The sequence below is a fragment of the Phragmites australis genome, chromosome 9 (genome assembly GCF_958298935.1).
Source record: "Phragmites australis chromosome 9, lpPhrAust1.1, whole genome shotgun sequence".
Lineage (NCBI taxonomy): Eukaryota > Viridiplantae > Streptophyta > Magnoliopsida > Poales > Poaceae > Phragmites > Phragmites australis.
The window spans coordinates 16,495,432-16,565,725 of NC_084929.1; the positions used below are offsets into that span (position 1 = coordinate 16,495,432).

Here is a 70,294-nt window from a genome sequence, read left to right on the forward strand (position 1 = left end):
GAAGTTTATTTGTGCATCTATATTGTTTCAAATACATCTATATTGTTTTAAACAAATAAAAAAGTGATCAACTACAAAGTTGTAGATCTCGTTGAGAGCTATAATTTTCATATAAAGTTTGTCTTTATCCAACCCTGTATAAAAAATTATGAATTTATGAAATGAGCTGCATTTAATCATCACTGATGGGTTATAGCTATCACCTATCACTAATGTGCATTCTTCTGACCAGTTATCCACATAGAAGTACTTGAGATCCGACCAATCATTAGTGATGGGTTATAGCTATCACCTCCACTAATGTGAAGTCATTAGTGATGGGTCATAGCTATAACCTGTCACTAATGTGCATTCTTTCGACCAGTTATAACTCGAGATCCGACCAGTCATTAGTGATGGGTTATAGCTTTCACATTAGTGACAGGTCATTGTTGTCACCCATCAGTAATGAGTGGCCCTGACACTATGCAGACTAGAGACTATCTTTTGTGACGTGTGCAGACTAGAGGCTTTTATGTGAGCCATGACTATGGCCTTTAGTGGCGGGTGATTTCCTCTCCTACCACTAATGACGTGTCTTTAGTTATGGGTCTTTGCTAGGTCCCAGCCCGAGGTCACATTAGTGATGGGTCTTCATTGGACCCATCACTAATATAACATTAGTGACAGTCTCTAAGCGGCCATCACTAATGTGGTGTCTCCTATATTCGTTTCTTATGCCGAGAGATACCTCTAGGCCCCTCTCTTGGTTGGATTAGTAAAGTGCATGGACATGTCAAAGTAATTACAGAGTTATTCATGATATGACTAAAGAGTTAATCATGATATAATCCACTACTTGATCGAGTAAATGGTCAAGCTATAACAAGGGTGGCACAAATTTAACCTTGAGCTTGACTGTTGTCATGAGGCACAAAGATCGATGTATGTGTATATCAAGGTTCAAGCCAATATGATCTTCATATTTATTCGGGGCTCACCGCGTCTTGCTAGAGACCAATGATGACCAGTGATCAGAGAGGAGTTTTTGAGTCATGGCCGGTTATGTATGAACCTATGGGGAAACACACTTAATGGGTAGGGATACTGATTCAGATTAGATCCATTTTGAGTTTTGTTACGAATAAAGATTGGTGAGGAATTAGAGTCCTAACGAGTCTCGAACATTGAATCCCATTAGCGGACTCTAAATAAAGAGAGGCCAAGGATTGAGTTGCGATATCCAATTGTGCATCACCTCGAAACCAGTAGTCACCTCCACCTTGAGAAAAACCCTAGTCATGCATGAGGGTGCTAACACACTAGAACACGATGTTCCTTTCCTGAACTTGTGGATACAAATAGAGACATCACTGCTACTGCGATGTTGATCTATAAGGCATCAAGGCTATTACTGGAGATCGTCGACTTGTCTTGTGATCAAGTCTATAGTTCTCTAGGCGAGAAGATCAGTCTCCCAAGGCATACAACTGGTCTATGGATGTGAGGAGCAGATCGTGCCTGAGGGACGGACGTCTACTTCCTTTACATCAATATACTTCAAGTTGGATCGGGCTACTTCAACTCTCCTTTGGTTGTACTACATGTCTAGTAGTAGCGATCCATGACATTCTACTTGCATGGCTTCCTAATTGAATGTGGCAGAAAACTTTTGTTTTGCACTAGTGTACCCTACCCAGTACCCAATACATTAGTGGTCAAAGTAGAATGTTAGTGTAACATGTTCACGTTACCTGACACATTAGCAAGACCATCGTGTTGTCTAATCGTAGTGCATGTTATAGTGTAACATGTTCACGTCAAAACTTGTAGAATTCCATTCTTTGCTTAACTTGTTTCTGTAGGGTATGATATGAATAGTATGGCATGAAGTGTACATGATGCATGTGTGATTTTCATGATTTGTGTGTCGTTGCGAGTCAACTTGTGATTTTTGAAGATCTCATGTAATACATTACTTGCAATTAGAAGGAATATGATGTGACCATGCTTGCTCAGATAACTACAGCTAGTATATCTAGTGATGCTCTAAAAATTGATAAAGCTGCAGTTAGTGTTTCCAAAGATGTGCTAGTTATTGTTTTTGAAACTTCTTGTAAGAATTCAAAAATTGCAGCTGCTACTATCACTCAAGATGTTTCAATAGTTGCCTCTACTATTTCTTAAATTGCTTGTAAGTATCCGAGTAAATCTTCCTTTCAGCTTGGTTCCACCTCTGATTTATTGAAGCAAGGGATGACGAAGGGAGAAAGCAAATATACTGCAAAGAAGGTGGAGGCCTTCCCTGCAGCAGAGGTGTTCAAGAATACCTCAAAGCTGAGGAGGCTTTGTTTAAAGAAGAGGAAGATGATGAGACCATGCATCCTCAACTCATTTCAACTAGTCATCATGAATTGAAGTGAATGATGATGCGGGGATGCCTGATCTTCTGTAGGTAATAAGATAAGTCAATTTGGTAGAGCTTCGACGTTGATGGTCCAAAGGCTCTGATCAAAACAAATTAAGAGCCATCGCAACCACTACACCATTACTCCGTGGTTATCAACCGTGCCAAGATGTAGTTGACCTTGCCAAGAAGTCTTTTCTTGCCAATGAATTGAGAAGACAAGCAAAAACATGTAGATGCAATCTGAATATTATTGATTACTAATGAAGTGCTCGAGTTGGGGTTCAACAAACCGATAAATGGTGAAACTATCTAAAACAGAATAATCTAAGCTAAACTTGAGCCTAAACTATGATGGCTATTGTATATTTATAGGGGGATGTGATGAGGTCAACCCAGTGTTGTGCAGCCATGGAAAGAGGCGTACACAACCTGGACTCTGACCCCGACATAATTACAAGACCCAACTAGGTCTAAAACGGTAGTGCATCACCTTATTTCTTTGACTCTGACTAAATTATAAGGAATATTTGGTCGAGCTCGTATCCATTGGAAAAGGCTCATCGTAAACTTTCCAGAATGTCCAAGATCGTCTAAAATAGACTTCGTATGAGAGATTTATGCCTGTTTTACTGACATGCTATTTAAGACTCGACCACGACCACGACCATGACTTCGACCATGACCACGACCACGACCTCGAGTCCGAGTAGAGATTGTGGTGCTTCTCCCACGTTCCTAAGCAATAAAACATCATAAGAATTTAGTAGTAATCCATCCATGGAAGCATGAACAGTGAGAAACGAGTTCACCTGGTGGTCTAATTGTCATGCGCGTGCTCTTGTAATTGGACCTTGTATGATTTGAGGATTAGTGGCAGTATTGATCATATCTGAAGGAGCCTTGGGCTCATCAAATGATATACATATTTCAAAAGGTAATGTTCTGCAAATTGAGCCTATTCAGTTTGGTTCTTTCCCTAATTTTGAGAAGCAATGTAAGGAGGGAGAGAACAACATGGCTGCTGATACTTGGCGCATGAAAATATTCATGGGTATTAATTTGCAGAAAGAAGAGAAGCAAGCAAGGAAGCGGCACACATTTCAGATTTGGTCTTTGTTTCTACATGTTAGCTAGAATCAGGCTTGTTTAATTAGAAAAGTTAAACTAGGAGTATTAGCAAGTGGACACATTATTTTAATATTTTCTTATTTTAATATTTTCTTTGTTTCAGTTGTGTTGGGTCCAGGTTTGGTCTGGTCGAGTCTATTATGTAAAGGAGCCTGCTTGGTTCTATTACGACTCGGACTTGTGGTGTTCGAGTCTGACTTCATTTTGCTGGTTGAGTCCGAGCTTGGTTCAATTCGAGTCTAGGGCCTGCGTGCCATATATATATATATACATACATACATACAAACACACACACACACACACACACACACACACACACACACACACACACACACACACACACACACACACACACACACACACACACACACACACACACACACACACACACATATATATATGCCTTGGGTCGGTGACCTTTGTAATCATACGTGATTTTTATCTTGTGTTTCTCGTCGAGGGTCTAAAGAACTGACAAGATGATGATCCCATCTTGAGTACTTTGTTGATCCACATTGGTTGTTCTAGTGCGTGATCAGGCTTTTGTGCCCTAGGTGCATTGCTTGATTCCTGTGGAATCCCATCTCTCTGATCGTGTTTCTACTGGATGCACGGGTGGAGGAAATATTTTCTAGGGTTTTGGTTTGTCCTTCTCCAACAATTGCAAACCGATCCAATTTGCTATCACTTTTGGTTTGACTCAGTTTATTCTTGATTGCTTCTTGCTAATTGGTCAACTAATTAAGGATTAATCTCATTGCCATAAATTCTTGTTGGTCAGCTATTTTACCGCTTTGATTATTTACTCGAGTTCGACCACTAGTCGAGTCGACCATGTACTCGGGTTCGACCACCAGTCGTGTTCGACCCCTTACTCGAGTTTAACCATAAAGTCAAATTCATCCACTCACTCAAATTCTCCTCTACAACCTAGTCAAAGTCTACCTGTTTCTAGTTGCTCTCGAACACCCACACTCTTCCATCATATCGAGTATTCCAAACAAAGATCGAGTAGAAATTCCATAGCCGAAACAGAGTTTGCCAAAGTTAAGAGAGAGATATCTGCTGCTGTTTGTGGTACCGTGAAAGATTGGGACAAGTTTTAGGCATCACAGGCGTGTTCTCATCGCATGGTATCAATTTTGCTAGGTTGCTCACAGTACATCTAGAATTTTTGCTGCTGATTTGTGATGATGGATGATTCTAGTTTTGCCAAGGAAATTAAGTTTGTGCTGAAACTTTATTCAAGAACATCTCCATCTGAGTACTATGAGTGGGAAGATGCAATGGAGAATTTCTTGTGGGGTCATGAACTAGAATCACGTTTGTAGATATACTTTGCGAGGCAGACTTTTTCTGATTGTGTTTCAAAGTGGTGGGTACATCTGCAGCAAGGACACTTTGAAAGAGGTGAAGATCCTTGCGGGACATGCATAGGGATGAAGGTGGTGTTATGAGATTGATATGATCCACCAATTGAGATGTCTATAGATGAAAAGAAGACATCGACTATGGGAGGAAAAAATTCTATAGGCACCAAGGAGGATATGCGTTCATCATGGACTGCATCTATAATTGGAGATGTGCTTAAACAGCAAGCCGATGCAGTCAAACATGATGAAAAGAATAAGGTAGCAACTGGTGGTTAGAATTTTCTTGTCCCTAAACAACAAGTTATGCCTCTATCTAGTGGAAGTGATTGCAACAAGGAGAAGGCCATGATTTTTGCAAAAAATTCTTCTCCTAGACAACAAGTAAAAATAATATATTCTAGTGCCCGTAAATTGAAAGAGGAGAAGACTATAGTTGGGAGTGCTGAAATTTCTTCTCCACTAGGACTGCATATTATGGATTATGCGGATCATGCTCTTGGTGACTCCACAACTGATTCAAATGATAATACTCCGAATGATTTATCTATATTGGCTTGAGAAGTACAACGGGATGGCACTATTGCAAATGTGAAAGGGCAACGCTCAAATATCTTTCAGTCGGAGTAATTCAGGACAAGGTACGCAAGCTGATTTTTGATGGTGGTAGCTTCACAAATGCTGTTAGTTTAGATTTAGTTCATGCTTTATCCTTGTCTACATGGAGGCTTACTACACCATGCTATATTCAATGGTTGAATCAAACTGGTACGCTAAAAATTACTCACGAGGCACAAGTTCATTTTTCTATTGGAAATTATGTTGATAAGATGGATTGTGATGTGGTACCGGTTAGTCCATGCAATTTGTTGTTAGGGAGACCATGGTAGTATGATGTTGATGCAACAATGGAGGTCGATCCAACAGTTCTTCTTTTGTGCACAAGGGTGTACAACATGTGCTGAAACTGATGACACATAGTGCTATGAAGGCTGAGGTGTTCCCTGGTGTGAAGAAGAAGAAAGAGCCACCGAACGAGATCCCAAAGCCAAGGACGACTTTGCTTCAAGAGGCGGAAAATGATGTGACCATGCCTGCTTAGCTAACTACATCTAGTGTATCTAGTGATGCTTTAAGAATTGATAAAGCTACAATTAGTGTTTCTAAAGATGTGCTAGTTATTGTTTTTAAAACTTCTTGCAAGGATTAAAAAATTGCAGCTTCTACTGTCACTCAAGATGTTTCTATAGTGGCCTCTACTATTTCTGAAATTGCTTGTAAGGATTCGAGTAAATCTTCCTTTCAGCTTGGTTCCACCTCTGATTTATTGAAGCAAGAGACGATGAAGGGAGAGAGCATATATACTACAAAGAAGGTTGAGGCCTTCCCTGCAGCAAAGGAGATGTCTGAGAATACCTTAAAGCCGAGGACGGCTTTGTTTAAAGAAGGGGAGGATGATGAGCCCATGTCTCATCAACTCATTTCAACTAGTCATCCTAATTGAAGTATAATGATTTGCATATTTCAAAAGGTAATGTTTTGCAAATTGAGCCTATTCATTTCAGTTCTTTCCCTAATTTTGAGAAGCAGTTCAAGGAGGGAGAGAACAACATGGCTGTTGATACTTGGCACAAGAAAATATTCATGGGTATTAATTTGCGCAAAGAAGAGAAGCAAGCATGGAAGGAGCATACAATTCAGATTTGGTCTATGTTTGTACGTGTTTGCTAGAATCAGGCTTGTTTAATTAGGAAAGGTAAACTAGGAGTATTAGCAAGTGGACACATTATTTTAATATTTTCTTTGTTTGAGTTGTGTTGGGTCCAGGTTTGGTCTGGTCGAGTCTATTGTGTAAAGGAGCTTGCGTGCTTCTATTACGAGTCGATCTTTTTGTGTTCGAGTCTGACTTCATTTCGCTGGTTGAGTCCGAGCCTGGTTCAGGTCGAGTCTAGGGCTTGCGTGTGTGCCATACATACATACATACATACATATATATATATATACATATATATATATATATACATATATATATATATATACATATATATATATATACATATATATATATATATATGCCTAGGGCCGGTGACCTTTGTAATCAGACGTGATTTTTATCTTGTGTTTCTCGTCGAGGATTTCCTCTGAAGAATAGATAAGATGGCGATCCCATCTTGAGTACTTTGGTGATCCATTATTGGGTTGTTTGAGTGTGTGATTAGGCTTTTGTGTCCCAGGTGCGTTGCTTGATTCCTGTGGAATCCCATCTCTTTGATCGTGTTTCCACTGGATGCATGGATGGAGGAAATATTTTCTAGGGTTTTGGTTTGTTTTCTCCAACAATTGCAAACTGATCCAATCTGCTATTGCTTATGGTTTGGCTCACTTTATTCTTGATTGCTTCTTACTAATTGTTCAGCGGATTAAGGATTAATCCCATCGCCATAAATTCTTGTTGGTCGGCTGTTTTACCGCTTCGATCATTTACTCGAGTTCAACAACTAGTTGAGATGACCATCTACTCGGGTTCGACCACTAGTTGTGTTCGACCTCCTACTCAAGTTCGACCATCAAGTCGAATTCGTCAACTCACTCAGATTCGCCTCTACAATCTAGTTGGAGTCTACCTATTTCTGGTTGGTCTCAAAGACCCACACATTTCCATCATATCGAGTATTCCGAACAAAGTTCCAATAGAAATTCCATAGCCGAAATAGAGTTTGCCAAAGTTAAGAGAGAGATACCTGCTGTTGTTTGTGGAACCGTGAAGATTGGGACAAAATCGGGCGTCGTAGGCATGTGTTCATCAGAATAATTCATTACTTCCTATTAGGAGTAATGTCTTATTACTTCATCATGGAAATCTCAAGCGCAATGGCATAGTGGACAAGAAGCATGGAGATTGGAGATGGCCATGTGAAGGGCCATACTATTTCACAGTTTAATATAATTATCTGTGATACTTATTTATGTTTCTATTATACTATTGTTTCATGTTTTATAAGTTATGGATATAATGATCTTAATAGAATGGATTCCCTTAGAAAGATTAAGAACCATTGATGCCCTTATGATTGTTGCACCTATGAGGATGGTGCAATCATCTATATTAATCCAATAGGTTGGATGTCAGACACTTACAAACATATGTGTTGGTTTGCTTGACGAGGCTGTCAAATTGGTTTTCAGCCTTGAGGCATGGTGTTGGACACAGGGGTATAAGATGCCACCCAACTCGCAAGTCACATTATATCACTAGGTTTCTAGCAGTGATGCCAAAATTCACTAGAGCTTAATGAATATGGATCTTGTTCTACTGGATGACATTAGAGGGAATATTTTTTCAGTGGTAGAATATTTTGTTAAATCGTTTAATGATATATTCACATAAACATAGTGCTGAAAGTTTGCATGTTTATTTTCTATTGTAGATCATGGCTCCTATTACCTACAATAATTCAGATTTTAACTTACGGTCAGCTATCAATAAAGAAAAGTTGTCTAGAACAACCTTTATTGATTGGTATCGTAATCTGATAATTATTGTCAAGTACGAGAAAAAGGAGTACGTTCTAGAAACTCGTATCCTAATGATGTCCTTGATAATGCTACTGCAGCTGATCACATAGCTTATGAGAAGCGCTGCAATGACTCACTTAATGTTAGTTGTCTCATGCTTGCCACTATGATCTCTAAGTTTCAGAACCAATATAAGAATATAGATGCCATAATATGGTTGAGGGACTCCGTAGCAAGTTTGAGAAGCAGGCTACGGCTGAAAAGTTTTCAGCCTCCAAGTCCTTGTTTGCTTGTAGGCCGACAAAAGGTAGTCTGGTCAGTCCTCATATAATCAAGATGATTGGTTATGATGATGACTACTAGATAACTGCCATATGTAGTCACCGTAGGGTTTCTCGTAATTCCTATGGCATATCTCTATCTTCAGGAAGGGGATCCTTGGATTGAAGGAAATTACCTGTAGGTACCCAAGGTATCCCGTAAATAGGGAAGTTTATCTCAAAGAATGGGAAGAAAGATTCTAAAGGGCATACACCCCCTATATATACAAAGCCCGGGGCCCCTATGGAGGACAAGTTCAATGAGTTCAACAAGTTGCACAAGCTAGAAGATGCCATAAGCTAAGCTAGGAAGTGGCCGACTAGTTCTAGATCCATCTAGGCTAGCCACACACCCCCTTGTATAAGATCATGTTAATACAAGACAAACATGATATAGGATTATTATCCTAAGCGAGGTCTAAACCCATCTAAAAAACCCTTTGTCTGATCCTTTGATTTGTCTACTAGAAGCATCCCCCTTCTATCCTATAAGAACGTAGTCATCAAGAGTTGGCACCGGCTATGGGGATCATGACAATAGGCATTGAAGATTCTGCATAGAACATGCCGTCGACTTCACCAAAGTTTGCACCAAGGACCGGTTTTTCGATGTGGATTCTATGACAACTTTACCCCTCCCCTAGATGGACCGGCGATCGATCGAATTAATTTCGATGAAGATCTTTCTGGTGACGTTTATAGGAATGAGGTAAGTCACTTTATGTATCAATGCACCAAGGATTATGGTATCGAGTTCAAACCACTCATCTGCCAAGAAAATCGTGAATGCCCAACTCACCACGAGTCAGGATCTTCTCCCGCAACTTCTAACAACATAGATTGTCAAGACACTTATCTAGAGCAATCCGATGAAAAATTCATGATGGATCTGGACACTTCCTCTAGAGGAGGTTACACCTGAGAAGTCTTCACCACCGGAGACATGGGTGATGGTCTGGGAAATGTTGATGACGACCCTGCAATCGTGTAGGTCCCTCTCGCTCCGGGTCTAGGTGACGACCAGCAATAGCTGAGCACACCACCCCAGATCCTAAACGCCAACGGGGTGCATGGTCCACAACCTCTTGATCATCAGCTGGGGGCTTAGTGCTTTAGATCTGTGACTACTAAGAGGATCCTCCTTCTACAAGAGGCCCTCACGCATCCTCCAACTACAGATTTGACAACCTCAGCTGGCAAGGACTTGATGAACTCAGTGATCAACATGACAAAAGAGGTTCTCATCCAGGTTGAGAATTCCAATCAAGCCCTAGCCAGGAACAACTCTAATCGAAGGAGATGCAACAATGCCCCGTAATGAGATTTATTGAATTCGAAGAGGCATAATCCCTAGAGCAAGGCTTCCCAGGATGATAACTAGGCAAATAATCATCATCGAGCCTCGCCAGTCAAATGTCATCTGATCAAGGACTTGCATGAGGTCATCAACAGTTGGCGAAGATGTTCGAGGACCCCAGAGGTGGCTTTATCTGCCCCTTGGAGTTTTGATAAGGGGACATCTTGACACTTCAAGTCAGGGCTGATCCGCAACCCCCATGGAAAAAGATACCTGAGGCTGCCAGAACCAAGCGGGGCAAGGTTCTATGAAACGTAAAGTGTCCAGCAAGGTTCTACCATGGATCGATCGAGATGTACAATGAGAGCACAAATCCTTTTGATTTCCTCTATATCTATACCATGACCATCCAGGCAGCTGGTGGCGCTACCACAAAATTATTGAAAGTAGATTGTATGTCATAGACGCTATCTTAGGAGCCATCACAGACTAAATGTTCTTAGATGGTTGCTAAGACAGACGTATCTATAACAAGCCAGACATCTAGGCATGAATAAAATTTTAGAAAATCCATATGTTTCTATCATTCAGACACATACGACTTTTAGAAAAAAAAAATCTTTTGTGATATTGTCGCAGACGGTTTCTTGTAAGATCCCTCTATTTCTATATGGTAGACACAGACATATTTTATAAAAAAATTGTCTGTATTTAAAGACCCACAAATATTTTCAAATCTGACCGCCTGTCTCTCCTGACTCTTTTGGCTTCCAACACACACAAACCGCTCATCTCCCAAAGCTCTTTTGGCTATACACACACAAAACCCCTTGTGTCTCCTCAATATAAATTGATGACGAGTGTTCTTCTTCCTCACTCACCATATCTAAGTGTCCACTGCATTGAGCAGCAAAGAGTGTTCTCCGTTCTCACTTGCCATCCACATCGAAGAAGCTAGATCTCCGTGGGGGCCTAATCCCTTTGACAACACCGAGGTGATTATCATATGGTTCCTTTCACTGCATCGAAGTTTTAACTGCTTCGATCTGTCCAACTGATGGCACAACCTTGTTTCCGTCATACATTTGTAATGGCACAATTCATGGCAATCAAGAGGTGGTAGGATGGGGTTGTCCCTATGGCGGCTTCGACGGCGTGGATGCTTGGCATCGACTTTGGCCCGGTGGAGTTCATCTTCTTCGCTGCTACTAAGAACCCTTTCATCGACCCTATGTACACCATCAACCGCATTCTCCATTCGGTTCTACCAGATGAAAATTTCTCAATTGCTGCTCGTCAGAATGGAGACATTTTCATCAATTGTAAGACAGGCTTGAATGCCCATTTCTTGCTGAAGCATTATTGGTGGTTTGGCAGCAACGTGGTCTGGTTCTGGCTGATGCGTAAGATCATCAAGGTATAGCCAGATCCGGATCACTATGAGCAGCTAATTGAAGATGATTCTTGGGTTGACATTATGCTGAAATGCAGGAGGCTGAGGTGATGTCTGTCATCTCATCTTTTTGAAAGGCGGTGTTGATCGACCCAAGTTTGTCAATCACTTTTTGAAAGACGGTGTCGCCATGATGTCAATCATTTCATCCTTTTAGAATACGATGCTAATCAACCAATAAAGATGTATAGCTAGCTAGGTTTATGTGTTCTGAATAATGTGTGATTTGAATCTGTGTGCTGTCCTTAACCTTTGTGATATATATGTAAATTCATGTGTGTTTGTGTTATGAACAATGTATGATCGATGTTATGAACAATGTAGCATTGTTTCTATTTTGAGAATCATAAAGGGTGGATCTAGGAAGGAAATTTACTTATAGGGGGAAGGGAGACATAGACGATTTTAAAAAATTCTGTTTGTGACAATATACACAGACAGATTCAAACAAAACTCATATGTGACTCTTAGTTATCATAGATGGGTGTAAAGAAACACCGTTTGTGACTCTTACTATGCCTAGATGGTTATTTGGAAAATCCATCATTGTGCAAGTGTATTGCAGATAGTTCTGAATCTGTGACAAGCTTGATATCACACACTTTTGCATTGACGGAACCTATAACTGTTTGTGATAGGGTTTAAAATGCGTCTATAAATTCCCATTCTAGGGTAGTGCAGGGATGAGAAGTAATGACAAATTATCTCCCCACAACCCTTGAAGGGGTAGACAAGACATGGTCGACCAACCTAGCACCAGGAACAATCTACTCATGGGAGCAGCTTTGCGATGTGTTTCGAGCTAACTTCCAAGGTACGTACGTTTGCCTCGGCATGAAAATGACCTCCACCACTATGAGCAGATGGAGAATAAAACCTTACGCTAGTTTGTGCACTGCTTTAGCAATACACAGAACACTATCCCCAAGATTAGCCACTATGATGTCATCTAGGCGTTCACTCAAGGGGTTAAGAGCCGATGGTGTGTTGAAGACATCACTAGAAAGAAGACCAAAATGGTCAAAGAGCTCATGCAGATCGTTGACATGTTTTCTAGGGCTGAGGACATGCTCCTCCACATCAAGGAGAAGACCCAGGGCATCAAGCGTCCTTAACCCAGGCTCGATGGTGACAAGGTCAAGAGCAAGCACAAGGAACAACATGGGAGGTAAGAGAAAGAAAGCTAAATTTGACTTTTTGTAACTCTGCCTGTCATCTACCCCAATAAGAGATTCAGTTCTTCCTAGAGCAAGAGCTTCACACCAGGATCTGGTTAGCGCAATGGCAAGCCCTGGTGTGATCTCCACTAGATTGACAACCATAGACTTCATGAGTGTCATCTCCAGAAGAAGATGGTCAAGGCGGAGGTCGAGAAAGCGCCCAAAGAGAAAAAGACCTAGGTCATGGCCCAGAGTAGGGACACTAGCTCCAGCACTACTGAGGACGACACCGACATGATGTCTTTTCAGTCTAATGAGAGGATGGTCGACCACATGTTCGATGTGCCTCCTACAAGTCCAAGAGCTAGTACAAGACGATGGCCCAAGAAATTTTAGCTACCATCCCTAAGGGTCATCAGGCCATTAAGTGGTCAAACGTCAAGATCTCCTTTGGCCAAAATGATTGCCTTGAGAACTTCATACGGCCAGGCCGCTCCAGATAGAGGTTGAGCCTACTATAAAGATCATGGTCACCCGATTACTCATCGACAGAGAAAGTTCCCTAAACATTTTCTTCGCTAGCACACTCGAAGGGATGTAGATCTCTTGATATGCCATCAAGCCGGTTACTGAGATCTGTCTATGTGTAGCTATATTACAAACAGAGTGTTACCCATCTTTAACAAGCTTGATAACACATATACTTTTGCAGAGGCGGAAACCAAGCCCATCTATGATAGGGTTTAACAACAGTCTATGACAACCCATTTTGAGGTAGTGTATCCACACGTCATGGGGTAGAACACTGTGTGCTGGTGTGCTAGCACTGTACTCATGACTAGTGTTTTGGGAGGTCAGGTGGAGGGTCATGTCTAGGGCTTGGTGTGGCTAAACCATGTGCACCCTCCCCACCGCCTCCCCTTATATGGAGCACTAATGGGCTTCCATGTTGGTAGCCCATTAGGACTCTAATCCCTCATGGATCGCAATCCGATCAAACCCACTAATGGATCTAATCTGTATATGTTGTTCTAACCCATTAAGTGTGTGACTCGTTAGGTTCACATATAAATGGCACAACACAGAAACTCTTTTTCCAAACCAAAATAAACAGTGGTCCCTAACAGGACATATTGGCTTCCCGAGCATACATAAATATCATATCGATCGAACCATGATATACACATGCACCAATCTCTTTTCCTCACGATACCAGTCAATCTCAAGGCAAGACAAGTGTCATTCTTGTGATAGCTCGACTATTCACTCAATGTTGTAGCTGATTACTAAACAAATGATTAGCTCTTTAATCACATTGGCATAGCCATGCGCATTCTAATCCAACCACATTGAGAGGCCCAGAGATATCTCTCCCATTATATAGGAGGGGTAAATTCGATTTTGATCGCTCACACCCATGACATGTTTTATGACAAACCCAAAAACTATCTTTACAACTACCTAGTTACGGAGTAGCATTTGGCAGCCCCAAAGTGTGCCATTACACATTCTGAGAATCAATGACAATCTCAGGTCTAAGGATCCTGTAGGTATATTATTTGAGATTACAACTAATGGCACATCATATAACAATCTCAGTAGTATCTCAAGTGGGTCTATCGAACACCATGTTCTCTAACATATGTCCATAATATTGATTTCATGTCTCTATATGTATGATTCGTGGAACATGACCATCAATCAATACATGTGCTAGTCTTTGAATCATAAATGAACTCTAAGAAGCAACGATCTGCATCGTACATCCAACTTCTCTCCATCTACAAATGAAATGTACATTGAGTTACTAACCTAGACAATCTAGCAAATAAACTAAACACAAACGAAATGTATATCAAGTTACCAACCATGGATTCCTCCAAATTATGAAGTCTCAAAGAAACAAGTCACCACAAATGGTTGTTGCAAAAAAAAAAATAGAGCTTCTCTCTGTTCTGCTCGGGCTTAGGACAAGGGTGATCGTGTCCAATATATACTACACCTATCAATGCCAGTTGGGGAACCAAACCGGAAGTGATAAAGAACATATAACTGACAGTTCATAACACAAACCAACAATGATTATTTATTGTCGGTTCCTACCATGAACTAGTAGTGAAGCATCACTGCTAGATGCTAATACGAACCGACACTAATAATGGGTATCACTGCCAGTTCCAATAGACCGAATGATTGATTTTGCGGTAGAAGGTTAAGAACCGGCAGTGATACCTTATTAGTACCGGCTCTAGGTAGAGAGGTATTGATAGCTGGTCATCAATTGCTAGTTTAGTAGTAGTGTTAGAGCCATGTATTTGAAATTTTCATATGGACAACATGGAGAAGATTATGGTTGGCCTGCATGGTATGCTAAAGTCAGTTGAGGAGAGCATTAAGAAATGAACCAGTCATGTGATAATGGTTAAGAAGAATAGTAAGAAGAGAAAGCACAGGCCAAAGGAACATGAGATCTCAAGCACAAAGCCTAAACCTATTGGAAGGTCCAAGACTGGTTTTGCTAATGATGCATGTCATCAATGCCGTATGATTGGTCATTGGCAGAGGTTCTACACACTCTACTTGGAGGAGTTAAAGAAAAAAGGGAAGTAAGACCTAGCTTCAGATATAAATGTTATAGAATTAATCCTACTACACGTCTTAGTGATTCATAGGTATTTGATATTGGATCAATGATTCATAGTTGCAAGGTCTAAGAAGGACTAGAAGTTGTCCAAGAGGCAAGGTGGATACTCGCATCGGCAATGGAGCAAAGGTTGTTGCATTGATCGATGTATTGTCATTACTATTGAAATTAGTTTTGAAATTAAATGTTTATTATTATATTCCTTCCTTGGGAAAAATATTATCTTTTCTTCATGTTTGGAAGAAGTTGATGATTATGTAGTTAGAATAAAAAACAAGTGTTGTTCAATATTCCTGAATGATTTGTTCTATAGTGATTGGGTATTAGTGAATGGGCTATATGTTTTGAATCTTAAGGATATACTAGTCAATAACATTAATGCGAAAAAACTTCGGCCTAATGATTTGAATCCCACATTTATTTGGCATTGTTGTTTGGGTCATAAATGAGAAGTGCATAGAAGAGCTCCAAAAAGATGGTCTCCTGGACTCATTTGATTATGAATCACTCGAGACATGTGAATCTTATTTAGTTGACAAGATGACTATGATATCTTTCACCGATCTAAGTTAGAGGGTGCTGATCTATTGGCCCTAGTACATAATGATGTATTTGGACCGATGTTTAACAACAAGGGATGGTTTTTAGTACTTCATAACTTTTGCCAATGACTATAGTAGATATGGCTATGCCTACTTAATGAGGCACTAGTCTGAATCTTTTGAAAAGTTCATAGAATTAATTTCAAAATAAAGTACAAAATCAGAAGGGCAAGCAAATTAATTTTTGCGATGTTATCATAGAGATGAATATTTGAGCTATAAATTTGGTGATCATCTAAAGTAATATAGAATAGTGCCACATACAACTGTAATAAAACTGGAGATAATTTTGTTAGCAACATGAAATATAAGATTTGGGCAGGTCGCTGGTGGAGACCAGTGCAGGTTGTATGACTTCTTGGTTGGTGATAATCTTGCCCAAATCAATTAATGTCCAATTCATGGTGTGATTGGACTAAACTTTATAGTACAACTATAAGTAAAGTTATAGGAGTGGCCTAGCTTATTAATTAGAAACCCTCCTAGCATAGTGTCGGTCATATGGTGGTATAGGGACAGAAGGGCATACCTCTCGGAACTATTTGGCGCAAGAGGGTCTTTTGGAGTGGATGGTTATAATCCCATGCCGGTGAATCCTTAGCAGGCAGACATGGTGGGAGATACTTTGTAACGGCCTTGTAGTGTATTTCTATCCACACACCATAAAATGTTTAACTGTTGGCAAACATGGGCAAATCGGGAAAACACGACTTGTGGGTAAAATGTACAACCTTTGCAGAGGATAAAACTGATTAATAAATCGTGCTCATAGTCAAGACTTGCGAGGGAAAGGAAGGCTGAATCATGATTAGAACTTAATGACTTCCCGGCCATCACCCTTCTTCCTGGCCGAATGCAGCACATGATTAGAACTTAATGGTAAATGATTTTGGGTAACCATGGTGGTGGGAATTATGTTTTGGGTGGTTAAAATTCTAGTTAAGGAAAGGTGATTGGACCCTTCAGGTTTGGATGAGTGGTTGGAACCTGTAATTAGTTCAAAATGGTGGGAATCTTTATATTATTTATTAATTAAGTTTAATTAATTAATTATTTACTTTTCAATTTTTGTTTATAAATAAATTGCGCTTTTCTACAAATAAGCCATGTTAAGCCTTTATCTTGAGTTAAGCCTTTATATGTATATTTTTTTTCACAACTTGCAGAGTACGATATGGGCTCACACGAAGGCATTGAGGACTGCATTGAAGATGGTGTGCATGTTTTAGGATGTGATTCTAGTCGATTGCCTATGCGGTTGCCCTGAAGTAATTGAAGATTTTATTTGAAATTTCTGTAGTCAGGTAAAATATAGCCAACTTGATCCTCTACCTCTTGCAAAACTGCTGCCACTGCGCTTTTTTCAGCTATATAGCTCTCAGGTGATTGGATGCTAGAGGCAACAATATTGATAAATTCTTCTTTGCTTGCCAGCATCTAAAAACTAATTAATATCTTCCTTGTGCCACCATCACCTATAGTGGTAGTCACAACAGGTTGTGTACAACTCTTTATATCAACAATCATTCCGTTTAACCAAATTAGAGGAGGAATCTTTAACAACTACACATTTTCCAATTATCTGTTGTCCAACCAAACTAGATGAGAGGTATACTATTTTGTTCATCCCTGAGGGCGTCGGGGAGGGTGGAGTGAAGCCATCGTAGGGCAATAGGCTGGAAGGACGCGGGAGCACCACATGTCAGGTACTTGCTAGCACTGCTACATGATTAGAACTTAATGGTAAATGATTTTGGGTAACCATGGTGGTGGGAATTATGTTTAGGGTGGTTAAAATGCTAGTTAAGGAAAGGTGATTGGAACCTTCAGGTTTGGATGAGTGGTTGGAACCTGTAATTAGTTCAAAATGGTGGGATCTTTATATTATTTATTAATTAAGTTTAATTAATTAATTATTTACTTTTCAATTGTTGTTTATAAATAAATTGTGCTTTTCTACAAATAAGCCATGTTAAGCCTTTATCTTGAGTTAAGCCTTTATGTGCATATTTTTTCACAACTTGCGGAGTACGATATGGGCTCACACGAGGACATTGAGGACTGCATTGAAGATGGTGTACATGTTTTAGGATGTGTTTCTAGTCGATTGTCTGTGCGGTTCCCCTGAAGCAATTGAAGATTTTATTTGAGATTTCTGTAGTCAGGTAAAATATACCCAACTTGATTCTCTACCTCTTGCAAAACCGCTGCCTCTGTGCTTTTTTTCGCCATATAGCTCCCAGGTGATTGGATGCCAGAGGCAATAGTATTGATAGATTCTTCTTCGCTTGCTAGCATCTAAAAACTAATTAATATCTTCCTTGTACCACCATCACCTATAGTGGTAGTCATAATAGGTTGTGTACAACCCATTATGTCAGCAATCATTCGGTTTAACCAAACTCGATGAGGAATCTTTAACAACTACATATTTTTCAATTACCAGTTATCCAACCAAACTAGATGAGAGGTATATTATTTTGATCATCCCTGAGGGTGTCGGGGAGGGCGGGGCGAAGCCATCGTAGGGCAATAGGCTGGAAGGACGCGGGGGTACCACATGTCGGTACCTGCTAGCACTACTATATGATTAGAACTTAATGATAAATGATTTTGGGTAACCATGGTGGTGGAAACTGTGTTTAGGGTGGTTGAAATGCTAGTTAAGGAAAGGTGATTGGAACCTTCAGGTTTGGATGAGTGGTTGGAACCTGTAATTAATTCAAAATGGTGGGAATCTTTATATTATTTATTAATTAAGTTTAATTAATTAATCATTCACTTTTCAATTGTTGTTAATAAATAAATTGCGCTTTTCTACAAATAAGCCCTGTTAAGCCTTTATCTTGAGTTAAGCCTTCACTTGTATATTTTTTCGCAACTTGTGGAGTACGATATGGATTCACACGAAGACATTGAGGACTGCATTGAAGATGGTGTATATGTTTTAGGATGTGTTTCTAGTCGATTGCCTGTGTGGTTACCCTGAAGCAATTGAAGATTTTATTTGAGATTTCTGTTGCTAGTTCTTCTATTTCATTTTGACACTCGAATTTCCCATTTGTAATACAATAAATATTATTGTTAATAAAAGATATTGTTGTGTTATTCATCTATGATGTGTATCAGATTGATTCTTGTCTGTACACACAGGAGAAGTTGGACTGTTTGTTCGATCCGGTCTCGACCAGTACTATTCAAACTAACAGAAAAGAAAGGGAAATGAAAGGGTAGACAGATGCTATGTAGTGAACTGAACGGGCTTAGGCATACTTTAAATAAAATAAGGATACGTGGCGAACTTTACTGTCTACTACTCGTTGTCGGTGGCCACACTGACCGACACTCTGACACGATACTCATCACTTTTACTCCTACACGCGTGCTGATATATAGTGCTATTTCTGCAGCCATATGCTAGGACTTCTAGGGTTCCAAATGTGTTAATTAATTGTTGCAACACTAAACAGCAAGAAAAGGTTACAGCAGAATGGAGGCGAACGGGTCGCAACAACCACTTCATCGCCCTCCGCTCAACGTCGTCGATCATGAGTCCCATCAGCAGCCGAGCGATCCGGCCAGGAAGAAGGGTGGATGGATCACCTTCCCTTTCCTCGCAGGTCTCTCTCTCTCTCTCTCTCTCGCTCGTGTCAGCTCGGAACGTGAGGCATGTTACATGCGTGTATGTCGTGGTGCAGTGGCGATGATGGGGCTGGGTGTGGCGACGAGCGGCGCGTTGAGCAACCTGGTGGTCTACCTGATAAAAGAGTACAACGTGCCGAGCGTCGACGCGGCGCAGATCTCCAACATCGTCTCCGGCTGCCTCAGCGTGGCCCCGGTGGCTGGAGCCATCGTCGCCGATGCCTTCTTCGGCTGCTACCCAATCGTCGCGGTCTCCATGTTTTTCTCCGTCCTGGTGAGTAGTTACTTCACGTACCACGTTCGTCTTCGTACATAAGCTCAAATCGATCCGATCATGACGCCTTTATTAACTCGCTCGACGACTAATGCGTTCACGCAGGCCTTGGTCGTGTTCACGCTCACCGCGAGCCTGCGCGGCCTCCAGCCGGCGCCGTGCCCGCTGGGCGCTGGCCCCTGCGAACCGGCCTCCGCCGGGCAGATAGCGGCGCTGTACGCTGGCGTGTTCCTGATGTGCGTGAGCGCCGCGGGCTCGCGGTTCAACCAGGCGACCATGGGCGCCGACCAGTTCGACTCCACGGCCGACCGCGACGTTCTGTTCAACTGGTTTTTCATCTTCTTCTACGCCTCCAACGTGCTCGGCTCCACGGTCATCGTCTACGTCCAGGACACGGTGTCGTGGACGCTGGGGTTCGGCATATCCGGCGCCGCAAGCGTCGTCGGCCTTGCGGCGCTGCTCCTCGGTTCACGTTACTACCGCCGGCCAGCCGTGCGAGGCAGCCCGTTTACGGGGCTCGCGAGGGTGGCCGTCGCCGCCGCTAGGAAGAGGAAGGTCAACGTGGCGACGTCAGGGAAGTTGAGGTTTTACCAGGGACGATGCTGCGGTGACAGCGACGGCAAGACTAGCGGCACTAATCTTGCTCCAAGCGATAGCTTTAGGTAAGAAAATTCTGCCTTCAATATGCTTACACGTATAATGTCATCATGCATGATGATTAAAGAATAATAAACTGTTGACAAGATTAGTTAATGGATAGATAATTTAGATTTCACTAAGTCTATTTTACTCTCCTAAAAATTTTCAATTGTCTAGATAACCCTGTAAACTAGTTCAGTTTGCTCCCAAACTACTACAACGAGGTCACTTCACACTCCAATGACGCTCGTCTTTTTTTGCTTCTCATTATAAAGTTCACATTTAAAATTGAAATTTTGTTTGATAATAGACAACATCTTACCCTATGCCACAAAATTTGTTTTGTAATTTTTTTACTATTAGCGCACATTTTCATATCTCAAGCGTTAGACCGGGTGCTCCAACCCTATGCAAATAGTCATGACATTTATGAAAATAACTTCTAACATAGGGTGTCGTCGCATAGAGTTTAGCTTAAAACACGACTTGTATAAATAAAATACAAATAGAAATATCATTACGGAGTGAAGTGATCTAATTTCAGTAGTTCAGGATTAAAATATACGGACAATTGAAAATTTTGACAGAGTAAAATGAACTTTTCCATATTAATTATTGTTAAGTTGCAACCGCTAGTATGGTTAGGCGGTGTCAGTAAGTGCAAGTCATTTTTCCTAACCAGAGATGTCCAGTTCAGGACACAGGTACTATCCAATTTTCTGAAACGGATTCTTTGAAAAAAAAATTCTTAATAAAAGTCTCTCGTTCCTCCATTTGGCAATTTTGTCTAAGCTCGCCTTAGACTGTTACACATAGATTAATAAAACAATAAATGTAACAATACGATAATGAAGAATCTTGTCGCCAATTGCTAAAAGATATATATATATATATATTGTTGCATGACTCTTCAGTTTAGATGCACTTTAGTTTATTGTTGTATGACTCTTCATTACAACTCAAATAACTGTAAGTTACAATCTATTAGATAGATCAGTTACAATCATGCGTCTAGAAGTACATAATTACAACACGAAAATCTAACGAGTCACATTTTAGATTGCACTATGATTACAATCATATTCTTTAGGATGTACATCATTAGGTAAGAAATTCTTTAAAAGTTACATTTGCCTATAATGCAATTTCAACTCATATTTTTTTATTTACATCTGATTGTAACTCTCTGTCTTACGGATTATAACTCTACTATTTTTTATATTGTAACTAGGGAGTTGAACCTAGCCACATATTATATACATAAATGACTAGGTCATTACAAATAATTATAGGCGTGCAACCTGTTTACCCTTTCAAGCCTTGCATTACTTTTTTCATGTGCAGCAAGCATATATTCCTGAAATTTTCTTGGAAAGGCACGATCCGCTATCGCATATAATTTCTGTCGTCTCAGTTGACCATGCACACAATTACAATCCTTCGCTTTATTCCAAACCGCCGGATAAATATGTTTACTGCAAACAACCAGCTGCACATGGGCTTCCACTTTGATAGGCCAATCGTCAAAGATGTAAGCAGCAAGCTAGCAAGAATATATCCAAAGGCAGCAACTTAAATATTAGCCATCGGGAGGCAATATATTATGCTATACTAGCCACAGTGATCAGAAGATAAGTGAGAAAAAGTGATAAGTTAGCAGCATATCATCCATCGCTTTGATAGTCTGGCTGATATCATCATCAAGCTTCCAAGATCATGTGGGTTTTATTTTGATAACCAAAACATCAGTGTGTTGGATCATTAGTAAAAAATGATATGCACAGATGGTTCAGAAACTCCGTGTTGGATATTTTTTTAACTGTGTGTAGAAAAGAGTACGTATAAATCAGATTTGTACAAACGGTTTTTGAACCGTCTATACTAATTATATATATATATAGGTGACTCGTTATTGGAACCATTTGTATGGTTGATTATTAGAATCGTATGTACTAAGTTTTTTAGAGTTAAAAAAATATTTTTTCTATCTACACCAGCCCCTATATAATTATGTAGCTGCGGTCACAAGTCACATAATTTTTCATACAAAATACCACGAGTGTGTTTTCTAGGAGTCGAACCCGCAATCTCTAACCTCACGTGAACCTTCCTTACCGTCTCACTTGTCGTTTATTGCTGACCATTATATAAAAATAGTCTATATAAGATATAGGCTCAAAACGAGCGAGACACTATTAGTACAGACAGTTCTAAATTTAAAAACGTCTATACTATTGCCACTAATAGTACATGAACCGTCTGTACTATTGCCACTAATAGTACAAACGATTCCAAATTAGAACTGTCTGTAAAAAAGGAACAGTACAGATGGTTCTAGACTAGAACCGTATGTACTATTAGTACAGACGGTTGTAGTTTGTAACCGTTTGTACTGTAGCATCTTGTTTTGTAGCAACTGCTCGTTGCTCTTTTTTAAGACGATTCTAGTTTGGAGCCATCTGTAATATCCTTTATATATACGGCTCTATAGATTCATCTATAAAGGGCATCGCACTAAATAGAATCTGTAGTAGTGGACTTCATGAGCTAACCAAGTCATTCCTCCTCTACAACAAATTAAGGATCCGTAGAGTCTATACGATATGCTCTATTTCTTTACAATCTGCATGCGGGTGCATTTAGCGGAAAATGCATGTATACGCCTGCGCCAATGATTCTTGGATATATTCTTTCCCAAGTAGTCTAAGTATGTGCGTATCAGCTAAGTATGTGCGTATGAGCTGACTGGCAGTAGCGGGTGCAATATTTTAACAATAGGGGTACAATTGTACATAGCTAAATAATTATGTTGACGCACTCACGTCATCGTGGCAGCGCTCTACCACGCTGGCACATTCCACTACTACAGAAAAGGTAATCAGTGTTAGCTCAAAAAACTATCAATAGCAGTTTTTGTACCGGCACTGATTATTCAGCATCGATAGTCTTAGACTATCAGTGCCGGTCTATAATAAAGAACCGGCACTGATTGTCTGAGTATCAGTGCCGGCTAGTGGGACAAGCCGGCATTGATACTTTTGTAGGTACAGATTAATTACAAATTCAATAATACAACATTCAAAATCCGATTTCAAATTTGTATTCATATATATATATATAAGCATTCATCATAGAAAGATATATACATAAACACATGCATCATAAATAGTTAATCCACATCCACACATAATCATGAGTTCATCAATATCCATACATAATCATGAGTTCATCAACATTCGTAATTTACATTATCATAGTTCATATCATAAAATTAAACACATTGCAAATGCACTTATCCATGATTCTACGGTGCATAAGGAATCATATTGTCTTCATAGTTGACATCTACGATATCAACTCCATATCTCATCCAAATGGCATAGTGCATAAATAGGCACACTATCTCGACCAAGAAAGGGCAAATCTAACGACTTTCCATAAACAGAGAAATTGATGATACTTGAATCAAACTCCGCATAAGCCCGATATATGCCTTCATGAACCTTCTTCACTTTCGGGTCAATCATTATGTACCCAAGCCACTCTATGACATAGCGTAAGAGTGAACCCAAGCTAATATCAAATAGCATCTTGTTGTTCCAGTAAAAATCCCACAGGCAAATAGCATGAACATGAATAGAAAATTTTATAATATATGAAATAATAATATAAGCTAAAATTCATGTCACCGACTGTGTCAAGTGCATGTAACCGTGAGAGACTGGTAGTCATTGAAGCCACATCCTTCACATTCTACTCAAGTGTTTTCAAATTTAAATAGCTATAGTTAGGGAAAATATACCCAACTTGATCCTCTACCTTTTGCAAAACCGCTGCCACTGCTTCTTTCAGCCATATAGCTGTCAGGTGATTAGATGCCAGAGGCAACATTATTGATAGATTCTTCTTCAATTCCCAGGATCCAAAAAGTAATTAATATCTTCTTTGTACCACCATCACCTATAGTGGTAGTCACAACAGGTTGTGTACAACCCTTTCTGTCAGGAATCATTCTGTTTAACCAAAATAGAGGAGGAATCTTTAACAACTACACGTTTTCCAATTATCAATTGTCCAACCCAACTAGTTGAGAGGTATACTATTTTGATCATCCCTGAGGGTGTCGGGGAGGGCGGGGCGAAGCCATCATAGGGCAATAGGCTGGAAGGACGTGGGGGCACCACATGTCGGGTACCTGCTAGCACTACTATAGAAATCCCTTTCACTCCTAGCTGGTAAACCCCCTTCACTGTCGGTTTTTTAGCTGGTAGTAGGCAACGGGTAGTGACAGTCCCCGATCATCACTACTGGCCTGGGTCACTGGCAGTGAAGGTGCTTATCAGTGTCGACTTATGGCTTCAGCCGTCAATGATACCCATGGAATCACTGCTGGCTAAAGCCTTGAGCTAGCAGTGCTTTGCCTCTCCCTCTCTCTCCTCCCATCCACTCTCTCACTGATCTCTCTCTCCTCTCAATACATGCATACAATGAAATCTAGGTTGACATTAATACATAGTAATTCATGTCCTTCATTAATATACAAATAAAGCTACTTAATTTGACTTAATACATAGTAATTTATATCATTCATTAATATGCAAATAAAGCTATTTAATCTAGCTTAATGATTCGCCCTTCAGTATGATCGCGATGTACATAGAGAGATTCGTCAATGTCTTCCAAAACCTAGATCGACGTCCTCTCCGAAAGGAGGGAGCGCATTGAATTGAGAAATGCGGTGTCATCTGAACATATATACCCTGTCAAAGTTTCTGGTAGCCTTCCTCTTTATCGCATACTCTCTACTAGAAGGTATGGTGTCATTTGAAGGTCCCTCATGCGGCGACGGCACAATCGGTTTAGGAAACTCGTCGTTTGGGTTGATAAAATGTTCGATGAAGAACCTGACGATCTGTTCTTGAATGGCATGTATTTCAGCAAGGAGTATCACACTTGTGTGGTGTTTGAAGCGCTGCATTTGAAGAATAGAAAGAATTAGTCCTTGAACATGTAGATAAATTGGAAAGAAGGCATCGATATTTAATTTATACCTCAACATCATTAAACATGGAAGCGTCTCTATCTCTGCTGAATGTGTGTATGAAATTAAAAACATAGAACTCGCAGAGATTATTGTCGGGTGGCTGCCTCATACACTTCAAGAGGAAATGATTCATCAGTTGAATGAATTGAACCTTTTTATTTAGTAGGAAATGCAAGACATGAATATTCCCTGCGTATCAGAAAGTCAATTTTTATATCATACTGCTTACTGTAAGGAAAGTAGACAACACTCTTTTTGCAGTATCTTGTGTACGCCCAGTACATGAATATGAATATTAATTAAACTTAGATGTAATCGACGTGAAGATTTAATGATCGAGTTTACTTGTTTAACACGTCGATGAGGTATTGCTAAGTTGACTGAGCTCTCTTTTCTGATTCCAAGACAATAACCCTGCTCAAGTCTGGGTGGATGACAAGGAGGATCTAATGAAAACAGCAGAAATATGTCACCATAGAAAATTTGTACTAGAATCGAGTTGCACATAAAAGTAGAACGCCCTAGCACTCAAACACGTACTCAAAGCTATAGGGTAAGAGTACGAACTTCTTGTGCTGGTGGTGAAGCAGACATTTCAATAAGTAGTTCACGGTGAAGTTTGGATTCGTCTGTACAAGTTCCTCGTTGACAAGCCCGTGATCAATGAATCCTACTTTATTATCTAATTCTTATCTAAATGTGTGGATCTTCATTCTATGAGAGAGAAGTTAGCTATGCAATTTCAAGGTACAAGATCATATAATGTGAATTATATGCATTAGTCACATAGAGTCCACGCTCTAATTATGGACATGTTGAAGGCATCTTCCTAGACAATTCATACAAACACTTGAATTTCACCCAAAAGGAGCCGTTCCCATTGAGCAAATCTTTATCTTTGTATCTTGGTATACCCTGCTTGGACTGCTCAAAGTATCAAAGATGTAATCAACACATTTGAGTTGTCAGGTTATTTTCAATATCTGATTTGACCAGAGGTTTGCCCAACACAAACATCCATCTAATATCCAACTTTGGGATTTCCGCTTCCACAACAAGCCGTGCCAGTTGCTCTGCTTTTAATCTAGAAGTAGCCAGAAAGCCCTCAATGCTTGGAGCATTCTCAACAATTGGACTTGGTTTTTGCTCTTGGCATGCTTCTTGTTGATGCATTCATAGTCAGTCAGTGGGTTACTTGAAGCCACCCCCGTCTGTTTAACTTTGGCTATATTCATGAAAAATTTCATGCTATCTTTTTGGTTTGCTCAGCATTAAGTGAATAGATATCGTTGTGGTCCGCTAACTTTTTAGATGGCACCAACTTCTTAGATGATGTCGTCTTCTAGGATATTGAGGAACCTAATCGTGTTCTCTAAGATGATGGCTAGCTTCTTGATCGTGCTAATTTCTTGAGCGATGGACTTCTTCGAAGCGATGGCTGAGGAGGTAGCCTTCTTCTAGGAGATGGCTAAGGAGAGAAAGATGTATGAGGCGACAGCGGCCTGAGGTGTCGTGGAGAGTAAAGGTTCTTGGGAGCTGTCCCTGGTGGAAACACTATGTAGGTCTTCTCTCACGCAATGAATGTGCGCTCGTTCTCTCATATAGTGTCCACCCCCTCCTCTGCGGGATAGGCCATCTCAACATGACGGTAATGGTCAACTACCTTGTCTACTTCAACCATGGTGTAGCCCTTCGGTATCGGACATCCGTGCAAAAGTTCATGGGTATCACGGGGATAGGCCACGTTGGAAGCCACCTTGATAGTAGTGTTCTTAGCACCAACGTGTAGTTCACACGGTGTCCATACTATGATATGGTCCATGGGATAAGTGATGGAGTCAGCTCCTGGAACATCTGTGGATGCACATCTACTCCGACAACCACTAGGGCTAGAGCACAAAACATTAGGACACATTGTTGGTTGTTCTTGTTCTCTCCCAATGGCTGCCCGTTCAAGTGTAATTGCTTCCTGTATTGCTTATATTATTTTTACTTGTGTATGTTTCCTCTCACATTGTAGCACAAGTTAAAACATGTTCATCATCCTAGCTTGTTCTTGCTCTTGTTTTACTACTTTCTCTACTTGGAATCGACCTCTTTTGACTCTTGTAACTGTCGACGGTGCCTAGGAATCCATATTTCCAACCCATCACACAAACGCCTTGTGTGCGGCCACTGTGATCCTTGTTTCCCAAGGCCAAGGTGAGCTCGTCCCTATCCTTATCTTGCTTGAAAGAACCTTGTGCAGACTGCATGTGGGCGTCCACAAGCTTTTTGCAAGAGTTTACGTCACTTCCTGGTCTTTGGAGGTTGTAATGCATAAGCTTCTATGAGCCGAGTAAGAAGCACCCCTCTCATGAACAAAGTGCGTCAGTCGTTCACTCCAGCCCTCCATCTCAGGTGTGAAACCTCTCTCTCTTGCAGTTCATCTAGCTCTTGTTGCCACTGCCGTTCTTTCCTCACATACCTACGACTGCTGACTTGGTGGGGGTAAAGGTTCTTCTTCGAGTTTTCTTTGTTCACCTCACTCAAATTCTATGCTTCTTTCGACAACTTGTACTCCGCAAAGGCTTCCCAATGATCTTGCAGTTGTGACCATTTGTTGAAATTTGGTACTGTACCTTTCTACACATAGGTTCTGTTCAGTGTGCCATTCCAATTCTTAAATTAAGGTCCCATGATCATTAGCGCCTTATGCTTAACTACTTTCATATAGGTCTCTTTAGGGAACTCAAACTTCCCTAACATGATGGGCCACAAGATGTCGTTTTTGATTGAATCAGGAACCATGTGCAGATTACCTCATTCACCAATCCACAATTTGTAGCTGATGGGCACGTGATCCTTAACAGCTAGCCAACAAACTGACTTGTATGACCCTAGAACTTTCTCTGGTGCAGTTGGCTCCCCAGATGGTGAGACTTCCGTGATGACAAATCATCCCCCAGGCATCTTCGAGGGACCTCGGACACAATGCTGCTCCCTCGATTGATCATTGTCGTGACCCTCTAGAGCATCAGTCATCTACACATAAGTGAAAAAAGTATTAAGAACCTATAAAATCATATGTATAATAGACGCATTCATCTACTTATGAATTACCTCATCGCCTCCACTGGCGTCTGTTTAGTCCAGGTTGTGGTAGTTGCATGGGCTACCTTCTTCAATGTTTGACGGCGGCACATCTCCTTTCGGCACCTAGACTAGATCGGAGGAGCCACCTTCTTGAGTGTTCTACATATGATGGTGATGAGCGGTTGGTGGTGCCATCCATCCTGAGAGTTCTGCATATGATGATGACAAGTAATTGAGTGTTCTACAGATAGAGAGCTGCGGAGAGAGAGAGAGAGAGAGAGAGAGAGCCGACCAGGGTGGGAGAGAGGATGTCAAAAGAGTGAGATAACTGGAAGGGAGTCGATAGATAGAATACATACACATACAATATTACAAATGAGTACATTCTAATCACATATAACAAAAAAAGTACATTGCCATGATCTGTTTGTGTTTGTTCACAACTCATACAACATAATTAAAAAATACAACACATTTGCCAAAAAAGAGTACAATATTGTGGTTACATAATTATTATTCATTGTACATAATTAGAAAAATACAACACATTTGCACTTGCACTTGTCATGATTTTCAGTCTAGCACATACCCTAAACCCTAATCTCTTCACTCTTGGAAAATCACATGATTTCGCTTCCAGAAAATAGGAAACCGACCATACAGAAAATAAAAGCCCCCAAACTTGTAGAGAAGAGCATCTGTTCTTATAATGAGTAGAAAGACAGTAGAGAGAAGAAGCAACAGTAGCAAAAAGGAGGGAGAGAGAAGGAACATCATCTGTTCTTATCATTTTTAGCAGAAAGGGAGCAAAACGAGAAGGAGCAGCATATGTTCTTATCATTTTTAGCAAAAAGGTAGCAAAGAACTGTAACACCCAGTTTTCAAGGAACCGGTCCTTTGGACCCCACACAGAAACAAACACAAGTCTACTATTGAGCACCACTTCAAACCAACCATTCTATTGGGATCCCTATACCATGTTGCTACAAAATTATTGTTGCATAGTTCATTAGTCAATGTTAACATTTCTCCCTACCCTGACTTCACTAGCATATCTACCCATTTTATAACATGATAAAATAACGGCGATGAGGAATATTTATTCCAAACTAATAAACCCTAACATGGGATTTCATATTTAGACAAGCATGCATCAAAGGTAAAACATCTACATAAATATCTTAAAAATAGGTGCAAGATGCTCAAGGACACTTGCCTTCGACGGAGTGTTGCTCAAAATCCTCGAATGCTTGGTTTTGGAGATTTCCGGACAGCACAACTCCTACTCGACAAACCGAAAAAGCACACAAAATAAAACTCTAAGGATAGTACACCAAACAATACTGAATCTAAAAAAAACCTATAAAAAAATCTACATGTCTCTATGAACATTTGAGCGCGAAAATCTCTCAAATCAGAGCTACGAGCAAAACGTATTGAGCTTTTAAAGATCCAGGGACTAATCTGCAAATTTTAGTTGAATTCCAGAATAAAGCGAATTGTTTTTATACTGAAAAAGTGGATTTATGATGTCATAAACATTTGCTGAATTATTTCTCTGAAGGAAAATTAATGGAAAAGGTTCACGGGACCCGTGGACCACGGCCTTATGGCCGGTCCATGGTCCAAGTGTATCGGGGCTCAAAGGGTTATGCCTGGTCTAATCTGAGCTGTCGGATTTGAATCAGGTGGCCGAGATCAAACACAGGTGGCGACGGGCGGTGCAGGACGAGAGAGCCGGCGGCCGACGGCGGTGGGCGACCAGGAGCTCACCGGCGCAACGCGAAAGGTGCCTCCGGGCTTCAATCTTGTCGGGATTAGGCGCGAAAGAGAGAGGAGGGGACGGGGGTCATCACTGTGGGATCAGCGGCGGTGGAGGGGCTCCGGAGATGGCTGGCAACGGGGAACAACGGGCGGCGGCCTTCGGTCATGGCGGGGACAGCGTCCGACTGCGGATGAGGCTGCGAAAAGCGTTGGGAAATCAAGCTTGAGGTCCTGCAAAGCCGAAGGGAGGAAAACCAAGGTCATAGAAGGTCCGATCATGGAGAATTTTGGGCGGCGACAAGCTTTTACTGTCGACAATGGCAGAGATGGTGGCGAGCTCAAATCCATGTGCAAAACAAAGAAAAAATGGGTGTTTCGGGTGGGGAACGACGCAAAGGACAGGATGAGGGGCTTAAATACCCGAGAGAGGGAGAGGAAAGGGCAGATTGGAAGGGATTCGGTCGGCGCCATGATTTCCAATTAAAGCTTTGGTTTCCAAAATAATGAGGGCAATGGAAGGGGGAAACGGCTGGGAAGTGGGAAAGGAAGGGAGGGGATTGCGATGGTGTGGTTTAATTAGTGAGTAAAGGCTCAGAGAGGCGGGATTTTGAAGAGGGTGTGTGATTTTGGGGGCGGTTCATCCAGCGGTGGGAGGCGGAAGAGAGGGAGCCAGCTCGGGTGCGAGCGGCTCAGCCGCTCGGCTCAGGCCGGGCCCACCTGGTGGAGAGAGAGGCAGGAGGCGGTGGCTCGGCCAGCAGCGTAGGCCAGCTCGGCGCTAGTGGGCCGGCGCGAGGGAGAAAAATGGAGGCACAAGCAAAAGAAGGGAGGGGAGAGGGGTTGGGCCAGGGAGAGAGGTTTTGGCCCAAGAGCTAGTTTCCATTTAGAAAAGCTTGTTCTTTTTAGGTTTCCAATAAATTTTCAAAAGGGGTTTTAAACGAGCGACTTCTAGCGAACTTTTACAAACTTTTTTCACGCATAAAAACCTATTGCAACTAGGACAGCATGAATGCATCAACACAAATATAACATATGGCCAAATTAAATTTAGAAATTAATTTCTCTCTATAGAAGAAAATTGCATCTCCTATTTAAATTCTAGCAAAATTTTAAATTATTTCAAAAGTTTGAAATTTAGGGTGTTACAAACCTACCCCCTTAGACTGAATCTCGCCCTCGAGATTCGGAAGGATTGGAGAAGAGATGGGGAAACTCGGTCTTTAGATCATCTTCTCTTTCCTAGGTTGCTTCTTCTTCTGAGTGATGCTTCCACTGCACCTTGCACATACAGACTCACCTATTTCTGGTGACCCGTTCTAACGTGTCGAGAATCTTGACTGGATATTTAGAATATGAGAGTCTTCACTAGATATTTAGAATATGAGAGATCTTCTCGCACATCCAGTTCTTCTAATGGGAATTGTTCTTCGGGAACTCTTAAGCACTTCTTTAACTATGACACATGGAAAACATCATGTACTCCCGAGAGTTGAGGTGGTAACTCAAGCTGGTAAGCTATTTCTCCTCGTCTTCCCAATATCTTGTACGGACCAATAAACCGAGGTGAAAGCTTGACTTTGACCTTGAATCTGCGTAAACCTCTGATCGGCGATATTTTGAGATACACGAAGTCTCCTACTTCAAAGGTCAGTTCTCGGCATCGATTATCTGCGTAACTCTTTTGTCTTGATTGTGCTATTTTCATATTATCTCTGATCTCTTGCACTTTTCTTTCTGCTTCTCTTAGAACTTGTAGACCAAAAACTGGGCTTTCCCCGGTCTGGTTCTAGAACAACGGGGTTCTGCCCTTTCTTTCGTACAAAGCTTCAAATAGGGACATCTTGAGACTAGCTTGATAACTGTTGTTGCACGAGAATTTCGCATATGTCAGATTCTTGTCCTAACTATTACCATTCTTCAAAGCACATGCTCTCAACATATCTTTAAGGATTTGATTTACCTTTTCTGTTTGTCCGTCTGTCTACAGGTGATATGTTGAGTTGAAATTCAACCTTGTGTCCATAGACTCATGTAGATGTTGCCAGAACTGTGAGGTAAATTGACTGCCATGATCGGATACAATTATCTTAGGTACCCCATGCAAACACACAATTATGGACATATACAATTCAGCTAGCTTCAAACCTTTATAGGTTTCCTTGACTGGAATGAAATGAGCTACTTTTGTCAGCCGATCAACTACAAACCATATAGAATCATATCCTGACTGGGTTCGAGGTAGACCCACTATGAAATCCATGCTAATTTCTTCCCACTTCCATTTAGATATTTTCAAAGGTTGTAGTAGTCCTGCTGGTCTTTGATGCTCGACTTTGACTCGCTAATAGATTGAACTCCGATGAACCTCTCGTAAGGGTACATATGATGCAGAAATACGAGGCCAAGAATCCATATCTTTCTCACAATGTGAACAATGAGATGCACCATGACATAAAAAATGATGGAGGGAAACACGCCTCAAGTTGGGGAAGAGTCTCGACCACATCTTCCTACATCTTATCTAGCTTGGTCGGATCGATTCCTTCTACGATATCATGTTGAAGAAGGAACGTAGCTTTATGATTGGTGTCGGTGAATCAGGAACCAGGGGTCCCCGAATCCCAAGGCCAGGCCAGCAATCCGCCATGTGGTGCCATCCCGCGGGGTGGCCTCCGCAAGGTAAAAAAGACCAATTCCCGGGAGAGGGCGCTCGGGGCCACAGTCAGTGGTCCCCGAGTACCCGGGTTCCCCGATGATCTGCGAAGACTAAGTGATCAGGAAGAAAGTGCTCGGGGAGGTAAACGGTGACCCCCGAGCACCCGAGTCCCCCGACGACCAGGAGAACCAAGTACCAGGAGGGGTGTGCCCGGGGCTGCGAGCAGTAGCCCCCCGGGCACCCGAGTACCCCGAGGACCCACTGAAGGAAGTTCCGGGAGGGAGTGCTCGGGGCTGCGAGCAGCGGCCCCCGAGCACTCGGTTCCCCGAGGATCCGTACAAGCATGCCCGGGAGAGAGTGCTCGGGGAGGTGAACAGTGACCCCCCCGGGCACTTGGTTCCCCGACGACCCAGGAAACCCCTCCGTCAGTGGCCCCCACAGGGGTCCAGCGATGAGGTGTCAGCCGGTGAAAGGCTCGAGGCCGCATTTAAGAGCGCGCGTGGCCTGTCACCTCCAACTGCTCCCGCCACGCTCGGTGTCAGTTCCTGCCATATTCTGGCAGAAGGGCGTGGGGACATTAAATGCACGGGTCCCATCTCGTGCCATCCGGCGCGCCTCGGGATAGCATCGCAAGGCACGAGGCGTTCCATCTGCTGCGCTGCTGTGGCAGGAGAACAAGACAGGGCGGGCACGCCGGGCCGCTCTGCGGCTGCCCGGTGGGCCCTCTCCACGGCGCCCGTTGCCAATGCCATCATGACAACTGATGACCGGGCACGGGGCGCGTTTTCAACCCCCGTCACTTCGCACAAAGGCTATGATGACTCCCTTTCCATTTATGATGCCTTGGAACTCGTGCCCTCCCATTCGGGGCACGCTACTGCCGGCGGGTATTTAAAGCAGCCGGCAGCACGGACAAAGATAATCTCTCAACAAGCAAAAAGAAGCGCTCAGGCTGAAAGAACTCGGCAAGCTCTGCACGGTTGAAGAAGTTAAGGAAGTAGAGAAGATCGAGAAGCCCAAGAGCACCCAAAGCCAACAGATGCACACAAACTGAAAAACAAGGAGCCCCAGGCTCTAAGATAGACAAACATTCTTGTAACTAGCACATTCCTAAGAGACATTCTCAGGACATTTATAGCATCCACACAGGAGTAGGGTGTTACGCCTCCGTGCGGCCTGAACCTGTCTAAACCCCCAGTGCATTTACTTCATTCCGCACTAGATCATTCCACCCCACCAGCCATCCCATTCATTTCCATTTATTTCTCCAGCAAACATATTCAGAATCATCCCCCCGACCGAATCTCTAAAAGGGGGTCCCTCAGGATCCCTGCGACAGGAGTTAACCCTCCGACAATTGGGTTTCAGACCTTTAGCGATAGAATACCTCTAATTACAATTGAAAGCATCTATGTGATCAACACATGACAATCATAAGACTTCATGCCAGTTCATTTCAAATCTTTCATGTTTATTAGTCTCTTTATGTTGGCGGAGTAACCAGATAGAACTTTAATTCCATGCAAGCACTCACATATTGCAATTTTCTCCACCTTGCTCATACTGTCGCCTTCTTCATTTTCTTTAGACCTTGTCTAAGTTTCAAATGTTTTAGGTCCTTAGATACTTGGAGTGTATCCTTTGTTTTGCCATGTATGTCTAGTAATGTACCAATCAAGCTATCACATATGTTCTTCTCAATGTGCATGACATTGATTGCATCTTGAACCACCAAATCTGGCTAATAAGCTAAGTCATAAAAACCATATTTCTTTTTCAACATAGGATCTCTAAGATTAGATTTTAAAACCGGTATACTCCCGCATCCTCCTCTAAGGATAACCCTAAGTCCCTTTACCATCTCATATACCTGCCTCCCAGTACGATGCTTAGGAGGTGGTCAAGTCTCAACTTTTCCATCAAAAGCTCTCCTATTGCTGTGGTATGGGTGATCCTTGCAAAGAATTTTACGATGACATAGGTACACCTTTTTTTTGGCAGTTCTTCAGCCACAAGCTCTCTATTTCATCCAAGCAATACACGCATGCAAACTAGCCTTTGATAGTCTGGCCTGATAGGTTTTCAAGGGCTGGTCAATCTTGGATTGTTACGAATAGCATTGCGCATAGGGTGAAGTTCTCTCATATGTATTCATCCCATACCTACACAACATCGTTCTATAGTGTTGCACGATTTTCCATTAATGGTTTCAGGTAGACCTCAATACCATTGCTAGGTTGCCTCAGCCCTTGTATCAAAACCGGCATCATAAGGTACTTCTGCTTCATACACAACTAAGGAGGAAGGTTATAGATACATAGAGTCACTGGCCAAGTACTATGACTATTGCTCATGTTGCCGAATGGATTAATCCCATCCGTACTCAACCTAAATCTTTTACTCCTCACATATTCTGGAAAGGGCTTCTTGGATTTCCTATCGATGTTGCTCCACTGCGTAGAATTGACAGGGTGTCTTAGCATTCTATCATTCTTGCTCTCCTCGGTGTGCCATCGCATCAATTCGGCATGCTTTTTGTTTACGAATAAACGCTTCGAACGGGGAGCTACAGGAAAATACCACACCATCGTGATGGGAGGCCTATTCTTCTTTCCTTCACCATCGATATCATCACCGTCGCGCTTGTACTGTGCTGCACCATAGATGAGACATTGCTTCCAAGACTGCATGCTCTTCGCAATACAACATGCAATCATTTGGATATGCATGTATTTTCTATAGTTCTAATCTCAATGGGCACACAACCTGCTTGGCCTAGTACTTGTAAACTGACAGCACATTCCCCTTTGGAAGCAATTTCTGCAAGAACAGTAACAACTCTGTGAAGCTCGTATCTGACCACCTATTGTTTGCTTTCAATTGTAGCAGTGAAAACATAGTATGCAACCTTGTGTGCTCCTTCTTGTAACCTGGGAATAATAGTGTTTTAGAGTCCTCTACCATATGTTGGAACTTTTGAAACTCTATTTCATTGGTGCAATCCCCTTCCCCATCGTGCAACATTTGCTCTAGATAGTCGTTGGCGGCGGCCAACATCTACTATAGATCATCATTGACCAACGTATCTCCGACAGACGGTATATAGATGTATTCATTAGTTGGCATATCAGTGCACAAGTTTTTGTTTTCTTTGGCAATGTGTTGCTCTTCCTGTATGATCTCAGCTTCACCTTGCTTGCTCCAATGGGTATAGCCAGGCCTAAAGCCCATTGGCATGAAGTGGAAATGTAACTGCTGGGTGGTAGAAAATTGCTTTTTGTTCTTGCAATTGATGCATGGACAATAAATGTATTGAGACTATATATTTGACTTGTGCGCCACGGTTGCCATTAGGAAATATTCCATGTTGTTCTTGTACTCTGTGCTCACACGGCTCGCATCGTATATCCATCTTCTATCAATCTACAATTATAACATTATTGTAAATCCATATTCAAAATATATAAAAGATTTTGCAATCACCTAAAAATAAATTACCTCACCATCTCCTATCAATAATTGATCTAGATTGGAGGAGGCACCTTTTGTATGCTTTCGCATCCACTTTCTATTAGTGTTTGTTAGTGCCATCCCTAGAAATTTTCATTATTATTCAACCCTTATGTGGGACTACATAAGTAAAAATAAAAATATATATGCTCATAACTGAAGTTTTTATATTGCAGCTTGCTAATTAAATAAAATATAAAAAATAAAAAATGGATCTTGCTACATACCTAAATATCATGGCTAAATTTTTTAATTCATAAAAAATAATAAATAAATAGGATCATACCTAAAGTTTCCATATTGGAGCATGCTAATTAATTAAAATATAAAACAATAATTAGAGCTTGCTACATACCTAAATATCATGGCCAAAATTTCTACTTCCTTAAATATCAAAAATAAATATGCGCATACCTAAATTTTCTATATTGGAGCTTGATAATTGATTAAAATTAAAAATTATAATTGGAGCTTGCTTCATACATTAATATCATGGTTGATTTTTCTAATTAGTTAAAAATGAAAAATAAATATGCTCATACCTAAATTTTCTATATTGGAGCTTGCTAATTAATTGAAAAAATATATATAATTGGGGTTTGCTACATACCTTAATTTCATGGCGAATTGTTCTAATTCATTAAAAAATCAAAAATAAATATGCTCATGCCTATAGACAATCTAAATCAATAATAAAGAACATTTCCACCATAAGCTACTAATTGAAGCTTTCATATCCTAAATGAGGAATAATTGCATCTATATTGTCTTAAAACATCATGGACATAGGTTTATCTCCATTATTTCAAAATCTAGAGCAATTTAGACAACAAAATCCAACTAGCAATGGATTAGACGAAGCCCTCAAGCACAAGGGCATGAGAAATCCTAAAATTTTTGAAGCCCCCAACGAAGCCCTCAAGCACAAGGGCATGAGAAATCCTAAAATTTTTGAAGCCCCCAAGAAATAGGTGATCAAAAATGGCCGCCATCAAGCAAGAACAGAGCTCCTCTCTATAGTGCTCGGACTTGGGGAAGTGGAGGGCCACTGTTTAATATTGTAGACATCACTGTCGGTGCATACCACAAGCTGGTAGTGATGTCCTGCTATTACTATCGATTGATGCCCAAACTACAGCAGGGAATCACTACCGGCTCAATCCATCGACTGGTAGTGAAGCCCCTTTTTATTACCGGTTTATAAGCCACATTGGCTGATTTGTCTCACGTGAATTATGAATCGGCAGTGATGCCCCATCACTGTTAGCCCATTAGGTACTGGCAATGATGGGTCAGCATAAATGGCTTTGTAGTAGTGTAGATCCACGTAGCATCTACAAAGAGTAAGGCATATGTGCTAACAGAACTAAACAATAGAAGTAACATTTCAGTTTCACTGATAAATCAATGAAACCTTACACATAAACACATCATGATTTGTTTTTTTTGTTATTATTCACATTCTACACCATCTATTGCGCTCGGCCTGCATTTTATGTTCAAAGACATGACAACTTATGTTTCAAAATCTGGTTGTTTCTCTATTTTATTTATCATATGGTAAAAAAATTGAGTAAAAGCATGAAAATTAGCAGTCATCTGTTATGCAAATAGTCTTAAGAAACTAAATAGGATCATGCATATTGTACCTGAAGCTATCACAAATTTACAATTGATTAACATTGTTTTGTTGTCTCGTGATCACCAGTAGCAACTAGAAAGGTGGCCACAACATCACCAACTAATATTCACAACTGATTAACATTGTTCTGTTGTACTTATAATTTGGACATTGATCGATTAGTCATCATACATACAATCTATCCAAACTCTTCTGAAAAAGAACAAGAACTCAATCCGTCCTAGCCCTAATACAATTACCTTAATATATAACTTAGCTTACTTGTATAAAGGCAACAAGAGTTTTGGACAAGTACAAATTGGTAATCGTTTCATCATTCTTTTCCTAAGCACGAAGGCAGGGCATAGAAAAATCTTCCATCCATCCACCCTTGGCTACTGATTCAAGGGAAGAAAGAAGGGTGGTGGGGTTCTTACTGGAGTTGTGGTGAGTGGTCACTGGGGAAAAGGTCGCTAGGGAGGAGGCCACCGAGGACAAGGTCATTGGAGTGGAGCTCGGGGATGATGACGCCAGGCATAGGCTCAGGCACCGAGAAGGAGGTGCTCAGGACGGTGGGCTTGGGGACAAGGAGGCCACCAGGGAGGAGGTGCTCGGAGTGGCATCAGGCTTAGGGATGAGGGCACAGGGAGGAGTCCTCGTGGAGAAGGTCGTCGAGAAGGAGGACACCGGGGACGAGGTCATCGAACTGGAGCTCGGGGACGACGATGCTGGTCTCAGGCTCGGGACGCTGGGGAGGAAGTGCTTAGGGTGGTGTTAGGCTTGGAGACAAGGAGTCTACTAGGGAGGAGGTGCTCAGGGCGGAATTACGCTTGGCGATGAGGGTGGCAGAGTCCGAGAGGCGCAACGGTGGCGTCGATAGGGTGGAGGAGCCATCATGGAGATGCGAGGGGCACTAGCCGTGGCTTCAGGAGATGAATGGAGGATGCTATGGCTAAAAGCTAAGATATATAGGATAGAGCATCAGTGCCAGGTTTAGTCTACATCCGGTGCTACGGCACTGATAAGAGCATCAATGCTGGCTGTAGACACAATTGGCACTGATTCTAGGACTATTAATGTTGGTTTCTTCATAGAATCAGCACTGATATTATTTTTTCCTTTTTTATCTATAATTAGGGGTTATATTAGATCTATAATTTTTATAGTGGTTTATATTAAACTTATAATTTGTGTTTTGACATGCATGTATTTTCTCTACTTTGAGCCCCAACGGACAAACAATCTGCTTGGCGTGTTACATATTTTTAGGCAATTCGTTGTCCTCTGGATGCAAGTCCCTCAAGAATAGTAGCAATTTATTGAACCCATGATGATGCCTCAAGAGCTCATCCCCCTGCCTAAGAGCTTAGATGGTGCCTCCATGGTTAAGGACATTTAAAAAATCGATGCTCAGAGAGACATTGGAATTTCTAATGATGAAGATGACTTACTATCTGATGAGCTAAAGTCTGATAGGATGAAATTGGGATATCAAAAATTAGAGGAAGTCCATGTTCCGGGGTTGAATAGGTGCTCTATACTTGAATATCATCGACAAGTTGATGTGACTGACATTACCTTGGCACCAGTCAATCATGAATTGGGAGAGATACATGTGTTCTCTGTAGATCTCATTCACAAACCTCGAGAGGAAGTTTTTTCTGAAGATCTTCACCCCAATGCTCCTGCTCAAGACCCTACAAAAGCCACTGAGAAGTGTGCTCACCTGGTGGTATCTACTGTTCAAGAGATTGATGTTCAAAGGGCTAAGAAATGGAACCTGGAAGGTAATTTTGACTCTACCTATCAACAACATAGTAATCATTCGTTTGTTGTTCTTCCATCTGATGTTATTATATCCAAAGCTCATGATATGGGGTGTCACTTAACTCTAATGATTATGAGGAAGTTAATATGATTAAAAATCTAGAACATGCTAGATGTGCCTTGATGGTCAAATCTCAACCTCTCCTCATCCCTAAGGATTCTAGGCTCATGCTTGAACAGATCTCATCCCCTAAACCTTTGAGTGTTAAAGATAACTGGAACTTTTAGATAGATATACAGTTGAGTTCTTCCAAGAAGAATAGCTCCTCCAAGAAACATGTGAAAATTACTCCTCTTAGTATTAAAAAGAGAAGAGCACTGAGAATAGATGCTATAAAGGAAAACATTCCCATATCACAGAGACCTGTGAGGGAAGCAAGGAAAAAACCCAATAGAAGGGTTGCTTTTGGAATTGTAGAGGTATATATATAAGAAGGGGATAAGTTCATGTTTGAAAGATTACATGGGGACTTATCAGTTTGCCTTTATATGCCTCCAAGATACTATGAAGAAAGAGTTATCTCAGGCAAAATTAAGAAAATTTGATCCTAGGCCCAAATATAAATGGTTCTAGATTCTTGCTCAAGGGAAGTCAGGTGGATTCTAAGTGGGATTAACACTGATGAATTTGAGATTAAACATGAGGGGTGAGAAGCATATCCTTCATATGGTCTTACATGATACGGCTATCAAAAAAGATTGGATGCCTTCGACTGTGGGCTGCTCTTCATGCACAAGCTCCTCATGTTCACCTTGCTCGGTCCAGCATATATAGTCAGGCTTGAAACCCCTGCGAAGCAAGTGTGCATGGATTTGCTCTATGCCTAAGAACTGCTTCTCAATCTTGTAATCAATGCATGGACAACATATATAGTAATCATCATGCTTGTTTTTTGGCTTTCTGTATGCCGCGATAGCCCTCAAAAAAATCTCCACGCCATGAATGAAACCTAGGCCACTGTCAGCCTTAAAGTCTCCATACAATGAGAAAATTATAATTTTTACTCAATTAGAGCTCAATTTTGAAGTCTCCAAACACAAGGTTGGCCACAAATGGCGGGAGCCGAGCAGAATAGAGCTCCTCTCTATTCTGTTCGAGTTTGGGGGAAAGAAAGCGCCTCTTTTATAATGTAGATTTATTAGTGCCGGCCAGTAACACGAACCAACACTAATAAAAAGTATCAGTGATGGTTCATGGTTACTAGCCAGCACTAAAGTATCAGTGACAGTTTGTGCCAAGAGAAGGAGCTGATACTAAGTATTAGTGTCGGTTCAACCCGACTGAATCATTGATCGAGGGCGGGATGTTATGAACCGGCACTGATACTTCATTAGTGCTATTTGTGGCTTAGCTGGCACTGATGATACAACACGGATGACCAAATCTGTTGTAGTGTCCCATTCAAGCTGTGCATGTGCTTGCATCGCCATGATAGCACCCTTTCGCGCTCGCGCCGTCCCTCCATGCTATGCTCGTGCTGCCATCGGGCTCGGTGCCATCACCCTCTATCTCGTGCGCTTGTTTGGGTGTTGGGCCACCGGGATGTCATTGCATATTTGGGTAAATAGGGGCCTATTGGACATTATCCATCCACTGTTGGGCGTTGATGACTTACAGCATTGGGCTTGGGCCATTGCATGTTACTGTGTTGGGCTTGGGCTGCTTTGGCCACCGGGAGTAGCGCCTGTTTTGGTGGAAAAAAAGGCAAAGGCCCGGGAGACTAAGGAAAATATTGTTAGCGTAACTGTCACAGTACCGGTTGGTGCTGCTAAGTCTTTCGGCACATCCTCAAACACAGTACCAGCTGTTGCTGCCAAGTCTTTCGGCGCATCCTCAACCACTGCATGCCTTACGGAGTCATCCAACATGTTCTTAACTTTTGCATGTGCTTCACCGACTCATCATGCATGTCCTCAGTGACTTGTTTGTTTGCGGGCTGTGTACTCTTTGAAACAACAAAAAAGTAGGTTACAGCATTTCAGACTGAAGCAAGACTTGCAACCAGGAGCATTTCGGACCATGAAAAGATTTCCACCTATCACGAACCACGACAACCTACGACAAATATTAGCATCTAGTTTCAAAGATAACACAGAAGAATCTGCAATGTACTCAACCATGATTGCTATTTTGCATTATCGATACTTTAATCCCTTTTTATCAGTAATAACACTGGCGACGACATCACCAACAATTGTAGCTTCCTGAACCGCGCTGCACTGATCACCGACGGCGACATCATCACGGCGGACGGGTCGGTGGCCCGGCCGTGGCTCATCTGCACGGTGCAGCAGGTGGAAGACTTCAAGACGGTGCTCCGCATCCTGCCGCTCTGGAGCGCGGCCATCTTCCTCAGTGTTGCCATCGGGGTGCAGATCAACTTCACCATCCTGCAGGCTCTCGCCATGGACCGCACCGTCGGCCGGTTCACCGTGCCGGCGGGCTCTATGATCGTTGGCTGCCTAATCGCCGGGGTCATCTCTCTTGGCCTCCTCGACCGTGTTCTCCTCCCGCTCTGGCAGCGACTCACCGGGCACAACCTTACGCCGCTGCAGCGCATCGGCGCGGGCCACGTGCTCACCGTCGTCAGCATGGCTGCGTCCGCCGCCATCGAGCGCCGGCGGCTGGCCACCGTGCACGAGCACGGCGAGGAGGGCAACCCGGGGTGGGTGTCGCCCCTGTCGGTAATGTGGCTGGTCCTGCCGTTTGCACTGTCTGGCGCCGGCGAAGCACTCCACTTCCCCGGGCAGGTGACGCTGTACTACCAGGAGTTCCCGCCGTCGCTCAAGAACACCGCGACGGGCATGGTCTCAATGATCATCGCACTCGGGTTCTACCTGAGCACGGCCCTCGTCGGCATCGTCCGGCACACTACGGCGTGGCTGCCGGACAACATGAACGCCTCCAGGATGGAGAACTTCTACTGGCTGCTCGCTGTGCTGGTGGCCGTCAACTTCGGGTACTACCTGTTATGTGCGAGGTTCTACAAGTACCAGAACATCGGCAAGTAGCTGAAGATGTCAAGATCCGTACCAGCAGTAAACACCGGCTGCAATCTGGCCAGTTACTTGTAGTTCTATGCTGTACGGTCTCCTGAACAAATGTTTCGTCTGAAGAAGTCGAGCTGGGCAATAAGATATTATGGGACAAACGCGTTGATCTGTTCCCTGCTTCTCTTGCATGTCTATAGCCTGAACAGCACACAAAGTGGAACCCAGGTTCACCATCTAATTATCAAGTATCCTGGGCCAAGCTAAACTGAGATTACACTTAACTTTGCTACACTAGAGCTTCCAATGGTTGTTCTCGCTGACCTTGAAAAACCTTTCTCAGAGGAGTAAGTCTGGAAAATGATTCGAGACGTGCATGCTTCAGACAAGGCGTTGGGACTTGGGACCAGATGGATTTACAGGTTTGTTCTATAGAACTGTTTGGTCGATCATCAAACCTGACATTATGCGAGCCTTTCAGGTCTTATCATCTCCTAGTTTTGTTGGAGTGGAACTCCTAGTCGTGCTGCCCAAGGAAAAGGAAGCCAAAAAATGTTAAAAGTACAATCCTATAAGCCTTGTACGTAGTTTCAGCGATATTTTCTCAAAGGCCCTGGCCAACAGGCTAGTTACAAGGTTCTCGGACATGATCAAACCAAACTAGAGTGCATTCGCTGATGGAAGGCATGTACATGGCAAGTTACATTCAGCAATCAGTAACAATGTTGCACAACAAGAATGATTCCGAGCTGTTGCTCCAGCTCAATATTGCGCCAACATTTATCAGTTTCCTTGGTCTTCCTACTGGAGTTCTGCGATTCATATGTTTTTCGGAAAAAAAGGACAAAAATTTGGTTTCAATCCTGCTTTCGACACCAATTTGCCATGCTCTTTCTACTATCAAGGACTGTATGAATGCGATGATAGATAGGCCAAGCAAACTAAAATGCACTATTCCAGTCGATTGGTCACCGTGCTTATATCTTTAATTGGATTTTTAAAATAAAAGTGGTATATTCCCATAATAAGAAGATACCATATGATCCACAGAAGGGGAGGCCCCATGAGTGAATTGTCCTAACTAGCGGAAAGACAACATTGCTTCTGTTCCATCATTTTCCGTGCAGATACTTGTGTTATACGTGCACAAATACTGGTGAAAACATGGCCGCAAAGAAATAAATACTGATGAAAACAGAGGATGCAACAGAAAACATACGGATTTGTATGCGATTCATACTTGAGGCACAATTGCAGTTAGAACGTGGGTTTGCTACGAAATTCCTGCATGAATCCTGCACTTTAAACGGGATCTAATTATTTTCTCAGCAATATGCCTAATCTTTTGCCAATTTGGCTGTCCAGTGGTCTGACAGCTATCTGTAAGAGAGCGGTTGCAATTAACAAGTATAAGCTTCGTCAGGGATTGGGATAGCGTCAAAACTGGCTCGATGTTTGGTCACTCCTGGATGCTCAACTCCCGACAACCAACTTGGGTATCTCCGACCACCGTAGTCCCTGATACAAAGTGATATTACCTGGACGGTGGATGCATACCCTCAAGTGCTTCCATTTGAAGTTCTGGAGAAAGAGTCATCCATTCCGGCACGTTCACAGGCAATAAAAAGATTTTCTTATATGCCTCTACTTCTTTATTCAACCTGGAGATATGAGAATATCATACCTTCAGATACATGCAACACTACTCCTCGAGATATATAAGGACTAATTAGAAGAGCATATGTGCGGCAATTAAATGACTAGGTGAACTCGTTCCGTATTGTTCCTGTTTTTTTTATAGGTTGCTACTAAATTCTTACGATGTTTTGCTGCTTAGGAATTTAGGAGAAAAGCATCACAAGCTCATCTGGATATCATCCCTCGAACATCAAGTCCACTCGGACTCAAAAACAAGCTCTAGTCAGACTCCAAATTTAGTTCGAAATCTTAGAATAGCACGTCAATAAAATAGATATAACTTTCATATACGAGTCCAATTGAGACGTTCTTAGACTTACTGGAAAGCTTATGATGAGCTATTTTCAATGGATATAATCTCACTCTTAGATTACTTTTAGATTAATTAGAGACAATAAAATAAAATGTTGCATCACCGTTGTGGGTCTTGTTGGGTCTTGTAAGTATATCGAAATCGAAGCCTAGGTTATGTACGCCTCTCCCCACGACCACAAAACCCTAGTTCGACCTCCTCATATCCCTCCTATATATACAATAGTCATTGTAGATTATTCTGCATTAGAAAGTTTCACCATATATCGGTGTGTGGAGCCTCAACTTCAAGTTCTTTATTCATAATTAGTAATATTCAAATTACATCTACCATGTTCTTACTTGTGTTTTTTATTCACTTGAAAGAAAAACCTTCTCGGTGAGATCAATCATATTTTGGCATAGTTGATAACCACATAGTAGTGATATACTGGTTACGAGGATTCTTAATATGTTCTGGTTAGAGCTTCTGGATCATCAACGTCGAAACTCCACAAAATTGACTTATCACATTACATTTTGAAAGATCAGGCAAAACTCTCATTAAGTGGTATCAGAGTTTCGGTTGCCTGTTATGTAACCTCATGTATCCCCTTTTATTTAGTCGTGTTCCATTACCTAGAGTCTAGAAAATTACCCCACAAAAGGATTTAGATCATAGTTCTTACACCGTCCAAACCATTTTGAGCCTTCTCACAATTTTGATTTTAGTTTTCACGTTGTTGAGTTCGATTCCATCGTCATTGTTTTTGTTGTTGGTCTAGTTATCGTGTTCTAGTTTCTATCTTCAAGTCTTTGCTAATTTAGTTGTCATGTATCTCTACTTGCCCTTGGTTGCATGGTTGCAATTAGGGTTTCATCTATTCCAAGAATGAGACCATAGCCACCATCGACCACCTACTCCGATTTGACTCCTACTCAGATTTGACCATCTAGTTGGATTCGACCACCTACTTGGTTTCGCCCCCAAAACCTAGTCAGAGTATATCTGTTTCTGGCTGCTCTCATATATGCACTCATCATATCGTGTCTGCCAAACAAAGTCCGAGAAGAAATTCCATAGCCAAAATAGAGCTAGCCAAAGTTCAGAGAGAGAGAGAGAGTTTTTATTAACTTTATACCCCACCTAGCTTTTTATTACCTTTATACCCTTGTTATCTGGAAAAAGTTTGTGTCCCGCTCACCTCATTGGACCTAGAAAAGTTAGTAGAAGAATTTTGAGTTTATGTCCCTTTTGAAAAAAGATAAAAAGAGAAAAAACAAAGAATGCAAAAAAAAGAGAAAAGATAACATGAAGCAAAGGCTGCCAAAAAGAGTACAAAAAATAAAGAATTCAAAAAAAAAGAAGAAGGAAAATTCAGTTTGCTTTGTGAAATTTGTTCCATTGTGCTTGTATCCTATTTTGGCTTGCTTGAGCTAGTTCTAGGAACAAGTTCGGGCCAGCAACTGCGACGAGTATTATGAATTCTTATTCAGCTTTGCAAATCTAAATTGATTAATTGTTATTCCTTGCTACTAAATATTGCCTATCCGAGCTCTACCTTCTCTTGTTTAGAACAAGTTCTCCCCTTGCATCCGTCTTATTTGCACTCGATAAGGTATCACGAACCAACCACCGGTTGTGCCACCTGTTGTGATTGGTATGAACACTTGAAGGAGTGTGATAAGATGCTTGAGAGTGTGTGATTCCACCTCCACCTCCACCACCTAGTAGTTGATAGGGATAATAAGTATTGTTGTCTCCTATTTGCTGTTAACTATGGCAGGTGAAGCATCGGATGTGCAAGAGTGTGCTTTGAGGGAAGAACTCACAATGGTGTTGGATGAGCATTGCCATACTCAATGCACATTTCGATAGGTTTAATCAGCCATCCAATAATGTGCATGTAGATCCTCATGGAGCAGTCCATGAACAGGAGCTTGTCGATGATAATGAGATGCGCAACCACACTGTCTTTGATGCACGACAATGGAATCAATTGAACTTCAACCATCAAAGTATGAGAGGTGATAACTTTCAACAACATAATGCATGTGTTAATGATGATCCATTTGCTAAAGTTAAGTTTATCATATCATCTTTTATAGTGTTTATGATGTTGAAATGTATTTAGATTGGGAGATGACGATAGAGCAGAAATTTAATGCTCAATTAGTTCCTGAAGTGCATAGAGTTAGGCAAGCTATTAGTGAATTTAAAGATTTTACCATCTTCTACTGGAATGGTATGCAACGATGGGTTAACACCTATGAAATGGGATGTTTTAGAGGTTGCTATATGTAATAGATTTGTTCTACCCTTATTTAAATGTGATTTGAATAAGAAATTACCGCGCTTAAGCCAAGATAATAGATCTATAGAAGAATATTATCAAGAGTTACAAATTAGTATGTTGTATTGTGATATTATTAAGGACGAAGAGGCTACAATGACATGCTTTTATGAAGGGTTAAGACATAAAATTTAGGACATAGTTGATTACATAGAAAATGATAGTGCTCCTAGATTGTTCCAACTTGCATGTTTGGTAGAATAAAAATTGCAGGGATGACAGCATAGGCCAATGATCAATTTTGGAAGCACGACTACACCAAGATCAACTACGGAACAAATCAAAATATCCCCACCCTCTATTACATGGTATGTTGCCCCTTTCTCAAGTAGGGCACGTTTAGCAACACCTCCGACACCGTCACATACACCCGAGGTAAGCAAATCTGCTAGTGTACAGATTTCAGCATAAAGCTCTTCTTCCGATGCTTCTACGAGTTGTGCAACAGGGATTGTATGATATCATTGCAAGGGAATTGGCCATGTCATAATGGATTGTCCAAGTCAGCGAGCGTACATTGCAATAGAAGATGGTGAATATTTAAGTGCCAGTGATGTTAAAGATGAATATGCTCTTGCAGCTAACCATGCAGGTGATGACAACAAACATGAGACGGATATCGACAACGAGGAAGTGTTGGGCACCGCAGGCACTGAGAATTACAGGATCCTTATAGTGCAACGAGTGTTAAGCACTCAAATGGAGTAAGCGAAATAGCTACAACGCCACCAATTATTTTAGATGTTACTCATAGTGAAGGATTTTCGTGTTCATGTCATTATTGGAGGGAGATAAAACAATTTGGTAAGTTTAGATTTGATCAAAAAGCTTGACTTGAAGACAAGAAGACATCATCACCTATGCCACATTTAGTGGTTCAAGAACAGAGGTAAGGTGAAGATAATGCAAATAGCTAGGGTGAATTTTACAACCGGTTCATACAATGATTCTGCTGATTTTGGTGTAGTGCCCATGGAAGCATGCTCACTTTTGTTAGGACAATCATCGGAGTTTACATTTAACCCTAGCTAAAATTGTAAAATGTGGAAAAGAGAGAGCTGAAAATGATAGAAAAGAGCGTGAGCATGACTCTAAAAATCAACATGTAGCAAAATATGTGGAAAATTCCCACCCAAAAAAGGAGAAAGCGATGATAAATCCTATGTCCTATGGAATTAAATTGAAAGGATGTTGTCGGTGATACAGGAACCAGGGGTCCCCGAGTCCCGAGGCCGGATCAGCAAGTTGCCATGTGGCGACCTCCCGCGAGGATCATCTCCCCGAAGCATGAGAAGACTAAGTTCCGGGAGAGGGTGCTCGGGGCCATGAACAGTGGTCCCCGAGTGCCCGAGTTCCTTGATGACCCAAGAAGACCAAGTGCCGGGAAGAGAGTGCTCGGGGTCGCGAGCAGTGGCCCCCGAGCACTCAAGTCCCCCGACGAATAGAAGAGCCGAGTACCAGGGGGTGCTCGGGGTCGTGAACAGCGGCCCCCGAGCACCCGAGTACCCCAAAGACCCAAAGGAAATCAGTTCCGGGAGAGAGTGCTCGGGGTCGCGAGCAGTGGCCCCCGAGCACTCGGTTCCCCGAGGACCCGACCAGTCAGATTCTGGGAGAGAGTGCTCGGGGTCGTTAACAGTGGCCCCCGAACACTCGGTTCCCCGAGGACCAAGAGAGGGCATATCCAGGAGAGAGTACTCGGGACTGTGAACATCGATCCCTGAGCACTCGGTCCCCCGACGGCCTAAGAAATCATTGCCAATGGCCCCCACAGAGGTCCAGTGGTGAGGTGTCAACCAGTGAAAGGCCCGATGGCGCATTTAAGAGGGCGCGTGGCCTGTCACTTCCAACTGCTCCTGCCACGCTCGGTGTCAGCCCCTGCCACGGCTTGGTAGAGAGGCGTGGGGACATTTAATGCACGGGTCCCATCCCACATCATCCGGCGCGCCTCGGGATAACATCGCGAAGCCCAAAGCACCCCGCCTGCCGCCCTGCTGTGTCAGACCCGCTCTGACCGGACGGGCACGCCGGGCTGCTCGGTGGATGCTCGGTGGGCCCTCTTCGTGGCGCCCATGGCAGAATGACATTATGACGACCAAGATCGGGTGAGGGCGCGTTTTCAACTCCCCCCGTCGCTTCGCATAGCAGCCCATGATGGTTGCTTTCCATTTATAGCGCCTTGGAACTCGTGCCCTCCCTTTCTAGGCACGCTACCGCCGGTGAGTATTTAAGGAGGAGCCGGTGGACACGGAAAGAGGATCCAGATCCGGACGAAGATCAAAGACAGAAGAACACTCTAGTACAAGCATAGAAGCTGAGATCACCGAAGAACAAGGAGCCTGAAGCTCTAGGATAGACAAATATTCTTGTAACCAGTAACATCCCTGAGAGACATTCTCAGTGCATTTATACCATCCACACAGGAGTAGGGTATTACGCTCAGTGCGGCCTGAACCTGTCTAAAAAACCTCCAGTGCATTTACTGCATTCTGCATTCGATCATTCCATTCCACCTGCCATCGCATTTACGCCCATTTATTTCACTCGCAAAACAGATTCAGAATCATCCCTCCAGCCGAATCTTAAAGGGGGTCCCTCCGGATCCCTGCTTTAGGAGTTCACCCTCCAACAGATGTGTTATACTTGCTACTAAATTTGACCTTACTAAAATTTATAATAATGAGCTGTCATGTTATATTTTCATATGCAAAGATGCTTTAGTTTCAATTGAGGATATATCTAGCTCTTTACTTCCTACTGTTGCTAGCCTTTTCCAGGAGTATATTGATGTATTTCTATCTGAGATACCTCCAAGATTACCATCTATTCGAAAGATTGAGCATCAAATTGATTCTATCCCGGGAGCGACTTTGCCAAACCTTGTTACATATAGAACTAACCTGGAGGGGACTAAGGAAATTCAGTGACAAGTATAAGACCTTTTGGACCACGGGTATGTATGAGAAAGCCTTAGTCTTTGTGTTTTTCCTATTCTTTTGGTTCATAAGAAAGATGGTAGTTGATGTATGTGTGTTGATTGTAGAGTCATCAATAATATTATCACAAGATATCATCATCCTATCCCAATATTAGATGACATGATTGATGAGTTGAGTGTTTTATACTTTTCACTAAAATTGAATTGCGAAGTGGATACTACCAAATTAGAATGAAACTTGGAGATGAATGGAAAACTACATTTAAAATTAAGTTTAGCTTGTATGAGTGGTTACTAATGTCTTTTGGGTTAACTGATGCACCCGTAATCACATAATTAAGCATAACCATGCTTCTTAAGCATTATATTTACTTTTGTGTAATTTTGTTTTAGAACACTAGAGCATTTCTTTTAGAGTCAAACGGTTCAGAGAAAGTAATTCGATAGAGAAAGAATAGAATTCACAGCTAAAATGGATTAGTTTCTCTAATACGTGGGGCCCATAGGAGTTAGCCAACTACTCCCCTACCTCTCTCTCTCCCACCCATGCTCTCTCTCGCTCCCTCTCCCACGCCAACAGCAGGGGCAGCAACCCCTCTCCCTCACTCTCTCTCACTCTCACACCCTCTCCCTCCCTAACCGAGCCAAAGAAAGGAGGAGGAGCAAGGAGGAGAAAGGGGAGGCCAAGGAGGAGGTTCCCGGTGAGCTCCTCCACCGCAACCCACTGAAGGCCGTCGTCCCTGTTGAGCTCAAGCCCGTCGGCCACCTCTTCTTCTTCTTCATCAAGCCGGCCACCACCTCCCTGACATCATCTCGAGCTCTGGCCCTTTCCCAACTCCTATGACTGAGCCACAAGCTTGCTAGGACGTGTTGAGCACCCTAACCTCCTCCCATTTCATTCCCACAGCCAAATCTACCAGCATCAAGCTCAAAAGAGCTCAACAATGGCTGCCACCACCATTGGAAGCAATAGCCAAGTTTCATTCATTTTTTACTTATGCATGTTATCCTACATGGTAGGAGAGGTCAAGATGATACTCTATATCCAAAACCCCAATCCCAAAAGCCGCCAGAATCATTGCCGAAGAGATCCTGGCAAAAATCAGTATTTCTAACCTCACCCGGAGGTTCCGGGTGATCATAGCCAAAAATACCTGAGGACCCCTACCTGGAGGTTCACCCGGAAGTTCCAGAACCCAGAGGTTCTGAGTTCAACCCAGAATATCCGGATTGTACTGTTCATCAAGCGTTTTTCTTTTTTTCTCTGCTAAAATTTGTAAAATCCATAATAATTTCTCTGTAGCTCCAAAAATTATGAAACTAATTTTGTTTCATAATAACCTCGTCGACCTATTAAAAATATCTCCAGCCATGAAATTATTAAATAAACTTTCTGAGATAAATTAATTAGGTTAATGCTTTATTAATTTACTGTTAATTCTTTACAAGTCCGTGATGGATTACATGTAGGAGTTCAACTCTTTAGCTCAGTATGCACCTGAATACATCTCCACCGATAAGCACAAACAAGAGTACTTTATGGAAGGGTTTTCTACGAAGATGCAAAAGAAGCTCCCCGCCCATGACTTTGATGATTTCAACATGTTGGTGAGGAAGTTAATCATGGTGTAGTACAAAATGGAGAAACATCAGGATGAGAAGAAGCGCAAGAGGGAGAAATAATTTTCTGATGGAGACAATGAGTAGCAATTGTGTGCAGGCTAGTCGCTTATGTCTCATGCGGTGACCATGGTGCCTCCCCAATATATGTGGTTGGCCCATTCTTTTTCTTCCCAAGGGTAATCCCAAGAAACTGTGAAGATTCGGAGAAGCAACTCGGATCATGGAAAGGGGCATCCATGCTATAAGTGAGGCCAAGTTAGGCACCTTACAAAGCGTTGCCATTACCCAAAGCATGATGGTGTGATAAACATCCCAATTATACCACCACCTCATGGGTCATGAAAGGTCCCAGCTTTGAAGCAGGGGAATATCAACATCATCACCATTGATGAAGTCCAAAAGGACGTCGGGGTGCTATTAAGCACGCTTCCTATCAACTCTCACCTAGTGAAAGTGCTCTTTGATTCTGGGGCTTCTCATTCTTTTATCAAGTGGAGTTGTGCCACAACCCATGCATTTTCCATCCAAGCCATACACACTCCATGTCTCATCGTGTGACCCGTTGGAAAGATATTCTGGAAGGGTGTTGTTCGGGATGCATAAATTCTTATCAATGGAGTCACTTTTCCCGCCAATTTGATTGTGATTGACTCAATGGGCTTGGATGTTATCTTGGGGATGAATTTGTTGACTCAGAATGATGTGGTCATCAAGTGTGCTCTAAGGTCCATTTCCCTTGCAAGTTCTTTCGGCGATCGGATCGCTTTATGCCTTGATGAGGGTGGTCACCACCTCTATGCAATAGTGTGTGAGTACCAGATGTCTTTCTGGATGAGTTGCCCAGAATACCTCCTGACCGAGAAGTGGAGTTTGGCATTGAGCTTGTCCCTGAAATAGCTCCCATATTCGAAAGGTCTTATCAGATGCTGTCAAATGAGTTGGTGGAGTTAAAGAAGCAAATTCAGGAATTACTTGCAAAGGGTTTCATTCGTCTAAATTCCTCACCTTGGGGATGCTGATGCTCTTTGTGCAGAAGAAGGTTCAATCTTTGCGGATGTGTGTTGACTACTGCTTGTTGAACGTGGTCACTATCGAGAACAAGTATCCGCTTCCTCAAATTGACATTTTGTTCAATCAGTTGACAGGTGCTCGAGTTTTCTCCAAAATTGATTTGAGGTCGGGCTATCATCAAATAAACTCCGGAAGGAGGACATTCCAAAGACATCTTTCTCTTCTCGCTATAGACTATATGAATATACGGTTATGTTCTTCGCCTTGACCAATGTACCGGCATACTTCATGTATTTGATGAACACAATTTTCATGGAGGAGCTTGACTAGTTTGTCATGGTGTTCATCGACGACATTCTCATTTACTCCAAGACCGAAGAAGAACATGTCGGTCACCTCCGTGTCGTTCTTGAGAGACTTCGAGAGCATCGCCTTTATGCTAAGTTCAGCAAGTGTGACTTCTAGCTAAAGGAAGTCTCATTCCTCGGACACGTTCTTTCTGAAGGTGGTGTCACGGTTGCCCAAGCAAGGTGCATGATGTGCTCAATTAGGTGCAACCTTGGACTGTCATAGACATCTGGAGTTTTCTCGGACTTGCGGGTTGTTACCGCCAGTTTATCGAGAACATCTCCAAAATCGCAAAGTCCATGACTGAATTTTTGAAGAAGAATGTCAAATTCAAATGGTCCTAGGTGTGTGAAGTGACTTTCCAGACATTGAAGTCTTGTCTCACCACAACGTCAGTTCTAGCACAACCAGATGTTCACAAGAGCTTTGATGCCTCTCACATTAGGCTCAGTTGTGTTCTTATGCAAGAGGGTCACGTGGTTTCTTATGATTCACGCCATTTGAAGCCACATGAAGAGAATTACCCTACTCATGATCTAGAGCTTGCATCGGTAGTAAATGTCCTACAAATTTTGCATCACTATCTCCTTGGGACTGTGTGCAACATTTACACAGACCACAAGAGCCTCAAATATATTTTCACCCAAGCTGATCTCAACATGAGGCAAAGGAGATGTTGAGCTAATCAAGGACTATGAGTTAGAGGTCCATTACCATCCGGAAAAGGCAAACGTTGTTGCCGATGCCTTGAGCCAGAAAGCTCAATGCAATTGTGTTATGGTCTCGCCTGAGAGCTCCACCCTTTGTGATGATTTCCCGAGACTTGGACTTGAGATGGTTCCTAAGGGTTACCTCTCCAACTTGGAGATAAGGTCAACCCTCCTCGACCAAATCAACGAGGCTCAGAAGAATGACAGAGGCATGGAAAGGATCCGTTGCAAGTTTAAGGAAGGGCAAGCCAAATGTTTTACCCTAGATAATGAAGGGGTATTGTGGTTCGGGAAGAGACTAGTGGTCTCCAAAGTTTTGGAGCTGAGAAAGAAGATTCTGGACAAAGCTCATGGTTCGTTGTTATCCATTCATTCGATGAGTACCAAGATGTACTAGGACCTTAAGCTCAGATTTTGGTGGACCTGCATGGAGCGCAAAGTCGCTCGATATGTTGCTGAGTGTTATATTTTCTAGAGGGTGAAGACCGAACACCTCAAGCTGGTCAGTACACTCTAGCCCTTACCTATTCCATCCTGTAAGTGGGAGGAGATCGATATGGATTTCATTACCGGTTTGTCAAAGACTTCACATGGGTATGACTCAATTTGGGTTATCGTGGATTACCTCATGAAGTCCACACATTTCCTCCCTGTGAAGACTCGATACAGTGCCAAGGATTATATAGAGTTATAGCTCACTCGAATTGTTTATATCTATGGGATTCTGAAGAAAATTATCTCCGATCGAGGCACTCAGTTCACCTCTTATTTCTGGAAGATCCTTCATGAAGCCATGGGAACTGAGCTCTTCCATAGCACTACCTATCATCCTCAGACCGATGGTCAAACTGAGAGGGTAAATCAAATTCTAGAGGACATGCTCTGAGCTTGTGTTCTCACATATGGAAACACGTGGGAGATTTTGCTATCATTTGTAGAATTCTCCTACAACAACATCTATCAAGCAAGCATTGGAACGTCACCATTTGTGGCTCTCTATGGCCGAAGATGCCGAACACCGTTGAATTGGTCTGAATCCAACGAAAGGGCTTTTCTAGGCCCAAATTTGGTGAAAGAGGTAGAAGAACATGTTCTGACTATTCAAAAGTGCCTCCTCATGGCTCAGTCCTGACAGAAGAGCTATGTGGATCGCCGTCGACGAGAATTTGTGTTTGACACTGGGGACTTTGTCTATCTTAAGGTTTCTCCTCTCAGAGGAACGCAACATTTTCAGATAAAGGAAAAGTTGGAGCCTCATTATGTGGGCTCTTTCTAAATTATTGACCGGCGTGGTGAGGTGGCTTCTCAGCTGGAGCTACCTCCATCTCTCTTTGCCCTGCACAATGTCTTTCATATCTCGTAGTTGAAGAAATGCCTTCGACTCCCCACTGATCATTGAAGCTACAAACAAAGATTTGCAGCTGAATCTTTCCTATTGCGAGCATCCAATCCACATCCTTGATGAAACAGAACCTAAGATGTGACACAAACTAATCAAGTTTCACAAGGTTCAATGGAGTAATTACTCTAAAGATGAAGCGATGTGGGAATGTGAATATCGGAACCTGAATTCTTCTCCATCCTGCAAGTATTGTATTAGATTCCATTTCTCACAAGCATGGTATCTTCTCATGATGTGGTTCCTAGATTCATCGTACTCTTCCCCGAGTCGTACCTAATCTTGGGATGAGATTCTTTTAAGGGGAGGAGGTTTGTCACGTCCTGAAACCGTAATCAAGTAATTAAGCATAATCATACTTTCTAAGCATTATGTTTAATTTTGTGTAATTTTGTTTTGGAATGCTAGAGCATTTCATTTAGAGTCAATCAGTTGAGAGAAAGTAATTGGGGGGGGGGGGGGGAAGAATAGAATTTGCAGTTGAAACAGATTAGTTTCTCTAACACATGGGGCCCAAGGAAGTTAGCCAACCACTCCCCCTCCCTCTCTCTCTCTCTCTCTCTCTCTCTCTCTCTCTCTCTCTCTCTCTCTCTCTCTCTCTCTCCCACGCCAACAGCTGGGTAGCAGCCCCTCTCCCTCACTCTCTCTCACTCTCACAACCTCTCCCTCCCCATCCGAGCCAAAGAAAGGAGGAGGAGCAAGGGGAGGCCAAGGAAGAGGTTCCTGGTGAGCTCCTTCACCACAACCCGCTGGAGGTCGTCTTCCCCGTCGAGCTCGAGCCCATCGGCCACCTCTTTTTCTTCCTCAACCCAGCCACCACCTCCCGATGTCATCTCGAGCTCCGGCCCTTCCCCAACTCCTACAACCGAGCCACAAGCTTGCTAGGATGTGACGAGCACCCCAACCGCCTCCCATTTAATTCACAGGGCCAGGTCTACCGGCATCAAGCTCAAAAGAGCTCAACAATGGCCGCCACCATCGTTGGAGGCAATAGCTGAGTTTCGGTCATTTTTGGCTTATGCATCTTATCCTACACGATAAAGGAGGTCAAGATGATGCTATAGGTCTAAAATCCCTATCCCAGAAGCCACCAGAATCGTTGCTGAAAAGATCCTCGGCGAAAATCAGCATTTCTGGCCTCACCCGGATGTTCCAGTGATCCTAGCCAAAAATACCGCAGGACCCCACCCGGAGGTTCACCCGGAAGTTCCAGAACCCAGAGGTTATAAGTTCAACCCGAAACATCCGGATTGTAATGTTCATCAGGTATTTTTCTTTTTTTCTTTTTTGCTAAAACTTGTAAAACTCATAATAATTTCTCTATAGCTCCAAAAATTATGAAACTAATTTGTTTTTCATAATAACCTCGTATAGTTAATAAAAATATCCCTAGCTGTGAAATAACTAATTAACTTTTTGAGATAAATAAATTACATTAAGACTTCATTAATTCACTTTTAACCCTTTACAAGTCTAAAATTGGTGAAACCAATTTTGCTAGTCTTCTTATGACTTTATGTAACTAGGAAAAATATTTTCATGCATTATAAAACATATCTTATGGATTTTTATCATATGCTTATTACGATGCATCCTTTTCTTTAGTGATCATCGAACCGGAGTGTAACGGGTTTTCGTGAAGGGGTTTGATGTTTGATCCCAAATTGAAGAAAAGCTGCAAGGAAAGTATCTAAGCATATTGCACCCTTTGTTCAAACCAAATGAAGTATAAATGGATAAATTACTACTTATGTGTGGTTGCATGTTCGGTGAGTTGATGCCAGACTTATATGGTTAGAACCTATGTTGATTGCATCACCTCTACCTTGAGTTGTTGTTTATCGATATACTTGTAGCCTTGATAATATTGTTGATGTCTAATTACAAGTTTGTTCAATATGATTAGCAATGCATAGGTCATCGGTAGAAGTCGAGCAATGGTCTAACCATTGAGACGTATGATATGTGAGGATAGGACGAGATATGGGTGGTGCTAGGGGTACTTCAGGAGAGGAGCCCGGATGCCGTAGACTGCTTGCATCAGTTAAGCATCATCTGTTGGTGTTGTTGTCTTTAGCACTTTTTTGGACTTACCCAGATATGGGCTGGGTAAGCCAAATATCGTAAGTCACTATGTTTATTTGACCTATGCATCAAGATGTAAGCTAGAATGTTGTTATGGGTGCCTGAGATTGTGCCGGTAAGTCGTGGTACGCACGGGATCTAGGTGCCCTCCACATTACTCGACATGGGAACAAAGGTTCGGGTTGGATACATGAATAGTTGATATGTGAATCATCGCCCACAACTGATAGGTTGTGTGGGAGGTAGTCTTGTTTCGTGTGGGTCTAGGAGTCCTCCCCTGCAGGGTGTAAAATCAATTCGAATTGCCACACTCAAAGTTATGAGCATGCTTTCGTCCATCCACATCGGTTGTAGAGTCACAAATAAGGGGTGATTGTTTGGTATGTTGGGTTGCGGTTGACATGATTCTGTTTTCATATATATGTTTATTATGTTTGCAGTTGCATTTATGCTTCAGTTGGTGTTTATCGAAAAAGAAAGGGGTTGTTTTGTTAAGTATAGGTGCTCACACATAAGTCTTATGATTGCTACCACATATGAAATTACTTAACCTTGTGGCCTATCCTTGCTAAATACCCAAATGCATAATCCCGGGCGTCAGGTTATTATATGTACCCTATATGGATTAAGTTTTGCGAGTACCTTCGTATACACGCTGCTCTTTCAGGTTGCAGGCAAGGAAAGGTTGGCTTCTGACTACTTCATATTCATCGATGCTGGTGATGGGCAAGAGTAGTGTCGTCTACTCAGGTGGCAAGGTTTTGGGTGGAGCCTAATGGCATATGGCTCCACCGGTCTTTTTGTTGTTGTTATGCTTTAATTCTTCCGCTGCGATGTTTATCTCTTTTGATGTAAATTGTTGTAAATGATTGAATGTTTAAGAATTTGTAATATAATGTTAATTATTCGCTCTTTCTTAAGCTTTGTTGTGATGTTATATGTTGGAAAGACATGTGTTCCGATCTTTGACACAAAACACATACGGGGACTACCGGGATGGTATTCTGATTAATCATTATAGTCATGATTATGTAAATGATTGACTTAATGATTAATTAAAATAAATTTTGGACGGTTACTCACATTTATTTTGATTTACAACAAGTCACATGAACTACACTTTGATCACCTACGTGTTATTTTTAAGGCTTTGAGATATGTATGTTTGTTTGGTAACCTCGAAAAGTGCACCTTTTGCATGGATCAAGTCTCTTTTCTTGAATATGTTGTTACTCCATAGTAAATAAAGGTGGATGAAGCAAAAATTGAAGTCATAAAGAGCTGACTGACTCCTGAGACGGTCACACAGGTAAGAAGTTTTCATGGTCTTACGAGGTTCTATTGATGCTTTGTAAGAAATTTCAGCACCATTGTTACCCCATTAAATGAGGTGATAAAGAAAGGTGTAGTTTTTAAATGGGGACCCGTACAAGAAACAACATTCAAGTTGTTGAAAGATAAGCTCAACCACGCTCCACTGCTCCCACTCCTAGATTTTGGTAGGACTTTTAAGCTAGAATGTGATGCTAGCGGGATTGAAATTGGAGGTGTGCTAATTTAAAGAGGTAAACCAATTGCTTATTTTAGTGAGAAATTAAGTGAACTAAGTCTAAATTATTCTACCTATGATAAAGAATTGTATGATCTAGTTTGTGTACTTGAAACTTGGCAATATTATATATGGCAAAAAAATTTATCATACATTCTGATCATGAATCATTAAAACACATTATAATTCAAGCTAAACTAAATAAATGTCATGCTAATTGGGTAGAATTGATTGAGTCATTTCTATATATCATAAAACATCATAAAGGTAAGGACAATATGATTGTTGATGTGCTTTCTGGGCATTATATCATATTATCTTAACTTGATCATAAGATTTTTTGGTTTAGAGACCATTAAACACTTATATGATACTGATTTGGACTTTAAAGAAGGGCTTGAATATTGTAAAGAATGGAAAACATAGAATAAATATGTGCCAAATGATGGTTTGCTCTATCATGCTAACAAGCTATGCATTCAAGTTAACTCTGTTTATCTTTTGGTATTGTAAAAGGCGCATGGAGGAGGTTTGATGGCACTTTTGGAGCAAAAAAAACTAAAAATGTGCTGGCCACCCACTTATTTTGGCTAAATATGAGATGCGACGTCGAGCACTACGTGTCACACTGCACTAATTACAATAAAGCTAAGTCCCGCTTAAATCCACATGATCTTTACATACATCTTCTTATTCCTAGTGTACCTTAAGAGGATATTTCTATGGATTTTACAAAGAGGAGGAAGGATAGCATATTTGTAGTTGTGGATCGATTTTCTAAAATGGCACATTTTATACCTTATCACAAGAGCCACTTTTGGAGATCACTTTGCAATAAATTAGGGATGAAGCTGCTGTTTTCTACTACATGTCACTCCCAAACTGATGGATAAACATAAGTTGTTAACTGCACATTATCCACCATGTCGCAGACTATTTTAAAGAAGAATTTGAAGATCTTGGAAGAGTATTTACCAGATATTGAATTTACTTACAACTGGTCGATACACTCCACCACTAAGGTAAGCTTGTTTTAGGTAGTGTATGGATTTAATCCCAATGCTCCTATTGATTTACTACCTTTGTTTACGTCTGAAAAACATATTTTGGATGCTAACAAGCATGCTGAACTTATTCTTAAGTCGCATGAAACGACTAAAGAGAATATAGAGTGCATGATTGAAAAGTATAGGGTTGCTGTAAGTAAAGGTAGGAAAGAAATAAATTTTGAACCAGGTAATTTAGTTTGGTTGCATTTCAGAAATGATAGGTTGCTTGTGTTCTTGATTCATTTGCACGAAAAGCCTTTCTAGTGAGATCAATCATGTTTTTGGCACGGATGATAACCACAGAGTAGTTGTGTAGTGGTTGTGAGGATTCTCAATCTATTCCAGTTAGAGCCTTTGGATCATCCACATTAAAACTTCACCAAATCTACTTATCACATTACTTTTCGGAAGATCGGACAAAACTTCCATCATGAGCTTTCATCATTGTTTAAACAATGGAAAAAAAGTCCCAGCCTTTTTCATCATGTGATGCATACCGCTCTTCTTCATTATTAAATCATCTCATTTTATAGCTTAATGTTGAAACAAAATAAAAGTGTAAAATACCACAATAATATAAATCATCGATCACATAGTCTGGTACTAAACCATTACTCCTTGGTGAAGAACTCCAGGCTACAACCTCCAAGGCTTGACACACCTTGCTTATGTTTTCCCTCTCTCTTTCTTGCTGCATTAATCTCAAGAATCTCAACCAGTAACTACCTCTGAAAAGTGCCTACATAAAAGAATTTATTGATTTCTTATCAGAGACAATATCATTAAAGAATATGTTTCCAAAAAAATGGTAGCCACCCCAAACAAGATTATTTTGTTTTTACTTGCTCCAATGTCACCTACTCAACCACCTATAATATGATGTATACCTTTAGGTTTGTTAGTGCGTAGAGGTATTCTGACTATCTACAATAATGAAATAGCAACTTGAGTCTCAAAAAAGAGATTTTTAATATGTTTACTGTGGTTGCAAAAATTGCATTTGAGGTTGCAATTCCTATTTTTTTTGCCAAGTTATCTTTGATCAAAATTACTACTCTTCTAAATAGTTCAATAAGATCTTTATTTTGAGTGGGAATTTAAGTTTCCACAACCATTTATTTGGAAACGTAATGGGCTAATTAATCATCTGTTTGTACATAGAATGGACTAAGAAACTTCCATTCTTATATAGTCCCCATTTAAATGTGTCACATTCATCAGAGAGGTTAATATGCTCTAACTTTTACACTAGATTGTGCTAAGCAATTAGTTTGTCTCTAATGATTGGTGGAGGGAAGAAGATATTCACGGGTATTGTTCTCATCACATTTGCAACTGTAGCATGTTGTCTCATGGCATCATGATATAGTTGAGGGTATTGGTCACTAAAAGGTCTATTCCCTAACCATTTGTCAATCCAAAATCTAATCTAGATCCCATTTTGTATTTGAAAAAAGGCCCATTTGAGAAATCCACACTTAATTTTACGAGACCAGTCTGAAGTAGGAATCTCCTGTTTTCTTTCCACCTGAATGAGTAATTTATTTCTTAAGTATTTCTTTCTAGGTAACTTTTGCTAAACCCCTTCCTTCTTTAGTAGCTTATAGAGCTATTTTTTCGAAAAATGTATTCAAGCCTTCTTGTTAATAACATAAATCATGTTAATAGTTAATGTAGTGTTTAAATATAAAGATTATGTTCCCCATATGTCTGGCACTGCCACAAAATCACACGTTGGAATTTAGTTTGATTCCAGGAGACCAATCATCAGAGTGGTTAGCTGAAGACTCCGTCCCTGCCTCAAGTCAATGCTAGTCACTATATAATCTTTTCAAAGGAACATGTTTTTCAGTTAACATTGTGCCATAACACCAAGTAAAAGCGTACAGTTAAAAATTAAAATGGCTATATCAGCAAATCACAAAAGGGCTCAAGAGTAGCCCACTTGCTCTATTTCCAGCCCAGGTAAAGCACACTACACTGGCTCAGCCCATTCGAGCCTACATGTTAAAGATGTTGCACTAAAGTGCAGCTGCGGCCCAGGTGTTGCACTATCAATCTTCCCAACAATGGGCTTGAAGTTCCAACAATGAACATCTAGCCCTTGATTCGGCTTCTTAACAAATCATGACCGATATGGATCCTTCCAGATTTACATAAGAAGATCTGGCATCTTCATGTCGAAACGTTTGCGCCATGAAACAAGCGCGCAAGGAGTTCTGTTCAGATGGTATTGGGGGAAAATAAATTAGTATAAAAATAATAGTTGACGGTCTCTATCAAAGATCTTTTTGGAGCCTTTGATCTTCGGACCCTCAACGGAGGGCTTGGCCCCTAGAAGCCGTGGACCCTTCGGGCCACCTCTCCAGCACGGACGTTACCTTACGAAGACTCGAAACTACAGTAAGTCCCTCCAGAACCTTCAGCCTCCGGACTCAGTAGGAGGTCTTATCCCCGGCGGTTGCGGACCACTTCGGGCCACCCCTCCGGTGCCTATGTGGCCTTCCGAAGTCTAAAGATGTTGTCGGACTCCGGGGACAATATCTGGGAAGAAATGACACTCCTGCAGCCGACCTGATACGAGGTGACAGACGATTAATGCTGGTGCAAGTGGTGCTTCTCCTGACATCCCAGTGCGATGCAAGTCGTCCTGACACCCTAGCAGAGCTGCGCTGGGCCGCAATTGGTACCACGGTAGATATTTATCTTCTATGTAGGATAAAAAGTAGTTATTCATGATAAGGCTTAGTAATTCAGTCATATCCTAGATATTTGTACATCATGATAACTTGTACACTAAGCTACGTACACCATATAAATAGGGGGTCGTGGTCATCTGGGAGGGGGAGCTCACAAGGAGCATGCTTAACACAGCACGGAAGAGCACAATGACAAAGTCTTCCTATGATACTCCCCTAGCTCAATCTATATTTCTACTATCCATACATTTGTGGTGTTCCTTCCTCTCAAACTTTGTCCCCAAGCTTGAGTCTTCTCCTTAGAAGAAACTCTCGTCGTACTTGCTAGGGCAAAACGATATCTTGCACCAACAGCACGCCGTCTGTGAGGACTCGAACACAGAAGTGATAATAGTGGTAGGAATCCACCAGAAAAACCACTAACGCGTTAGCCGCCATATCCACCATTGCGACCATGCAACCATATGCATGGCTGTCTCAGCCATGCACACTACGATACCCTCTAGCCCCGCTGCCGTATGGGACGGCGTTCCTCCTGCCTTGACCGACCCAGAACCTTGGGTCGGTACGGAAACTCCAGACGGCACGGAGCCCTTCCAGCCTCTACATGGCGAAGACCTCGCTGCACCAGAAGAGGTCATGGCCAAGCTCGAAGCCAAGCAGGCCTTCCAGTGGTTCTAGGCAGTCGAACCCCGTAATGTTCCCGCCTGGACTTGGTCCCAAGGTATCTCCTTCGATAACACCTGGGATGCCCCGGGCGAGCCAACACCCTCGGAGAATCTGTCCACCCAACGTCCTCGTCGGGCCTCTTCGGTGAAAGAAGGTTCCGAGGAGGCGCAAGGCTCCGGAGTGCACAGACACTGCCAGCAAACCCGACGTAGCCCTTATGATGCCAATCGCACGTAGGGAACCCCAAGTGCATCTTGTCCAGGGAGGCGTAGTCGAAGCCACTCTAGCTCCGAAAACCGGCTCACCAGATGACCTCGATGGTTTTCCCAAAGGAAAGGAGGCCCTGGGGAAACCACAAGCTCCAGGGCATGCGGCCTCTGGCAGTGATCTCAACGTCAACCACAAGCTTCGGTATCCTCGGAGGCATACGGGTGTATTTTGCACAGATCAGGGCGCGGGTACAACACCAACGACTGTCGAACCCTCACGACCTTCCAAGAGAAGTACCTCGGAAGACAAGCAAGATACCTGGCCATAGAGGGAAAAGGTGAAGGACGGCAGAGGGGTCGAAAGCCTGGGTCAAACTCTCGGGCAGATCCTTGGCCCTCCGACCCCGCTTCGTCACCACCAACCCCGCTGCCGACGGTGCTATGTCCCAGTGACAAGGACTGAGTCGGAGAACGTCATGCCAGGCTCCAGATGGATTATCTCTAGAGCCGGGCAACAGCTAAGGTCCGAGGGGGTTGAAGAGCACCTCTCCCGACTAGTCTTCGACTCCAACTCCGACACGTGCTAGGCTCTGGGCGCATTACTTCCGGAGCCAGGAAACGACTAAGGGCTGAGGGAGTCAAGGACCCCCTCTCCTGACTAGCCTACGGCTCCACCTCTGACACACGCCGTCACCAGGCTCCGGACAGGTTACCCCCATAGCCGGGCAATGGCTAAGGGCCGAGGGGGTCGAGGACCACCTCTCCCGGCCTAGCCATAGGCTTTGAGGCCTTCAAGACTCATAATAGAGACCTTATTCTGGCAAAGGTACGCCCACTATTACTTATAGATAGTTTACCTAGCTAGTCTATCTTTCATACGGTACGATCAAAATATGTTGGAGGCCTCCAAACTTACTGCTAGAAGTTTTTACAGCAGATAGCCATTAGGTAGAAATGGTAAATCTAGATTACGTCCCTGTTTAGCAGTAAGCAGTAGAACTTAAGTTACATCTTCATTTAACATGAGTTATGAATAGTCATCTGACCTAGCTATGTCTTATACTGCAATTAGCTTCTTATTGCCAACAGTAGACTGCAAAACTTAACTAGTACATAACCATGCAAAACCCACGCCTGCAGCTGCGCCGCATGCATAGGTCGCCCAGGGGGCAGATTATGCCAGGGTGTCTTGGAAGGCATTGCATAGCCTCAGTAGTGTCGAAGCCACGCCCTAGGGATTTTCTTGGAGGCAGAGATGCGGTGCTCTAAGGAATCCTATCGCAAGGAATCCCCGTTGCACGGCGTGCCTACACACCGTGGGCATAGCAAGCCTAGGTCACCGCGAAGGCATCAAGCCTAAGTTACCTGGAAGACGTTGCATAGCCTCGATAGTGTGTAGATGCCGGTTATCAAGGGACTTCCATGGTAATATAGTTGCAGCGCCCCCGAAGGATTTCTTCGAGAGGCATGACACGCCCACGCACCTGTAAGCATTGCTTGCCTAAACCTCAAGTCACCTGAAAAGGTTTCTTAGAGGGTAGGCTTTGCCCTGGTAGGCAGTGGAGCCCACACACCTGCAGCAGCACAGCATGCCTAGGTCACCCAGAGGGGAGATTATGCTAGGAGTCCTGGAAGGCATTGCATAGCCTCGGTAGTGTGGACGCCGCATATCAAGGGATGACCTTGATGTTAGGATGCAGTGCTCTGAGGAATGCTATCGTAAGGAATCATCATTGCACGACATGCTTATATACCGTGAGCACAGCATGCTTAGGTCACCGTGAATGCATCAAGCCTAGGTTTCCTAGAAGGTATTGCATAGTTACAGTCGTATAAATGCCACGCGCCAGGGCACACCCTTGGTGGACAGTGTTGCGGTGCACCCAGGGCGTTTCCTCAAGAGCACGACAAGCCTACACACCGCTGGTGTAGCATGTTTAAGTCACCTGGAAGGCAAGACTACCTAGGTTCCCTGGAAGGTATTGCGTAGCTCCGATAGTGTGTAGAGCCTTCGGCATTAATACATGCCAAAGGGGATACAAAACCTCCAGTAAAAACGGAGAGTCCTACAAAACCTCCAAAAAAAATGGAGAGACCTACAAAACCTCTGGCAAAAACGGAGAGTCCTACAAAACCTCTGGCAAAAAATGAGGAACTTACAAAACCTTCGGCAACAATGGAGAGTCTTGCAAAATGTCCACCAAAATGGAGAGACTCTCAAAACCACCGCAGGATGGAGAGTCTTGCAAAACCCTCCGCAGGATGGAAAGCCTTGCAAAAACCTCCGCAAGGCGAAGAATCTTCAAAAGCCCCCGCAAGTGGGAATGTCTTCCAAAAACCTCCGCCAGACGGAGAGGTTCTAAAAAACCTATCAAACAAAATCCCCCGGCATCTTGAAGGCAAGCGCCTCCGTACCGGAGGGGTGAGAAACCCACTAGCCCCCAACAGGCACAGCCAACAGACCAAATGGGTATAAACTCCCCTCCCCGAAGGAAGAGGTATGGCCCACATGACTCAAACACATATGGTCAAAGGTAAGGTCATTACCCTACAGTCTCACCTAAGACATGATTCACACGTCGTTTATGAAGATCATGTTAATATTAAGTAAAAACCCACTCTATGTGGCACAGGAAATAGTACAGAATCCCCAACTGGTCATTGTAGGAGCCGGGCAGCGGCTAAGTGCCAAGGGGGTCAAGGACCATCTCTCCAGCCTAGTCTTTGGCTTCAGCTCTGACGCGTCATCACCAGGCTTTGGACAGATTACCTTGGGAGCCAAGTAGCGGCTAAAGGCCGAGAGGGTCGAGGACCACCTTTCCCACCTAGTCTTCGGCTTTGCTTCTAACGCACCATCGCCAAGCTTCAATGGATTACCTTCGGAGCTAGGCAGCGGCTAAGGGCCAAAGTTGTCGAGGACCATCTCTACCTTCTAGTTTTCGGCTTCGCCTCCGACGCGTCATCGCTAGGCTTCAAACGGATTACCTCCGAAGCTGGGCAGCGGCTAAGGGTCGAGGGGTCGAGGACCACCTCTCCCGTGTAGCCTTCGGCTTTGCCTCCGACGTGTCATCGCCAGGCTTCGGATTGATTACCTCTCGAGCCGGGCAACAGCTAAGGGCCGAGGGGGTCGAGGACCACCTCTCCTGCCTAGTCTTTGGCGTTGCCTCCGACGTGCCGTCGCTAGGCTTCGGACAGATTACCTCTAGAGCCGGGCAACAGCTAAGGGCCAAGGGGGTCGAGGACCAACTCTCCCATCTAGTCTTCAGCTTCGCCTTCGACGCTCAGTCACCAGGCTTCAGATGGATTACCTTCGGAGCCAGACAGCGGCTAAGGGCCGAGGGTTTCGAGGACCACCTCTCCCCCTAGTCTTCAGCTTTGCCTCTAACGTGCCGTCGCCAGGCTTCGGACGGATTACCTCTGGAGCTGAGTAGTGGCTAAGTGCCAAGGGGGTCAAAGACCAACTCGCCCATCTAGTCTTCGACTTCGCCTCTGACGTGCCGTCACCAGGCTTTGGACGTATTAACTCTAGAGCCAGGCAGCGGCTAAGGATCGAGGGGGTCGAGGACCACCTCTCCCATCTAGCATTTAGCTTCACCTCTGACACGCTTTCCCCAGGCTTTGGATGGATTACCTCCGGAGCCGGGCAGTGGCTAAAGGTTGAGGGGGTCGAGGACCACCTCTCCCACCTAGTATTCGACTTCACCTCCGACGCACCATCACTAGGCTTCGAACGGATTACCTCCAGAGCCAGGCGGCGGCTAAGGACCGAGGGGGTCGAGGACCAACTCTCCCATCTAGTCTTCGGCTTCGCCTCCAACGTGCGATCGCCAGGCTCTGAATAGATTACCTCCGGAGCTGGGCAGCGGCAAAGGGCTGAGGGGATCGAGCACCACCTCTCCCGTCTAGTCTTTGGCTTCTCCTCCGACGCACTGTCACCAGGTTTTAGATGGATTACCTCTAGAGTCAAGAAGCGGCTAAGGGCCGAGGGGGTCGAGGACCAACTCCCTTGTCTAGTCTTCGGGTTTGCCTCTAATGCGCTACCGCCAAGCTCTGGACGGATTACCTCCTGAGCTGGGCAGCGGCTAAGGTCTGAGGGGGTTGAGGACCACTTCTCCCATCTAGCCTTTGGCTTCACCTGCGACACGCCGTTGCCACACTTTGGACGGATTACCTTCGGAGCCAGGCAGTGGCTAAAAGCCGAGAAGGTCGAGGACCACCTTTCCCACCTAGTCTTTGGCTTCACTTCTGACGCGCTGTCGCCAGGCTTCGGACGAATTACCTCCGGAGCCAGGTAGCAGCTAAGGGCCGAAGTTCTCGAGGACCATCTCTACCTTCTAGTCTTCGACTTCGCCTCTGACGCACCATCGCTAGGCTTCGGATGGATTACCTCTAGAACCAGGCAGCAGCTAAGGGCCGAGGGGTCGAGGACCACCTCTCCCATGTAGCCTTCAGCTGCGCCTCTGACGTGTTGTCTGTAGGCTTCAGACAGATTACCTCCGGAGCCGAGCAGCAGCTAAGGGCCGAGGGGGTCGAGGACCACCTCTCCCTTCTAGTATTTAGCTTCTCCTCTGACGTGTCGTCGCTAGGCTATGGATGGACTACCTCGAGAGCCGAGCAACGACTACGGGCCAAGTGGGTTGAGGACTAACTCCCTCGTCTAATCTTCGGCTTTGCCTCCGATGCGCTGTCGCCAGGCTTCGAACGGATTACCTCCAGAGCCAGGCAATGGCTAAGGGCTGAGGGGGTTGAGGACCACCTCTCCCATCTATCCTTTGGCTTCACCTTCTACACGCCGTCGCCAGGCTTCAGACGGATTACCTCTGGAGCTGGGCAGTGGCTAAAGGCAGAGGGGATCCAGGACAACCTTTCCCACCTACTCTTCAGCTTCGCTTCTGACGCGCTATCGCCAGGCCTCGGACGGACTACCTCCATAGCCAGGCAGCGGCTAAGGGTCGAAGTGGTCGAGGACCATCTCTCCCGTATATTCTTCGGCTTCGCCTCCGACGCGTCGTCGCCAGGCTTCGAACGGATTACCTCCGGAGTCAGGCAGCGGCTAAGGGCCGAGGGGTCAAGGACCACCTCTCCCATGTAGCCTTCGGCTTCGCCTATGATGTGTCATCGCCAAGCTATGGACAGATTACCTCCGGAGCTGGGCAGCACCTAAGGGCCAAGGGGGTCGAGGACCACCTCTCCCTTCTAGCCTTCGGCTTTGCATCTGACATGTTATCACCAGGCTTTAAACAGATTGCCTCTAAAGTCAGGCAGCGGCTAAGAACTCAAAGGACCACCTCCGGAGCTTGTCTCCAAAGGTTCTAGATGGACTTCTTTGGGTTGAAAATCTGGAACAAATTTGGAAGAAGGCCCTACCAACGTGAACCCGAGGAGTACGCGATGACCGAGAATGACGGGGTCACCACTGCTTTGCCCGACCCTCATTAGTTACCCTACGTGTCTACCACTCCCAGATTTCTAAGGCCACCTCTCCCTTGGATGGAACGAAACCGGCTATGATCTATGCAAAGGCTCGGTACCTCGGTCATCCAAAAAACTAGCCATCGCCTACGAAGGAGATGAAGAAGCATGGCTTGAAAGCACGAAGGCACATAGACATGCGGTCCCCTGCTCGAAGGATCCCCTTACACTTTGACCCAAAAGGAGATACAATCACCCCCAAAGGTCCAAATTATATTATTAAACAAATCATGCCTCTGGAGGATGAGTACAAAGAAGAAAATAGTACAAAGGCCGCTACGGAGGAGACAGACCCTGAAAGAGCAAACCAGGGGGAGAAAGAGTACAAGGTGACAAAATACAACTATGGCCCACGGCGTGGCCATAGTCGAATGGCAAAATAGGGATGTCCACAAAGCACCCCCCGAAGGCCACCTTCGCCTCCTACAAATCCAGGTAGGGGCTGCACATGGAGAAGCGTATGCACTTCATCTGCGGCCTGCCGCCATGGAAGCTGATGCAGTAGCCGGCCCCCAAGCTATCAGAAGAAGAAACTGAAGGAGCCACCGTTGGGGCCTCCTCCCACTTCTTCCCGGCCCCCTCCCTCACTATCGAATCCTGCTCCTCCTCATCACTCTCCCTTGGCAAGAGATCCCCATTGATCTCCTCCTCATCATCGAAAATATCGATGATCTTGACAGACGTGGTCTCCCGAACCAGGGGTTGGGTAGGGGCGATAGGCAGCAGTCCACCCCGCCGAGATGGAAGCCAGATGGCCATTGGCGCCACCGCCGGTGGCCGAGATGGCCCAGCCCTTGTAGAAGCAGTCAAGATCATTGACATTTCCGAAGAGGATGGGGAGGAAGATGATGCCATATCCAAAGTCAAGTTGAGTGCTCGCTCACAGGGCGGTGGTAAATCCAGCCAACTGGCCACGTACGTCAAGGAGGAGAAACGGAACCAACACGGCGTCGCTCCATGGTGTCCCTCATTAATTTCTGGGGGCCCGTGGCCATACCCCGGTCGTTCCACCGACACATGGAAACATCCCACGTCAACACCTCATTTTCTTGCACGATTCTCCCATCACGTTAATGACCTAGACTCCTTTCAACGCATGCCAGGGGTGTGGGCACAAGACCCTAAATGAACCCATGCATTATCCAGTTATAACGTGCCAGTGACACATCCCATCCTACCGTCCTCAAACTGGTGAACGTGGGGATTCCCTGATCCCACACGTAATCCCCCACTCTGAAAAACCCAAGTGGCGAGAAGACCCATCACCAAAAAAC

The 70,294-nt window shown here is 43.1% G+C and overlaps 1 protein-coding gene across 1 annotated transcript; it reads left to right on the forward strand.

Moving 5' to 3' along the window:
• The first annotated feature begins 19,286 nt into the window (after positions 1-19,286).
• On the forward strand, positions 19,287-43,093 carry LOC133929752 (protein NRT1/ PTR FAMILY 2.3-like). The gene is made up of 4 exons (XM_062376534.1): positions 19,287-19,499; positions 19,578-19,795; positions 19,901-20,457; positions 42,130-43,093. The coding sequence occupies exons 1-4, from the start codon at positions 19,370-19,372 to the stop codon at positions 42,938-42,940; spliced, it is 1,716 nt and encodes a 571-aa protein (XP_062232518.1). The 5' UTR covers positions 19,287-19,369; the 3' UTR covers positions 42,941-43,093.
• Positions 43,094-70,294: the final 27,201 nt, after the last annotated feature.

Coding starts and splice junctions, on each gene's coding strand:
- LOC133929752 (XM_062376534.1), top strand. CDS start 19,370: ATGGAGGCGAACGGGTCGCAACAACCACTTCATCGCCCTCCGCTCAAC. Junction 19,796..19,900: donor CCATGTTTTTCTCCGTCCTG/GTGAGTAGTTAC, acceptor GCGTTCACGCAG/GCCTTGGTCGTGTTCACGCT. Junction 20,458..42,129: donor GCTCCAAGCGATAGCTTTAG/GTAAGAAAATTC, acceptor CAACAATTGTAG/CTTCCTGAACCGCGCTGCAC.